The 60948-nt window shown below is 38.9% G+C and overlaps 1 protein-coding gene across 3 annotated transcripts; it reads right to left on the bottom strand.

Moving 5' to 3' along the window:
- Window positions 1–9224: 9224 nt before the first annotated feature.
- LOC308557302 (phospholipid scramblase 1-like) lies at window positions 9225–39784 on the bottom strand. 3 transcript variants are annotated; one of them, XM_081137656.1, is made up of 10 exons: window positions 39585–39784; window positions 35093–35158; window positions 33686–33711; window positions 30828–30905; window positions 23493–23821; window positions 21824–21866; window positions 19073–19293; window positions 17211–17372; window positions 12131–12292; window positions 9225–10297 (listed from the first exon to the last, which is right to left on the bottom strand). In XM_081137656.1, exons 3-10 carry the CDS (start codon window positions 33696–33698, stop codon window positions 10241–10243), a joined length of 1065 nt encoding a protein of 354 aa, XP_080993782.1. In that variant the 5' UTR covers window positions 33699–33711; window positions 35093–35158; window positions 39585–39784; the 3' UTR covers window positions 9225–10240. The 3 variants fall into 3 exon arrangements, with proteins under 3 accessions (XP_080993782.1, XP_080993783.1, XP_080993784.1); XM_081137657.1 differs by lacking the exon at window positions 39585–39784 and adding an exon at window positions 38863–39353; XM_081137658.1 differs by lacking the exon at window positions 35093–35158.
- Window positions 39785–60948: the final 21164 nt, after the last annotated feature.

Raw genomic sequence — 60948 nt, 5'->3', positions numbered from 1 at the left:
AACTTTTTGGAGTGTTTGTTCTAGATTTGTGAAATATGCCATTGGTATTTTAATGGGGATTGCATTGACTTTATAGATTACTTTGGGTAGTAACATTTCAATGATGTTAATTCTGCCAATCCATGAACACGGTATATTCTTCCACTTTGTTATATCTTCCTTTATATCTTTTTGCAATGTCCTGAAGTTTTCTGAGTACAGGTTTTTAACCTCCTTGGTTAAGTTTATTCCTAAGTATCTTAATTTTTTTGTGGCAATGGTAAATGTAATTGTTCTTTTAGTTTCTGAGAGGTCATTATTGGTACATAAAAATACCATTGATTTCTGACTATTAATTTGTATCCTGCTACATCGTCAAATTCACTTATTAAATCTACTAGTTTTTTGGTGGAGTCTTTAAGGTTTTCTATGTACAATATCATGTCATCTGCAAAGGATGACAGTTTTACTTCCTCCTTTCCAATTTGGATGCCTTTTATGTTTTCTTCTTGTCTGGTCAAAGTGGATAGGACTTCCAACGCTATGTTGAATAAGAGTGGTGAAAACAGACATTCCTCTCTTGTTCCCAATCTTAGGGAAAATGGTTTTAGATTTTGCCAACTGAGTATGATGTTGGCTGTAGGTTTGTCATATATGGCCTTTATTATGTTGAGGTATGATCCCTCTAGCTCCACTTTGCTGAGAGTTTTTATCAAAAATGGGTGTTGGATTTTGTCGAACACTTTTTTTGTGTCTATTGATATGACCATATGATTTTTGTCTTTCAGTGTGTTTATGTGATGTATCACATTTATTGATTTGTGAATATTGTACCAGCCTTGCAGCCCTGGAATAAATCACACTTGGTCATGATGTAGGATCTTTTTAATATATTGCTGAATCTGATTTGCTAATATTTTGTTGACAATTTTAGCATCTATGTTCATCAGGGATATTGGCCTATAATTCTCTTTCTTTGTAGTGTCTTTATCTGGTTTTGGAATTAGGCTAATGATGGCCTCATAAAAAGAGGTTGGAAGTGTTCCTTCCTCTTGGGTTTTTTTAAATCCTTACCTAAGGGTATTGTTTACATTGCTTTTCAGAGAGAGTGGGACAGAGAGAAAGAGAGAAACATTGATGTGAGACAGACACATTGATTGATTTCCTCCTGCACACGCCCAGACCAGGGCCAGGGATAGAGGCTGCAACTGAGGTATGTGCTCTTGACTGCAATCAAACCTGAGGGCCTACTTTCCAACCACTGATGCAAACTGGCTACGCCCTCTTGGATTTTTTGGAATAGTTTGAGGAGCATAGATGTTAAGTTTTTCTTTGAATGCTTGGTAAAACTCCCCTGTGAAGCTGTCCAGGCCAGGGCTTTTGTTTGCTGGGAGTTTTTCTATTACTGCTTTAATTTCATCATCTGTTATTGGTCCGTTCAGGTTCTTTGATTCTTCCAGATTCAGTTTGGGAAGATTTTATTTTTCTAGGAATTTGTCGATTTCGTCCACATCGACCAGCTTGTTGGCATATAGTTGTTCATAGTATTTCTGTGGTGTCAGTTGTTATTTTGCCGTTTTTGATTTTGTTTATTTGGGTCCTCTCTCTTTGTTCCTTGATGAGTCTGGCTAAAGATTCATCAGTCTTGTTTATTTTTTTTAAAGAAACAGCTTTTAGTTTCACTGATCTTTTGTATTGATTTTTAAGTCTCTATGTCATTTATTTCTGCTCTGATCTTTATTATTTCCTTCCTTCCACTTACTTGGGGTTTTTCCTGTTCTCTTTCTAAGTTTTTGAGCTGTAGGGTTAGATAGTTTATTAAAATTTTTCTTGTTTTTTGAGGTAGGCTTGTAGTGCTATGAAATTCCCTCTCAGGACTGCTTTTGTTGTGTTCTATAAATTTTAGGGTGTTGGGTGTTCATTTTCATTTGTTTACGGGAAGTTTTTGATTTCTTTCTTGATCTCATTGGTAACCCATTCATTGTTTAATAACATGCTATTTAGACTCCATGTTTGGATGTTTTTGAGGGTTTTTACTATTAATTTCTATTTTTTAAAAAAATATATCTTTATTGATTTCAGAGAGGAAAGGAGAGGGAGAGAGAGAAGTAGAAACATCAATGATGAGAGAGTTGTCATTGATTGGCTGCCTCCTGCACGCGCCCCGCTGGGGATTGAGCCCGCAACCCAGACATGTGCCCTAACCAAGAATCGAACCTTGACCTCCTGGATCCTAGGTCGATGCTCAACCGCTGAGCCACGCCCTGCCGGGCTATTTCAACTTCTTATTACAACAGTCCCTTTAACATTTCTTGTAGTGCTGGTTTGGTGGTGATAAACTTCTTTAGTGTTTTGTTTTTTTTTAGTCTGGGGAGCTCTTCATTTCACCATCTATTTTTGAATGATAGCCTTGTTGGACAGAGTAATCTTGGCTTCAGATCCTTGCTTTTCATTACCTTGAATACTTGATGCCATTCCCTTCTGGCCTGTAGAGCTTCTCATGAGAAGTCAGCTGACAGGCTTATGGGAGCTCCTTTGTAGGTAACAGCTTGCTTTTCTCTTGCTGCCTTTAATATTCTTTGTCTTGAATTACTGACTTTTTAATTATGATGTGTCTGGGCATGGGTCTTTCTGGGCTCTTCTTGCTTGGGACTCTCTGTGCCTCCTGGACTTGTGTGGCTTTTTCCTTCACCAGTTTAGGGAAGTTTTCTGCCATTATTTCTTCAAACAGATTCTCTAATCCTTGCTTACTTTTACATCTTCTGGAACTCCTATGATGCAAATACTGTTATGTATCATGTTGTCACACAGCTCCATTAAACTGTCCTGGTTTTTAATTTTATTTCTTTTTGGTTCTCCGATTGAGTGATTTTTTCTACCCTTCTTCCAATGCATTCATCTGATTTTCAGCTTCCCCTAATCTGCTGTTTATTCCTTTGAATGTATTCTTTATTTCTGCTATGTAATTCTTAATTTCCTTCATAGTTTGCATATCTTTTCTCATGCTGTTGAGCATCCTTACAATCAGTATTCTGAACTCTATATTTGATAAATTGCTTATCTCCATTTCATTTAGCTCTTATTCTGGAGAGTTCTCTTGTTCTTTCATTTGGGCTTTTTTTTTTTGGTCTGCCCCTTTTGGCTACCTGTTTGGGTTTGTTTCTATGTGTTAGGTAGATCTCCTATGACTCCTAGTGTTTTATGGAAGGTCTTTGGTGCAGTCAATGTCAGACGCTGTTTGTGACTGGCCTTAAGTACCCTGTTTGGAGTTACCAACAATCTACAGCTTTTGGCTTCCTCTGCTGGGGCTGGGTGCATCTGGAAAGGACCAAAATGCATAGCATGGTCTGCTTTTCCAAACCCCAGATCCAGAAATAGATCAGGCAAAAACTCAAAGCACCCAGTGATCTGCCCTTGCCTGCAGACTGATTGCTATTCTTAGTTTCTTAATGAGTCTCAGGCTAGACCACAGCAAGGTGTAAACTCCTTAGGGTGGGGTGAGAGGTTTTTCAACAGGGTGGGGCAATTATTTCTCTCCGGGGCAAAAGCTTCCTGAATGTTAAAAGTCTGCTTGAGAAAGATGTCCTCTGCAGTAAGGGGGAATGACTCAGCACAGGAATCCATATAGCTTCCCTCTAATCTCTGTTCCCCTAGCCAGCAGTCCTAGATTCTCCTCACACAGCTACAGTCCGCTCTGCCCTCCTTCTGCCAGAGCCCAAGGTGACTGACTGGCTGCACATGAAACTTTGTGTGTTGGCCCTTTAAGAGGGTGCCGGCGTTTCCAGTCACCTCTCCCTGGCAGAAACCCTGCTGGTCACAGCCAGATGTTATGTGGACACCTTTCTCAGTTCTGATGCTCTGGGCTGGAGAGCTCAGCTTGGGGTTTAGACCCCAGAGTCCTCAGTGGGAATCCCCCACAGCTAAGATATCCCTCTAGACCTTCAGCTGCTGCCGTGGGAGCCCAGCCAGCTCTCTTGTGCCTCCACACTTCCCACCAGTCTCTGTGTGGTCTCTGCTTTACATCCTGGGTTATGAGGGTGCTCCCCAGCTCGTCTTCAGCTGATTATTCAGGATGGTTTTTCTATATCTTAGTTGTAATTCCAGTTTGGTCCTGGAGAGTGTCAGTGTGGCTCCCACCTAATCCCCCTCCGTCTTGGAATCTCCTCAGTTTTCTTGTCCAGGCCAACTGCTATTTACCAATAGCTCCGAGTCCCACAGCCCCAAGGTGGAATTCTTATACTAGGCCTCACGGTAAGCAGTAGAAGGAAGTCCTGACATCTGGGTGCCTCAGATTCGTGTGAAGTAGTGCAGAGTTTTCTATTTTGAGAAAATAGGCTTAGTAGGGCACTTAAATTTTCCATTTAGATTACCAAACACAAATTCTTTAGTCTCCAACATTGGGCCATATACCTCAGGTGGCAAAATACTTCTCTTTTTAATCACCAGGTAAACCTGTGATCATCTTCTAATGCTGGCAGCACTAACAACCATAGCACTTCTGTGGTATACCACAGGCTTTGTTGCTGTTGTTATGTCAAGCTATAACAACCAAGTGGAAGTTTTCCCTTTTGTTTGGGTGGGGCTTTGCTTTACATCATCATATCAGGAACCAGGCTATGGGAAGGTAGTTGTCTTTAATGTATGGCTTCCATTTATGGAGAGACCTATTTTGAATTTGTTTGTGAAAATTCAGAATCCATTCTTTGGAGAAGAGTTGATTCCTTGAATAATCATAGAATTGGCTCAGTAAATTGGGATATAGAGATACCTCAAAATAGGGGCATTATCCCCTGATAGAGTTATTCCTTTCTTTGCAAAATAATATTTTGAGGACTCTTCCAAAAATTGTCTACATAAAAGTCTTTATGAAAGAGATAGACCATTTTATTTTAAAAAGAGTACTCAGGAACTGTGAAATGGAACACATAGATACATAGATTCAGGAGACATGCTTCAGCAATCCACCCCCTACTCTGGCCCCCTTCTTGGAGAATTAAAACATCACTACTCATGTTACTTTCCTCAGGACCAGAGTACCCTGGTAGTTCAGTTAGTCCAATTTAGGTGGCAAAATACTCCTCTTTTTAATGGTGAGGTAAACCTGTATTTGTTTCCTAATAGGGCATTCAGATACACCTCTTTCTTTCATTTCCACTTTCTCCATGCATCCATCCCCTCTCATATCCCAATTTTTTGTTTAAAATTCTATGTGAAAATCTAATTTTGTGTTTCCTATCTTAATTTAAAATTTTATTATCCTGTTTTCAACTCTTATCCCCCTCAAATATCCTTGTTATATTTTCCTACTCTTATTTTTTAGATTTATTTTATGTCTCTGAAGTTGTAATTATAGGCTGTTTTCTCTGTTTTTTTTCCCCTGCTACCAGTAATTACTCTGTTTTTACCAAGTTTAGTTTTTTTGTTTGTGTTTGTCTCGCTTGTCTGAGGCCTTCCTTAAGTGTCTGAAATGGGAGAAAATATTTGCAAATCATACATCTGATAAGGGGTTAGTACCTAAAATATATAAATCACTCATGCAATTCAGTGGGAAAAAAAACAATTGATTAAAAAATGGGCAGAGGATCTGTGTAAACATTTTTCCAAATAACACATACAAAAGGCCAATAGGTATATGAAAATGTACTCAACATCACTAAACATCAAGTAAATGCACGTCAAAGCCACAATGAGATATCACCTCACACCTATTAGAATGGTTATTTCAAAAAGATAAGAAATAACAAGTGTTGGCAAGGGGACCCTTGTGCACTGTTACTGGGAATGTTAATTGGTGCAGCCACTTTGAAAAACATTATGGAGATTGCTCAAAAAAATAGAACTAACCACATGATCTAGCAATTCTAGTTTTGGGTGTTTTTTTTTTCTTTTTAAATCAAAATTTATTATCATATATTTTAAAATTAGCTTATTTTAAATTTAACAAATGATACAATAATACATTGTTTAAAAATTGCAGTACACTAATCAACCTGAAGTTCCCCTTTAAAAGAAAACCCCAGTCTCAGTCTCCTTCCAAGGTAAGTGCACCTATTAGACAGACTTTTTTTTCTTTTTCTCTTTTTTGTTAATCCTTACACGAGGATAATTTCTCCATTGACTTTTAGAGAGAGTGGTAGGGAGGGAGGGGGAAGAGGGGGAGAGAGAGAAACATCGATGTGAAAGAGACACATGGATTAGCTGCCTCCTGCACATGCCTCCAACTGGGGCCAGGGATCAAACCTGCAACCCAGATACATGCCCTGGACCAGGAATTGAACCAGTTACCCTTTGGGCTTTAACCGCTGAGCCACACCAGCCAGGGCACTAGCCATATTTTTAGATAATGTGTATGTTTATACATCCACAGAACAGTTCTGGGTATTTACCCAAAGGAACAAAATCATTATCTTTAAAAGATATGGGCATGTCCGTGTTTATTTCAGTGTTATTTATGGTAGCTAAGACATGAAAGCAGCTTAAATATCCATGGACAGATGAATGGGTATAAATGTTATGTGTATACAGGGTGGGGCAAGCGTAGGTTTACAGCTGTAAGTATACTAAAGAGAGTTTATTCTTTTATTGTCATTTATTATTGTATTATTTTCCATATGAACCCATGTAAACCTACTTTTGCTTCATCGTGTGTGTGTGTATAATCATTCAGCCATGAAAAAGAAGGCAATCCTACCATTTGCAACAACACGAATGAACCTTGAGGGCATTATGTTAATAGATAAAGGCAAATATATGATCTCACTTATATGTAGTATCTAAACAAACAGAATTCATTGATAGAGAAAACAGATTGGTGATTGCCAGAGGTCATGGTTAGGGGATAGGACAAATAGGTGAAGGTGGAGCAATGTCACAAACTTCAAGTTATAACACAAGTCAGTCCCTGGGATGTAATGTACAGCATGGTGAGTACAGTTAATGATACTGTATTGTGTATATGGCAGTTCCCAGAGAATAAATCTGAAAAGTTCTCCTCACAAAGAAAAATATTGTAATTATGTGAGGGGATGGATGTTGATTAAATTATTGTGGCAATCTTCTTTGCAATATATACATATATTGAATCATATTGTATACTAAAGCTAATAAAATTTATTTGTTAAATATATCTCAGCAAAGCTTGGGTGTGCTGTCCTACAGGACACGTCAGGACTCCTGTGACGCTGTGCCTTACTGCAGCCCATCAGGTGGCCCTCAGCTGCACTTTGGCCCATGACTGAAGGTGATCACTTCCATCTTCATCACTAGGCTCTGCTGCAAAAGTTGCTCTTTGCCCCTTTAGATGGAAAAGGGTATTGTGAGGATGGAATTTGAAACATATGTTTGCACTCATCAGTCATTTAATTTTTGCACTTCTGTCAGTAAGGTGGTGTGGTGTCCTGATTAATTCAGTAGGTGATGATCGCGTCCTATAAATATTTCGCTGCTCAAACCTCCTGAATCTGCTGGTGGAGCCTTTCAGTTTGGTTCTTCATCCCTTTGACTCCCACCATTGTTCCATGAGCACCTCCTTGGCTTTTCCATTAGTTGTTCGAGACTCATCGTGTACTTGTGCCTGACTCGCTTCTGAGTATAACTATTTCTCAAACAGCCCAGTTCCAGTGGAGAATGGCGTTTAGAAGCCAACACCTAGGACTTGGTGGGCAGAACGATGACCTGAGATGTGCTTTCCCTTTTTTCTCTTCAGGGTAAAAAAGACAGGCAAGGGGAGCCCCTGCTGTGAGTGAGTCCAGGACACCACATCCCTGCCTGTCACAGCACTCGAGGGAAAGGGCCTCGGGAGTGGTTAGGCTCTGCTCAAGACAGGCGTGGGTAAAGGGAGCAAGGCGTTAAGTGCCTTTGTAGGATTTCCCTTTGTGTTTCACATGTTTGGGTCCTTTCAAATGCCTGTGACTAGAGTACTAAACTGATCAAACCCCACTGGTGAGGTGAGAAAAGATGAATAGGCTGGGGGACTATCATGGAAGTCAGCCACAGAAACCATCCTGCTAAGGCCTAACAGGGTCTGCCCTAGTGCAGGCACGGAGTACTTGTTTTGTGAAAATAATCATAAATAGGCATTTTAATGAATTTTTCTGACATATGCGAAATCCATTCACCTAAAGAGTACAGTCTGTCCTTTTGCAATTAAGTTTTCTTACTTAAAAAAATTCATTATCTCTTGGCTCCATTGATTTCTGCTTCTGGAATCCCTGCTGTGCGTAAGCTGAAGTTGATGTATTTGTTCCTCAGGAATTGACTTTCTCTCTGTACACTGTGTTTATGTGACTTCTGGAAGAATTTCAAAAATCTTTTACTTTATTGTGTTATCTTTATACATTATGCAAGTGTCTCCATTGTAATTTGAAATGTGGTCATATTTTTCAAGTTCATTAAAATGGTGTCACATTAGAGTGTGTTTTTTCTCCACAGCCTGTTCCAGAAACCACTCTTGAACATTCCCTCAGATCTCCTTGAGGTTATTAATTCAGACATTTGTGGCAATTCATGATAATTTTTAATTTAAGTTCTAAGATTTCATGTTTGAAGCTTTTTCTCTTTGTAAATGTTTAATGAGATTTGTCAAATATTTGAAATTAAATGGGTTCTGCAGAAACTATGTGGCTCAAGTCTTCTTGCACGGTGGAAGGAGGATGGGCCTGTTCATGGAGCTGCAGTTTTGTCTTGCTGAGCCAGAGACCCTGAATCCCACACAAAAAAGGAGGAGAGGGAGGGCAGAATGAAGCAAGATGTAGCTGTCACAGAGGTGGTTCCAGTGTCTCTGGCCTCGTTTTGAGCAGGCTGTGGACCCCGAGAGCTAACCTGGGAAGCCCTCCCCTTCTGCAGCTGGCATCTCTAATGCCACTGGGATCAGCTCTGCCAGGAGCTCACTTTACCTGGCATGCTGTCAGTACCAACTACAAACACAATGTGAGTGCCATGGTTACTGCTCATCACTGGAGTCTGGTATCTGGCGAATTATTTGACTAATGAATAAGGGTCTAGGCTTAGCTTGTCCTGTAGCTCCCCTGACATCCCAGTGTTCTCAACATTAGGAGCTAGTGGTGATGGTGGAAATTTGCTGAAGATGAAAGGGAGTCTCTTCCCTAAGCCCTTATATCCTAAGCACACTTTTCCCTTGCTTGAGTTGAATTATGGGTTGGACATCTCTTCCCACTCAAGCCAAATTTCCGTATAAAAGAGTATAAAAATTCCTTTAAGTTACTGACAGGTATAAATTCTAGTTTCCAGCACTGGAATGGATTTTATTAGATTATCAAATGCTTTTGCCCATCTGAAAAGGAAGAGGGGAGCTAAATGTGTATAAATCATGTATGTATAAATCATATACATTGATCAGTTTAAAAACAAAAATATGCAAAGAAATATATTGATATTTTTTTATTTCAGTTACTTGATTGTTGGTATAACCTACTAGCACATTATTGAAGTTCATTCTCTGATAGAATACATATGTTTTATTTAATACTTGAATGATCTCATAACATGTTCTGTGAATAACAGAATTCAGTACTAAGCATTCAATGTGTAAATAATTACTTCAAAAATTATAACAATACTACAGTTTTAGAGTGAGTGAATCTTTAAATGTGCCCTTCTTTGGGATGGAATCATGTTTTTTTTACTGAAATCCATTAGAAAATGGTAACTTATTGTCTTGTTAATATAAAAATCTTATAGTAGATTAGCTTATATAAAAGTTAAATGTGATATAATTGCTGAATAAATACAAATACATATTTTACTTTTCCTTGATAATGTGAATATTGAGTATTATTTGAACATAATTGTAAAGGAAACTGAAGTTACGTTCATTTGTAACTATTTTGAATATACAATATTTTGCAAAATAAGTTGCTACATATGTAATTGTAGCTAAATAAAATAATTTTGTATTAAATAATTTTAATTAATTTTGTTATAAAGTTGAAAATAAAGCAATTTATCAAAGGAAGTTTCATGTTTAAATGTAAAAGTCCCTATGTTCTTTCTCTGAAATACAAAATGAAGTACAAAATGTATAAAATGAAAGAAAATGTATAAAAACATTTATAAGTAAGTGATACAGAAAATAAACTATAATTTGAAAATTGAAATCATATATCCGGAGCATCAGGCATCACAGTATAAGTCATACATGTTATGTCATTTCACTAAAGAAAAGAAAACCCACTGAATTTTGCTTGTACATAGTCTCAGTCAATATACAGACTTCAGAGTTTCTGAGACCTTTATTAATCCACTACCACACTCCTGCTCTCTGATCTTGGCCTCCAGTTCTTTCAAAAAACATGAAGTCCTAAATAAAAACAAAATACAGAAATGAGTTTTCAGTAATAAAACTGAGGTCAAGTCTCAGGTGCATAAAAGCTAAGGGATATGACGAAACAGAATGACGTATCTGCTAGACAAGAAAACTGACTATTGTAAGTAGATCTGGGAAAAGTGGATAGCTTCAACTTTCCATTTTAGTAGCAATTAAACTCTATAATTCTAGTCACTTATTAATACCTGTATGAACTTAATTAGTCCTTTGGTAATTTCTCTGAATTTCACTTTTTCTCAGGTCCCTCGGGATGATGCTTTTTGAATCTTTCTTCCTAAACTTTTAATATTCCTTAATTAGTAATATAACTGTTCTTATGACTGAATACTATGGACAACTTTTAGATTTTTTTCAGGGGCATGAAAGCCACCGTAGAGTTAGAATACCACTTAGAATTGTTTGGCCCAGTTTATGATTTCTATTCCAAATTTCTGACTGCGTTGCCCAGCTGGCCTCACTCCATCAATGCCTAACTAGACCCTCTCCTCCACGACTTAATGTCAAATTCTATGGATTTTCTCTCTCACATCTATCATTTTCCTTTATCCCATTCTCACACAGTCCCCAGGATTTATCTTTCTAAAATTTGGATTTACAACTATTTTATTTATACTTAGTTTAAAAATAGCCAGTTAACCATTTTCAATATCTTCCCAATGTCTATTAGAAGTTAGTTGCCCAGTCCTTAAAAGTCCTTTAGTAGAAGCCCTATCTAGCCCATAGTCATTTACTAATAACTGTACCCCCAACCCAAATCCCGTGTCCCATCTATCCAAACATCGCAGTCTGTCTTATCTGCCGTATACCATTATATAATCATATCTTAAAAAAACCAGTAAGTCATTAATTATCAAACAGCCAGTCAATATTGAAATTTCCATGAATGCCTGTAAATGTATTTTTATACTGGTTTGTTTGATTCAGTCTACAGTCTACAAATTGCATTAAGTTGATATCTTTTAAGTCTTTCTCTCATTTAATTACCTTTTTATTTTCCTGACATTTATTTGTTGAAGGAACAGAAGGATCCTTTTGCTGTATATTCTCTCATGTTTTATTTTTTTCTGAGTGCATCCCCAAATAAATGTTTAAGATATTCATTTAGCAGAGATTTTGATTCACTGTCTGGGTGCAGTCCTGACACAGGGAATTTAAAAAGCTACCCCGGTGTTTCTACTGTGCAGCTAAGGTTGAGAACTGTTGCTCTCTCCCAGGGATCCTTGACTTTGGCTGCACACTGAATCACCTGGGGAGCTAAACAATCTTCTCATTGTGAGCTTCTGACTTAACTGAGCTGGGCTATGACTTGGTACTTGGTTTTTGAAATCTCCCTGAGTAATTTAATGGAAGACAAGTTTAGAATCACTGCTCCATCCCATGCGTTCTGATGGCAGTTCCATCTGGTGGCTGGATTGGAAGCACTTTTATTGCAGTTCACACTCCTTAGTAGAGCATTTAACTTAATGAATCAGGACAAAATCCCCGTTTCACTGGGTTCTACTCCATGTTAGCCCATATTTCAATGCACCTATTTAGATTTTTTAATAGGAGCCCCAAAGACCAAGGCTTCTCCATAACACACAAAGTTCTTCTATTGCCAAGTGAAACTGAGTAGAATTTCCAGAGAAACTAGTCACCTGTGAATCCAGACTATCAGGAGAAAAATGGAATTTCAGAGCTAAGATTAAATGGGACCCCTTTGAAAAAACCTATAAATTTAAGCAGGTCACTTAAAAAGGTACAATTTACTCAACCGTTTTGGGATAATACCAAAGAAATACCCAAGGTTAGCAAGAATAGACTTACAATGAGGAAACAGGCGCCAAGCATCACAGCTTTCATTTTCACATCAAGGTCTAAAGGGAACTGAATCCCAAAGTTATCAGCATCTGTAAATGCCTCTCTCACAAAACCAGTCCACTGCTTGGAAATCTTGCCAACCACATTTTCTTCATCAAGGGATTTAATCTAAATTGAAAAAAAGTGACAGTCTTAAAGAATTCTAGAAAACTAATAATAAAACTACTTTCAAATCTGGAATAAAAAGAAATGAATATGTTACTAAACTTACATGCAATACATAACCATGACCATTAGACCACTCATCAGAGGCACATAAATTCCTGTATCTATAGATACATGAAAAAAATTCTTTGCTACAGAAAGCTTATATGAAAGTAGTTTTACTGAAGTATTTAACATCTTATATTGTAGATTAAGACACAGTACTAAATCATTTGAACTGATCTAAAACAAAATTTAATCAGGAAAAGATACAAACATGAAATGTTTCTTTGATGCAATTTCTAGAAGCCATCAGGAAGGCAGCAAACTAAACCCCCATGTGACATATCTGCAGTAAGACGAGCACAGAGTTTCCAAAGGCTGAGTGACTAAATGTGATGGGAGGGACACTACCACTTGCTCTCAGCAGGCACACAGGAAGTGCTAAGGGCCTGGGAAAGGAGACTAGCAGTTCTGAGTGGAGAAAGTATCCAATAAGTAACCTGAGGGGATGCCACAGGTCCAGGGCTGGGATAAGACTGGACAACAGGAGAGAGGAGGAGGAACAGCAAAAGAAAAAAGCTCTGAAGTAAAATTTTTCTAATTTTACAATTCTTCCTGAGGAAACTCCAGGGCCACCGTAGAGTTGAAAAGATCGTAGCTGCACAATCGCAGCTCACCAAGTGGGCATGTGGGGGCTGAGGGTAGGCACACTCACCATGGTGTGTACATGTAGGGTTGAGTCAGCCCAGGAAGAGAAATGTCCTGTTCAAAATGTACAAAAGGTAGCCCATGTCCAGCAACACCCTTTGGAGCCCTAGCTCAGGTTGGGAGCTGCTAAATAAATGTGGGGAAACTAAGCACAGTTGACTCATTTTATTCTGGTGTGGGCGATAGCATGCGTTACTGCTCCCCAATATTCATCACCCCTCCCACTGTAGGCCCAGTATTCTTCCCTGAACATTGATACTTAGGCTTGGCCATGCGACTTGTTTGACCAATGGAACGTTAGTTAGTATATGTGATAGTGAGAGTGAGCGGAGACCTTGAACATGGCTAAGTGGTTTGGCCTCGCTCTTGCTCTCCAGTGATCAGCCACTAGAAATTCATGTCGTTCTTGCTACAGCTCTAGAATGAGCATCCCTGAAGCAGGCCTGAGGCCAACTTATAACCTAAATCAAAGCCACCTAGTGGAGCCTATGTGTACCCACTGACTCAGCTGACCTGCAGACCCATGAGCATGGGAATAAATGCCTGCTGTTTTAAGCCACTGAGCTTTAGGGGCTTTATACACACTATTCTGGGAAAAGAGACTAATAAATCTTTTGTATCCTCTTTTTTTTCTTAATTTTATTTTTGTTTAAAATATTACAGATGTCCCTTTTTCTCCCCAATGACCCATTCCACCCTGTCCCACCCCCCTCCCCAGTCCCTCTCTCCACCATTGTCATTGTCCTTGGGTTGTGCATATATGCATATAAATTCTTTGGTTATTCTCTCCCCCTCTACCCACCCACCCTCCCCCATCCCTCTGAGATTCCTCAGTCTGATCTATGCTTCCACGTCACTGAATCTATTCTGTTCATCAGTTTATTCAGTTCTTTAGATTCCACATATAAGTGAGATCATGTGATGTTTATTTTTCTCTGCCTGGCTTATTTCACTTAGCATAATATTCTCCAGGTCTATCCATACTGTCCCAAAGGGTAGTAGGTCCTTTTTTCCCCCACAGCTTCATAGTATTCCATGGTGTGAATGTCCCACAGCTTTTTCATCCACTCATTTACTGATGGGCACCTGGGCTGTTTCCAGATCTTAGCTATTATAAATTGTGCTGCTATGAACATCGGGGGACATATATTCTTTCTGATTAGTGTTTCAGGATTCTTAGGATATGTTCCTAGAAGTGGGATCACTGGGTCAAAAGGCAGCTCCATTTTTAATTTTTTGAGGAACCTCCATATTGTTGTATCCTTTTAATGTTTTACCTGCTAAAAGCTGTCATCCAAGCATTTTTATCTGGTAATAAAACTTTACATTTTATTTTTAATTTAGTTATTAATTTTTGAAATATTTTGCAATGAAATATACAAAAGATAATTTGTCAGTCATCATAGTCCTATCACTAAACTGACCATTTACCCTTTTTGATTCTTACAGTAAGAAATCTAAAAATTCACCAAAATTTATGTAAGAAGGAGAATGTACAATTTTTTTCTGGAAAGGTTCTTAAATGTGAAAAACGATCTGCAGCTGAAAGGTCAACAGGACTAATTTTTAGCTAAATTTAAGATAATATTTTAAAAACAGAAAATCTAGCCCAGCTGGTGTGGCTCAGTGGTTGAACATCAACCCGTGAACCAAGAAGTCCTTGGTTCGATTCCTGGTCAGGGCACATGCCCAGGTTGCAGACTCAGTCTCCATAGGGGGTACGCAGGAGGCAGCTGATCAATGACTCTCATCTGTGTGTCTATCTATCCCTCTCCCTTCCTCTCTCTCTAAAAAATCAATTTAAATTCAAAACTATGTTAAAAATACTTAAAAAATAAAAATAGAAACAGAAAATCTATAAAATGAAATTATTTTAACTTCTGAAAAAATATAGTATTATTACATTACTATTAAATTTTAATTATTTAAAAATTAATTGATAAAGGTATTTTAAAGATTCTTGGCCATTTATCTATCTGAATATTATCTCAGCACATTCTCTGTCTTCTCTTTCTCTGTACTCCTCTTTGGCATATGCAAGAGTAGTTTATTCTTGCTTCCCTATCACTTCAAATTTTTTTATCCCTTCGAAGTTCTACTTTCCTCCTTTATTTTCCTAACATGGATCATCCATTTCAGTAATTTTATCTTCATCTGCATCTAAATCCTTTCCAATGAAGTTTTATCAATGACTTTTCTTCATTCTACTATTTGTCTTGTTTTCAAATTTCCTGTCCTTTAGTATTAGTTTCATTCTTCCTATTATGGTTCTTGTTTTGCCTAATGTTTACTTAAGTACTTCTTATGTGATTGATTGCAGATTGTTCCATTATATGAAGTTTGTTCTTGGTGGATTAGTTCCTAGAACATTAAGTACTCAAGGCTTCAACTACCATCGGTATGCTGAAAACCCTTTAACATTTCCCTCTACATGCCTAAAATCCAGTACAACTCAAATATAAATTATCAGATTTTCACAAATCAACCGGTTCTCCTCCATGATTCTTAATGTGGTCAATGGCATTATTATTCATTCAGCTCCTTAATCCTCAAACATCAGAGTAATCTCCCAATTTTCTTTCATCCTCAATTGACATCAAATCCATCAATCAGTTCCACTTAGTACACTTATTAAATGTTTCTTGAATGATTTGTTCCTATAGAATGACCTCTGCTCTTGCTGTTTTTTTTTTTTACATATATCAAGTTGCCATGCCCACTGACACCCAAATGGAATTCATGTTCCATAATGGTTCCTCATATTGGTAATTTCTGCATTCAAACTTCCCATTAGCTAGCTTTCAGAAAATGTTTCAAGGGACTATTTTCTCAATTCCCTCAGAGATTTTAGCACCATTCTAGATGTTCAGGAGTAAAGCTAATTTATTATCTATAATAGATGCTCTAAGGCATCATTGACGAAGGTTGCTAGATGAGTTTTAAATTCCTTAGCATTAATATAGGAGTTTCACAAGCCAGTCTGACTTGCTTCACCAGCATTTTCACTTATTTTTAAACAACTAGAATATATATTAGCCAAACTTCTGTTAATACTTCCTGAAAGAACAACTGCCTTTTTACTCCTCTGGATCTTTGATAGGAATGATAACCCTAGATAGAGAAATATCATTAGACATAAATCTATAAAGTCTTTACACATACATAGTATAAATCCCACCCACAATCTATATCCCTTTTAAAGAGTCTTGATAAAGTCTCTATTACATCACATATGTTTTCTTAGAATTGCTTGTCTCCCTCATTACACTGTAAAGTTAGTGAGGGGAAGGATTCATCTTTATATAACCAGGGTTTAACACAGGAATTCAGTATCATATTACTAGGCAGATAATATAACAAAATGAAGCTGCACAGTGGAAAACCTAAGGAAGGCAGGGGAGACTGGCGGAGTTCCCATATGTAAGTCACATATGTCCTTTTGCCCCTTTTATGGAAATATAGGCCCAATTTACCACATTTTCTACTTTTCCAGTAGAATGAGAAAATCAAGATTAAATTATAAATATCTCCTGATTTTTAATATTTGCAACTAAATAACGTGAATTATTAGGCTAGGCCACCTGTTGGAAACTGGCTGTAATCAAACTGCTCTATGTAGAAAGTACACAGATATATTGTGGTTTCTAACAATCAAATTTAGTACAAAGATAAAGATAAAGGAGAGACCATGAAGCATAACTGGGTAGCAGGTCCTACACTATCTTCCTGAAAACTCTCTCTGCACATTTGGGCTTTCTGTAGGAACTCAAAGATGTCAGACCTTCTGAAAGGGCCAAGAACACTGGCAGCCTGTGTTTCAGACTGAGGAAGGATCCACAGGCTTTGGCAGTCACATGTAGATGACAAGGTTAACCTTCTACTCTAAATGAATAATACATAGAAACCACCATGTTTAAATGGTAGTTGTTTTGCTTGTATTTATTTGAGTGCAAGGCTCTGCTTTCCTTTTTTCCCTTTAGCATAATCAACACTGAAGCTCAGGAGATTAATAAATTCCTTTCTGACCAAAGTTAAATATATATGAGCACACTGTCTCCCTCTTGAGATATTAGGACACACATATTTATTTAATATATTTGTAACATCCTCCCAATTTATATTATTCTTTTATTAGGAAAGCAAAACCTATAAACATTATCACACCTCTTACCTCAAAATCAACATCTGCACAACAGCTGCACACAAGACACGGACCAATGATTTTGAGTGTGTCTTCCCTCCTCTCGTTCTGGATTGTAAGTTTGGGCAAGCACGGGTGCCAATTCTGAATAACATAACCCACTGGTACGCCAGGAGGAGCATGGATTTCTATCTATAAAGCAACAAAACATATACACATTGTAATAATAATCATAATGTCTAATAACAACCCTCATTTACTGACTACATTCTAAGCGTCAGACACTGTTCTAAGCACCACTTGATTTACAACACATCTTAACAGGCTGGTACTATTCCTATTTATAGAGGAAGTAACTGAAGAACAGAGAGCTAACTAACTGTATCAGATTGCCCAGCTACAAAGTGGACGAGGTGAGTCACAAACTCTGCCACTGCCTCCATAGACTCCACTCTTAAGCACTGCTCTGCTGACCTTGTACATTTTTAAATTTCCATACTTATGAAACATGTCTAAATTACTAAGGAACTCTGTTCCCACACTCCTTTAAAAATAGTGGGTTATGCCCGGCCAGGTGTGGCTCAGCGGTTGAGCGTTGACCTAGGATCCAGGCGATCGGGGTTCGATTCCCGGTCAGGGCACATGCCCGGGTTGCGGGCTGCAGCCGATCAATGACTCTCTCATCATTGATATTTGTGTCTGCTGTCTCTCCCTCTCCTTTCCTCTCTCTGAAATCAATGAAGATATATTAAAAAATAAAAATAAAAATAGTGGGTTAGATATATGAACAGAACCCTGATGATCACTGGTGCAATTTTCAGATATGTGTGCTGATGGTTCTACAACGGAAAGGAACTGGGGCCTGGAATCTTGGCTCTGCTATTAGCTGGGTGACCTTGAGAGTTCCTCAGTGCGCTCATTTGTAAGTGATGTCGTCCTAGACTGTTTTCTAAGATCCATAGTATAATGTTTGTTAATGTGCTCTTTACATTTGGAGCATATTCCATCAAACTCTCCACTTTCCCTCAGATATTCCTATGGACAGATACTGTTATACCTTACCTAAATGACTTAACACACAAAATAATTCAGCAGGAATAACTTGTTATCTTTTGAAAATTAATGCAGTCTTAGGCTTCAAATATCTATGTGGCTGTGCCTCAGTCTGTTCCCCGGTCCCACAGCTACTTGTTGGAATCACTGACCAGGCAGGGCTGGTCTCAGGCAGTGGAAGACAGCAAAGGCCAACTATCCTGTAGGCCCTCTGTGCCCTGCTGTCTCCCCCGAGATCCACACTCTGAATCAGTGAGCTGGCAAGTAATATGAAACAGACACTTGGTCTTTAGAGAGCTGAAGGTACCCACACCTAGCATATTCCTATTATAGGAGACTCATATATATTAACTTTTAAAAATGGGGAACTTAAAAACACAGGAGTGGAGATTTCTCAGAGGCAGTCTCCCCTGGGTTTCTTCCTTAATAGGGTGGCCCAAATTGTTGGGTGAACATGTCTGTTCTCTTCCACGTTCTCTGTACACTTGCTCCTGGAATTGTATTCTAGGGTATTCTCTGGGGTGCCCTCCTCCAGCTTCAGGCAGGCCTCTCCTGGTCATTTCAAGTAAGGGACTTGACCAAGGTGCCTTATCTTCTCAGCTCTCCCCAAATTCAGACTCTGAGCGATGCTCATTCCCACGAGAGACTTTCTCAGGGCGAGGGGGCTCACTACTCACTATTTTACCCCTGCCATCCTTCTTGTCCACAATCCTTTCAAGCATAAAATAATATCTCATGAGAAATCTTTAGAAAATCTCATTTGATTATATAGATTCAACGAAAGGGTGAAAATTTTTGTTGAACTACTTTACATATTCCCCAGGCAGTTGCTCACTGACCTCCTGCAGGCAGCAGGGGCAGCAACAGCTGGAACATCTCAGTGGTCTCTGCAGAGTTATGACCTCTCGGCCCATCAGATCAAGAATCCTCATGGTAAAAGGCCTATCCGCTCCACAGCAATTTCGGGTACAGCAATCATTATCTTCCACAGCAAAGTAAATTCTCTGTCCAAGGCTGTTCTTAATCTCGTATTTGTTATTTGTTTCAAAACCTGTTAAGACTAAAAACATAAAATGGAGTCAGTATGACCATTATGATAAAAGAATACTGAATCTATCCTAAGATACTATAATATCTCGTTGTATCATTTTTAGATAATATTTTATGTCACACAGGGAGAAAGAAAACGGCAGGTTTCAGAGATGACTCTAACAAAGAAAAAACAGCAACGGAGGACAAGCAGGAGAGGGTAGAGAGGGCTACAAAGTTAAGAGTCTTCCGTGAGACTGGGAAAAGAAAACCCACATCCTCCTAGTTCCACAGACTCCTGTTGGGAAGGGAGGCTCAGCGGCTGGGGGATGGGCAGTGCTCAGATGGCCACCGTCCTGCTAGGTGTATGCAGAGCATGTCCACTTGGTTGGTTCAGTTTTCAGATATTCAGTTAGGGAGGGAGGAGAGGATGACTGCTATGCCCATGCTCTGGGAAACAGGATATAAAATAAACTGGCTTGTGACTATGTTTTGTACCATGTTCATGGCTTGCTTTTTGCATGAGTGAGGGAAGGTAATGAAGGCGTTTACTCTCAGTGCACACCTGTGAACAGGGAGAGAAAGTGCAAGGGGGGTCAGAACTCCACACTGGGTCCCGGGCCCTGTTCAATGCAGCAGTAGTTGCCAGAAGTGGGAGGTGGTATTAGACAAGGGGGAAAAGTGCTTGGCAACCGGGCTGCAACTCATAGAATATCTAGACCACTGGCACCCTAAGTGAACTCTATACCTTGGAGGGGCTGATCTCCTCACTGGGGAAAGAGACATGCTAAATACTGACACCCGCCTGGCATCTTAGCAAAGTCTCCCCAGGGGAACCCACATTGGAAACTGCTCCTTCTTAGTGCCAGGAAGGAGCAGTTCCTGGTCTCACTTGTCCAGAGCCCCCATTAACCTGGGTCATAGGATGTTGCAAGCCACCCAAATAACAAGTGATTAAAAGAAATATATGGAGACAAAACAACTCTCCAATATCTGTGTGGACGGACTTTAATTCAGAGAGAGACGTCCTGCACAAAGTCTAGCACCAGGACCTCCTTCAGTGTCTCTCCTCTGACTCACATAGGCCTATTGTCTTAAGTGTTTCACTAGGTAGCTTAATTTCTTAGTAAACTAAAAAATCTTTAGTTTACTTATCTATAGAAGGAAATCAATGGGCTTACACAGTCTCTGAATTTCCATTTACTTAAAAAGTGAAAACAAAAAAAACAAACAAATTCCATGGCTATGTCTTTGTCTATTACGTTTTAAATTGAGAAATGTGGCTGCCATAGTCTCAGATACTAAAAATAAATAGTAATATTCATCTCTTTATATAGTCATGGTGTTAAATTACATATTTTCAATTTGAAACAAAAAACAAATTAAAGACATCCCTTTTAAAAACTGTAGAATGAATGATTACTAAATTTAGAACTTTATATTTTACAATGAATACATATATACTCAAAAATGTAGAAAAGTTATAAATATAAAAACTATGAAGGGGGGGTGTTATAATCTCAAAAATAAATTCCCTAGAATAAAACACAAAAAAAACTCATAATACAATTTATCCAACAACAAAGAGCTCCTTTCCAGGAGTTTAAACTTAGTTTAAACAAACTAACAATAATGAGAACATTATAAATATTTAACAAAGCACACTGTAAGTAATCTAAATACAATAGATAAAAATTGCACATTCTAACGAAATCTATCACTGACTAGTGTAATTCATATTTTAATTCCTACTAGTGAAAAGAAACTTTGTATAGAGGTGAAGGATTTAATATATTTTTAAAACTAGCAGAGTTTTTGTTAAGCTCTTTACCTAGAAAAAAGATACTTTGGTTTATGAATGCTCCTGGCAGGAGTTTTGAAACATCTGGTGACGTCCTAAGTTCATCTCAGACGTGCGGAGCACGTGAGAGACACCTGTGGGGGCCAGGCCCATCACGTGAGCGCGAGGCCTGTTTTAGGAAGCCGGACCCCTAGGTCTGATGGTCAGCATCCTCCAGCACCCAAAGTGATAATCGTCGGCTCATGGCAAAAAAGTTTAGAGGCGCATCTGGACTCCCAAGAGAAGCTGCTGGCAGGATTGAAATTTTCCCCAAATACCCACCCAAATTCAAAAACTTTATTCACTTTGGAAATGCACTAAGGTAAGTGCCCTGCTGCACGTGGCTCTGTGCCAGTCTCAAGGTTACCACATGTTAAAGAGGAAAGCCGAATGAGAAGGTCAGGGAAAGGGGTAAATCACTGAAATGATTCCTAAAGAGAAGGGGGAGCAGAAATAAGTTTTGGTTGGTTTCCTTCTAAATTAGGGTCTACATCATCAGGACAGATGCCCGGAGTAATAGTCTTTTACCACTTGACTCCTATTGAAGAAATGAGCTGCTGACAACGACCATCATTTCATTATTAGGATGAAAGACACTTGTAAATAGCCAGGCTTAATCATTCCACATTGTGAAAGTGTTATATTTGTGGCTGTTGATATGACTTTATTTGCACAAATGTCTTCTCTTTCTAGAAATATAATCAACACAATCAATACATACCTTCTAGAAGTTCAACTTGCTGATGAACCAGCATCTGATCTATCTATTATAGTAAAAAAAAAAGTTAAGCTGTAAATTACGTATCATTTTTTTTAAGCCAATCAAATTAATATTAGCATTTTTATATTATAAAGAATATATATAATTAACAATACCTACTAATATTAGCAATATTTACTGATAGTTCATATTACTTCTAGGTATAACTAAAGTTAATATTTTTTTACATTTTTATTTTAAGAAAAATTTTAAAAGAATCATTTATTGATTTTTAGAGAGAAAGGGAGAAAAGAGAAACATCTATATGAGAGATTAACATCAATCAGCTGCCTCCTGCATGCCCCCTATTGGGGATAGAGCCCATAACCGGGCGTGTGCCCTATCCAGCAATCTCTAGGTGCATGGGACAACACCCAACCGTCTGAGCCACACCGGCCAGGGCGAAAGTTAATATATTTTTAATTAAAAATATCTATTGAATGAGTCCACTATTAATGTGGGCAAATTCAGGAAAGTGAGTCATATTATATACAAAATATTATCCCCGTTTTCGGTAACACTTATTGAAACTCAATAGTAAATTGAGTTTGAACTTTCTTTCCAGTTCCTAGGAAATTATTCAGCGTTGGAATTAGAGCCCAGTTTACAGGACAAAGTTTCCAGAAGTACAAAGCCATTTCCACTTCCTTGGCATTTTGATGCTGAGCAAATTATGAAACTTCTCTGGACCTCCGTCTCCTCTTACGTAAAATAGGTGATAATTATAGCACCTATATATCATAGAAGTATTTTTTAAAAAATATATTTTTATTTATTTCAGAGAGAAGGGAGAGGGAGAGGCAGAAACATCAATGATGAGAGTCATTGATCTGCTGCTTCCTGCATGCCTCCTACTTGGGATCAAGCCCAAAACCTGGCATGTGCCCTGACTGGGAATCAAACCGTGATCTCCTGGGTCATAGGTAGATGCTCAACTGATGAGCCATGCTGGCTGGGTTATCATAGAGTTTTTTGTTTGTTTTTTTTTTAAATTTTATTTTTGTTTAAAATATTACAGATGTCCCTTTTTCTCCCCAATTACCCGTTCTACCCCGTTCCTTCCCCCTCCCCAGTCCCTCTCCCCACCAGTCATCAGAGTTTTTGAAGGGATGAAATGAGTTAATACTTCTATTATACTTAGGAATAAAGCCTGGAAAATGCTGCTTAATAAATGTTTGCTCCTGGATATAATCAAAGATTAATATTCAAGATCACAGAAAACACAATTTCTTTTTTTAAATATATCTTTATTGATTCCAGAGAGAGGAAAGGAGAGGGAGAGAGAGATATGAGACAGTCATTGATCGGCAGCCTCCTGCACACCCCCAACTGGGGATTGAGCCCGCAATCCGGGCATGTGCCCTGACCAGGAATCGAACCCCGGTCGCCTGGATCCTAGGTCGACGCTCAATCGCTGAGCCACACCCGGCCAGGCAGAAAACACAATTTCTTAAGCAGTTTATAGTTTGCTTTAAAAGTAAACCTGACCTAGAAGAATTAGAGTGATTTGTTAGGAAAAAAATGTTGTTTTACCATTACAAACTTTTGTGAATTAGTAATTTGTTAATCTCATTACGTAAACTGGAAACACAGTTTTCTTTTAACAACTATTTTATGTATTTGAAATTACCTGACTTAAATATTCCAACCCTGGTGGGCAGCCTGATGGAGGAGGTGGTGCTGGCATCCATGGTACCCCTGCAGGTCCACCTGGCTGATTATGCACTGGCTGGTGTTGGACAGGGAAGCCGACTGGACCAGCACCTGAATAGCCAGGTGGTGGGACTGAGTAGGCACCCTGGGGGCCAGGATAGCCTGCCTGAATTCCAGGATAGGCACCCTGGGGGCCAGGATAGCCTGCCTGAGTTCCAGGATAGGCACCCTGGGGGCCAGGATAGCCTGTCAGCATCCCAGGATAGGCAGGCTGTGAGTCAGGGTAGCCAGTATGTCCTGAAGATCCTGAAATATGAACAAGTGAAATAATTTGTAACTGCCCTGAAAAATGAAAACATCAAGTCTTTGGGATTACCCCAGTATCTACAAACTAAAATTTCAGTTCAGGAATCCTGTATCTATGAAGCTTAAAGTTCATGTTTTATCATTCAGCAAGCTTTAAATCAAATATCTATGCTTTTGTATACACTTCTGTTTTGAGAGTTTTGGGCAGAATAGTTGGCCCAGGCCTTACTCTTGACATTCAAAGCTCTGATGAAAATATGCTTAATACCTAAGAAAGTGAAAGAAAATCAACAACAGTTATAGTCTCTTGCATAAATATTCAGGAATGCCTTCATGGAAAAGAGAGATGGCAATGAGTGGAAGACTCAACATAAAGGCTTTGAGCCAGGATTTCCAGGACCAAAACACTCTGTAAAAAATGGAAACTTTGGAATTCCAATAAATTGTATCTCCTATGTGTATAGAACTAGAGATAGTTTTGTTTCTTCAAGGCTTATATGGAAAGTTCTGGAAATGTTTTTGGCTGTTACAACTAGAGGGGAGGTGACACTGACAGCTGGTGTATAGAGACCTAAAATGCCCAAAATAGCACCCTGAAGAAAAGAATTATCCATCTCAAAATATTATAGTGACACTATTGAGAAACCCTGGTATAGATGTAAAGGCATGTCATCCCTTTCAGTACTGTCCAGGTAATTTTCAGGGTTAACAATTTCCCTGAAGTTTTAACCCACTGTATATTCCATTCCTAAGACCCTACGTTCCTAAGACTCTACATGAAAAAAAATCCACTGTGATATTTAGGTTATACATTTATTTGTTTTTGTTTCTGTAATCCTCACCTGAGGACATGTCCATTGATTTTAGAGAGAGAAGGGGAGAGAGAGAGAGAGAAACATTGATTGGTTGCCTCCCATATGCACACCAACGGGAGATCGAATCTGTAATCTAAGTAAGTGCCCTGATCTGGAATCAAGCCTGCAAGCTTTCAGTGTATGGGATGAAGCTCCAACCAACTGAGCCACACTGGCCAGGGTTAGGTTACAAATTTAAATTTCACAATTTAGCACTCTCAGCTATCTGGAAATGCAATTTGAAAACCAAAGTAGGTAAAATGTTATCATGGGCATAAATGTCTTAAGTACTTAATATGCACAATGTATACTGTGTATATTCTAAATTCCACATGAATTTTACAAGTGTGTGCTCTATATTCCACGTGAATCTTACCAGTGTGTACTGTATATTCCACCTGAATCTCACAAGTGTGTGTACTGTGTATTCCACGTGAATTTCACAAGTGTGTGTACTGTGTATTCCACGTGAATTTCACAAGTGTGTGTACTGTATATTCCATGTGAATTTCACAAGTATACTCATTATATTTGCTGTATTTTGACTACAGTGAAGCTTTATAAGCTTATATATAGTGTACAGAGTAATAATTCCAGAGCAATGAAATATAATTTCAAAGGACTGTGTTCCACAATATTTTAACTGTAAAGGCTATGCCAAATTTGACACTTATAATAGACAATTTGTAAATACTTTTAATGGAACACTAATAAAAAATATATGCACCATTAAAAAGTAAGACTTAAAAGAGAGACTAAACCTCATACTAATGTGTTTTAAATACTACAGCTTTTATAATTCATTCCTTCTACAATGAACAAATTTACAGGTGGTCTATAATCTAGCGGTTCTAGAATAACAGAATACAACTCTCCACAAGGCAACCTGCTCTCACGGGGCTTACAGGCAGCTTCTGGGAGACGGAAAATAATTTTTTTAAAAAAGATTTCAGATTGAACTGATTAGAGAAAATGCATAGGGAAAGGGAAGGTATCAACTAGTTACTTTAAAAAAAAAAAATGATTTCAGAGAGAAGAAGAGAGAGGTAAAGAGAGATACAAACATCAATGATGGGAAAGAAATCATCTTTCAGCTGCCTCCTGCAACCCTTGACCACCTGGTCCCTGGGTTGACGTTCAACCACTGAACCACACAGGCCTGGCTCAACTAGTTACTTTTAAATAGATAAAGTTTAAGTTGAGAACTAAAAGATGAGAAGGGAAAAGCTTTGTGTGACGATCCAGTGAGAAATGTTGTAGGAGGAAGGAAACTAAATTGAAAAATGCCCACTTAGGGGTGCACTTGGCATGTCTGAGAGAGGACCATCCTCAGGGAGAGAAAGACTAGAAATGGCTGTCAGTAAAGAAAGGAGCGGTTCATCTAGGGAAGCCCTTAATAAGGAGTTTGGATTTTACTCCAAGTGTGACTCACAGGCAGTAGAGGATTTCAAGCAGAAGAGGGAGTTAGTTCCCTGATCTGATTCATATCTGAAGACATTTTAGGAGTGCTGAACACTGGGATTGAAAATGAGAAGTGCAGATAAAAATCCCTGCCTTCATTGCCTAGTGGGAGAGAGAACTTGATTCTCACCCTTACTGTAAGGAGATACACCACCACTGTGATTAACTGATGGGTAGAATCGTAGATAAGTCATTTGAAGGAGGGACCGGCGCTATGACTATATTTGCCATAGGAAGGTGTTTGGATAGGAGAGAGAAAGGGATGGAGTTGGGACAGCTTCCTTGAGGGCCCAGGGATGAAAGGAGGTGAGTAGGCTGGTGGCACAGTAAGAGCACTTCAGAGAAGCTCTGGCAAAGTAACAAACTCGGGGCCTCTCAGATCAGAGGAAAAGGCCTGCCCACCCGAACAGTAGAGCCAGGTTTAAGAGGCACTTAAAGGGAAGGCCCGGAGCCCCCAGGACCTGGTGGCCAAATTAAACATTCTGGCCTCCAGCTTAAAAGTAATGGGAGGCCAACAGAGACTGAACAATGTCTGCAATATGAAGAGATGTGTATTTTTTAGAGAGCCACTGAAGAAGTGCAGCTGTATTAATTGGTAACATTATTGGTATTAATTCAATCATCTCAAGACACTGGAGAAACAGGATAGGTCATTATTTCCAAAATCAATGGGTTAGCATACAGAATTACCTGAAATTTGGATATTTTCTTTTATATAAAGCCAAACTGATTTAACATATTATTAATATAGTCAGCAAATACTTGTCATTTATTACTTGAAAGGCATTGTGCTAGGTGTTTTACATATACTTTCATTTAATCTCTAAATCTACCTGAATAGGAAAATGTAACCCCTATTTTATAGATAAGAACTGAGGCTTGGAGGTACAGCAACCTGTTTAAAACCACCAACTATCAAGTACAGAAGCCAAAACTGGAAGCCTGATCAAGCCTCTCTATACCTGTTTTCCCACTTGCATAATATGGACGATTAAGAGTATTTACCTCATAAGATATGAGAATTAAATGAGCTAATCCATGTTATGCAGAGTTAGCTGTCAATGTTGTTAGCATCATTGTTATATTAAGACCTGTGCTATATGTGGCCTTGAACTTCAGAAATAAAATTGAGCTATTTTTTCTTACAACTCTCAAATCTGATAACCAAATTTAATTACATATCACCTACTTTTAATGAGCTGTGGGTACATTAAATCATTCTCCAAGTAACTTGGATGAATATTATAGACTTGCTAATAATTCTCCAAAACACCAAACATAAGAATTTAGAGTAGACTCTGGCCAAGATGGAGGATAGATAAACAGGGTACTTGCCTCCTCCCACAACCACATCAAAATTACAACTAAACTACAAAACAAACATCATTCAGAACCACCTAAAATCTAGCTGAATGGAAGACCTACAAGTATGAAATTAAAGAAGCCACATCAAAACTAGCAGGAGGAGTAGAATGGGGAAAGGCTGGTCCTATACCCACACGTAGCAGATAAAAATAGGGAGGGATATCTTGGCTGTGCAAGTCTCCCCTGCGGAGCAAGAGGTGCCAGCCCCACATCAGGTGCCCCAGCCCAGGGTTCCAATGCCACAAAGAAAAGTCCCCATAACTTCTGACTGTAAAAATCAGTGGGGATTGTGGCTGAGTGAGATGGAGGCTGTTGGAGTCCCAGGCAATTCCTTTTAAAGGGCCCACACGTAGACTCACTCGGACTCATTCCCTCTGAGCTCCAGCATGTGGGCAGCAGCTTGAAAGGCACCGGAAACATACAAGGAGGAAATGCATTGTTTGGCATCAGGGAAAAAGCTGGAGGGGAAGCTTTCTCCCAGACAGAAATGCTGGCAGAGGCCATTGCTCCTTTGATAAGCCCTCCCGCCACAGAGCCACCAGACAGGCACCATATCCATCAACCTGCTCACACTGTTTGCCCCACCCTAGTGAATCCTTGAGGTCCCACCCCACCCAACTTTTGGGCCCACCCAAGCTGTTTCCAGTGGCTTTTCCATACAAATAGCCTGTCTTGATTGATACTTCAGATTTTCCTAAAATCTCTCAAGCAGCATCTGGTCTCAGCTAGCCCTGTACCTCTCACTAAGCAGCTCCAGGCCAAGCACTAGCAGCAGCCAGCCTTGGTTCACAGCTTGGCTTTGCCTGGACATCTCCAAACCCAACACAAGTAGCAGTCATCTGCAGATCGCTTTGTAGCATATGCCAGGCAGTGGCTGACCTTGGCCTGTATCTCCTAAGAGGAGGACGGAGAGCAAGTGAACCCAGTGGACAGCTTCAGACATTGTCAAGGCTCAACTACAACACCAGGGTGTACAGTCCCACATGGGGGGTGCAGCTTGAGTGCCCAGTTTGGGTGATCGGGGGGGCTGTGCCACTGGACGCTACAGGACACCTAGTACTGCATTAGGCCATGCTACCAAGCCTGGGAAACATAGCAGCTCTACCTAATACATAGAAATAAACACAGAGAGGTGGTCAAAATGAGGAGACAAAGAAACATGTCCCAAATGAAAGAACAGAAGTCCAGAAAAAAAACTTAACAGAATGGAGATAAACAATCTACTAGATGTAGAGTTCAAAACACTGGTTATAAGGATGTTCAAGGAACTTAGTGAGGAACTCAACAACATAAAAAAGAATACATCAGAAATGAAGGATACACTAACTGAAATAAAAAATTTTCAGGGAATCCACAGTAGAGTTATGAAGACAAGAATCAAATCAGCAATTTGGAATATAAGGAAGCAAAAAACACTCAATCACAATAGCAAAAAAAGGATCCAAAAAAAATGAGGATAGTGTAAGGAACCTCTGGGACAACTTCAAGTGTACCAACATTCACATCATAGGGGTACTGGAAAGAGAAGAGAGCAAGAAATTGAAAACATATTTGCAATAATAATGACAAGAAAACTTACCTAACTTGGTGAAGGAAACAGACGTACAAGTCAAGGAAGTGCACAGTCCCAAAAAGATGAACCCAAAGAAGCCCACACCAAGACACATCATAATTAAAGTGCAAAAGGTTAAAGACAGAGGAAATCTTAAAGTCAGTAAGAGAAAAGCAGTTAGTTATCTACAAGAGAGCTCCCATAAGACTGTCAGATGGTTTTTCAACAGAAACTTTGCAGGACAGAGGGAGTGGCAAGAAATATATTAAAGGTGATGAAAAGCAAGGACCTACAACCAAGGCTACTCTATCCAGCAAAGCTATCATTTAGAATTGAAGGACAGATAAAGAGCTTCCCAGACAATAAAAATCTAAAGGAGTTTGTCACCACCAAACCAGTATTACATGAAATGTTAGAAGAGTCTTCTTTAAGAAGATAAAAAAATATGAACATTAAAATAAGAATAAATACATATCTATTAACAATTGAATCTACCAACAAAATGAACAGTCAGAACGGAAACAGACTCAAAGATACAGATAATTTTTTGTTGGTTGCCAGATGGGAGTGGGGTTGGAGGGGTGGGTGAAAAAGGAGAAGGGATTAAGAAGTGCTATTTGGTTGTTACAGAATAGTTATGGGAATGTAAAGTATAACATAGAGAATATAGTCACTAATACTCTAATAACTAAGCCTGGTGTTGGATGGGCGTGGGATTTATTGGAGTGATCACTTATTATGTAATGTCTAGTCACTGGTGTACACACTGATGTATGTCAACTGTAACTGAAAATAGAAAATGATTTTTAAAAATGTAGTGCAGTGGTTCTCAGTCCTGGCTGCACATTACACTAACCCATGGAATTAAAAATCCCTGGGTACCACTCCCAGAGCTTCTGCTTCAATTTTTCTGGGTAGTGTTCTGGCACTAGTGTTTTTAAGAGCTCTCATGTAATATTAAGTGCAGGCACCCTTGGGACTATCACCTTAGAGCCTTGGATTTTTTCTAGTTCCCATTCTTTTAATTGCCAACATCTGGTGACATCCAGGCCCCACTGGGAGGTTTCTCGCTGGACAATAAAACAGATTTCAGTGCCCAAGCAGACTGTTCAGAGTAGAATACAAAATGCACACACCCATCTGTTCAAACCTGATTCCTTTCGGTCCCAGCTCCCCAGGATGGTCTCTCAAGATGTGGGAAGCCTGCTTACTCAAATGCAAGGCATGGTCCAGAATGTATACAAAAGGAGTTTTCACATGTTACCAAATGAAGATGAGAATTATGCCCAGGTAGCCATGTTTCTATCGCTTACAGCTTCCTTTTAAGCAGTCATGTCTTTTCTGTGACTCTCTGAACACAACCTCAGCTATACATGACTCACAAACACTCAGGATTAAATCTTCTAACTATGATTTCATGATTACAATTCTCTGAAGAGATGGAGAATTGATGCAATCTATTACTTAATATGTGTATTTTGGGGTTTAATTTATATGCAGCTTTATATTTCACTTGCTAAATGTAAACTCACTATTTTTATTAACTCTATACCTTTACTATACTGTATAAACAAAAATCACTTTAATAATATTGATGATAACATATAGTCAACCAAAACAAATCAAGAACTAGGCTGCCAATTTCACTACTGCATCTTCAACAAAGTGCAATACTATAGTAAATACAGAGACAGATGACAGACACACATCCACCCTTTGGGGAATTATCAGTGATGAATTTATTTTGGTTTTATTCTTTAAACAAATGTTTTACCTTGGAATGCTGCTGGAGGATATTGAGGATATGCAGCTGGGAAGTTTGTCCCTTGGTGAGGAGCATTCGTTTGCGCAACTGTAATTCAAGGAGAGGTAAACATTTATCTCCTTTAATAAAATATACACTAGAAAGAAAAATACAATGTCTGTGGATAGATAACTTCATTTGCATGATCCTGTGCTGTACTGAAACGGAGTGACTTCTTCATCTAACACAAGCTGTGCCTATTATCAGAATTATTTTGCCATAGAACCCTGACTCAAACAAACGCCCTTAAAAAAAATTATTGATTTTTAGAGAGTGAGAAAGGGAGAGGGAGAGAGAGCGAAACATCGATCAGCTGCCTCCTGCATACTCCCTGCCCCCCCCCCACCAGGGTTGAGTCTGCAACCCAGGCATGTGCCCTGACCGGGAATTGAACCAGCAACCCTTTGGTGCATAGGATGACACCCAACCAACTGACGAACAGTGGCCAGGGCAAACAAATTCCCTTTTGGATAAAATGAGACAGCTGAGTTACTGGGGTTGAATTTCTAGTTTTTAACTATGGAGTGTTCACTTCCATACTTTGATTTTGTTGGTATTATAAAAAAGATGGTTTTAAAACCACATATGGAGTGTGAAAAGATAAGTAAAACTAGGTGGATATGAGGATGAAAATGGAAGGGTTATGGATGATTTTAAAGATATCTATAATCATTGCTATAGGAACTTTTAAAATATTTAAAATAATGCATCTATATCTGTATTTAAATATCCTTTTCATGGTTTCTCTGGAACTATATTAATAAGGTTGGCCAAAGTAAATTCTGATATTTGACCTACAGAAATCATAACTGACTTAATTATAATAACCTAAGAGATTAAATGTTGTTATCTGCTAATCAATGCAGATAACATTAAATAACCCTAATTCTGTACAAATAGTTCAACATCCTAGTTCTTCATATTTATTTCTCCAGTTATTCATTTAGTGGCCACCCCAGCCAGACAATAAATATCTACTGAGCACCTCCGGTCTCACCCCTGAGTTAGGCTCTGGGGCTACACTAGCTCTGCCCTCATGGAGCTTATGTGTAGTGGGCTCTTCCCTTATATTATGTGCTCCTCGCTTTCTTATGACTTCTAACTGTGAATTCCAAAGTTTCTTTTTGAATCAAGGGGACATGGCACCAATTCAGAAGAAAATGTTGGCCTAACTTTCAATCTGACACCTCTCCTGTATGCTTCTCTTTCATGAGCCTGTTAAGATCAATGTGATTTCAGCAGGAAGGCTGGAGCCTCTCCTCCATTCATTTAGCTTCATAATAACTTCAGCAGAATGGAGTCCATGGAGACTGTTAATTCAGGCAACAGAGCTACTTCCATCAGGGCTTTACCCTGGAAAGACACATGGAATTATCATAGATTTCTGAAATACTGCAAGCCATTCTCCCCCAACCATCCCCTTCTATTTCTCAGCGTCACATGAGTGGCCTAGCATTTAGTTCTCTAGCTCTTACGGCTCTGCCCACAGCCCCTACTCTTGATCTGAGTTGGAGACAACAGGATCAGACTCAACGGATCTCGAGGAAACACACTGCAAGTCTGACTTAAAGACCTACCCTTATATGATATGTCACATTTCGGCACCTCTGAACAAGTACCGTTGTTTGAACGATAGTAAAGATACACATAGGTCCATGACCTGACAGAATAAAGAAATTAGGACCTCATCATCTCTGGGATTTTGGTACCAGAGCAACGATCCTGGTAACAGGATCAGTGGAAATTCATACAAAGACAAATACATGGATGGGCAAGTGGTCAAGTAGAGCAAGGAGCATATGAATCACAAGTGAATTTGTGAAATGCAACCTAAAATAACATAAAATCATAGGAGTATCACACTGTTGTACAGGTATTTTATTTTTACTTATATATATACATAGGTACATTTCACTTCTACTTATGCATACATATACATACAAATCACATATATTGAAACTGCAGAGTTAAAAGGTGACTATGACTGTGACCGAAAGAATCTTTCTAAAGTGATTTGAAGCATCCTAAAATTTACAGCAAACAAAACAGCTTAATATCATATAAACTTACATTTTAAAAGCTTTGAGTTTTGTAAGTAAGATTAAATTGACATAGCAAACATTAAGAGAATATCATGAAACCTCCTGAAGAGCCGAGGTTTCTGGTCCTAAGAAATGATACTACGTGCGTAGCAAGGCTGACCTTGTGGTGAGATAAACACCTTTGGTTATCTAAACAAAAATAAAGAGAATGCAAATCCTTTCATAACACAGGATTTTGTTTTTCATATTTCCCCCGATATGTATTGCTTTAGGTTTTCAATAAGACAATGTCTTATTACATGCTTGGTCAATATTCTTGAAAGAAAAAAAGCCAGAATATAATGCTTGGCATTTATTTAAAACTATTCACGTGTGTGTATGAAATATATATCAGGGATTTATGTGAGGATTTTATGAGGATGAACTGACATTAAATTTATTATCTTTAATTAATATTATTTGAATAACCTTTATGTATATAAAATACACATAGCAAAGTGAACACTGATATGAATGAAATATAGTATAAATTATACAACATATTTTCCAGTAAGCCTAAAATGTTTTAGTTTTATCTAAGGCTTTTTTATTTTAAAGGACAAATTAATGGTAGTGGATATCTATTTATACTATATATCAAAACACTGAAATAGGCTTTGGATTCCAGAGAAGAAACAACACAAAGAAAATGATATTCTTTCAGAAACTGAATAAAACATAGGATAGTTAATGTATTAACAACAGATTTAACATTATAGGGGAAAAGTAAACACATAATTTACTTACTTTGTTTGTCCATGATTGAAAAAGTTCTGAAAAAGAAGACCTGATATTAATACATCAGTTACAATTTTATAGGTCAAGTATGACAGTTAAAACAAGATACTCTGAAACTATACATGCACATAAGATATTCCTCTATTCGTCTAGTTAACCAGAATCTGTTCACTTAAAGCCTTGGTCTTGCTCCATCCCCACTGCTATGTTTCTGAGGAGGACTTCGGAAGTTTTGGGTAAGCTCAGGTGGTGGCCAGCTCAGGGCTGGGCTCCATTTGTGGTCCCGCATGAGTGGGAGAAAGCTTAGCTATCGGGTTACATGACAGCAAATACCTCTGGAAAGTCCAGGTCCTGGGGGTGTGTTCTGCCCAGCTGGAATGGCAAATCTGAAGAGGCCTGACCCTTTGTTCTATACTTTAAAACATGCTTTTAAACAAAGAACCCACTCTCAGGGGTTGTCATAGTTGCAGTAGCATGACAATCCACCTGAAATATTGTGTTTGGTTATTTCTATTGAAAATAATAATAATAGCCCGGCCGGGCGTGGCTCAGCCGCTGAGTGTCAACCTAGGATCCAGGCGATCGGGGTTCGATTCCTGGTCAGGGCACATGCCCAGATTGTGGGCTCGATCAATGACTCTCTCATCATTGATGTTTCTATCTCTCTCTCTCCCTCTCCTTTCCTCTCTCTGAAATCAATAAAGATATATTTAAAAATAATAATAATAATAATAATAATAAACATTGTGCTCAGTACTTCTGCCTTCCAGTGCCTCGATCCCATCCTACACTTTCCCACTCCTACCCAGTCACTACATTCTCTCTCCACTTTATATCCCAACACCCTATATGCCTGTTAAGAACAATTAACACATGAGGCAAAAGCTCTGTTACCTGTTTTACCTCAGACCCACACACTAACATAAATCAGCCCTGCCCTTCCCAGCCCTCTCCGGCCTTGGCTACCACTTTATTAAGGCTTCCTCGTGTTGTCTTAAATGGTAAATAAAAAATCAACTGATCCCTCTCTATTCTTTACTAAAATCTGGTGTTCCCAGGAAGAAATCATGTCCCTCCTCTCATTTTAATTTTTGTTTTGTTTTGTTAAACCTCACCCAAGAATATTTTTTCCATTGGTATTTTCCGAAAGAGTGGAAGGGGGGTGGAGGGGGGATGACACACTGATTGGTTGCTTCCTGCATGAGCCCTGACCAGGGCCTGGGATCGAACCTGCAACCCAGGTACATGCCCTTGACTGGCAAAAGAACCCTTGACCCTTCGGTGGGCAGGTCAACACTCTAACCACTGAGCTAAATGGGCCAGGGCTCCTTTTAATTTTATTTCTTTATTATCTACTTTAAGCATAAAAAAGTCATAATCTAGTAAAACTCTTATTAATATTCCAGTGATAGTCACCTCTCAATTACGTGCGCTCAGGAAATTCAGCAATGGTTGAATAATTTGGAACGGGTTTACCTGGGCCTAAAATAAAGCAAAACACTTGTCTGAGTTACTCATTTGACTTCCTAGACTACTTAGAATGATAGTAACCCAACTTCCATTAGCTAGTCAGAAACCAACTGCTGTGGACCTCATCAGGCTAGAAGGGCAAAAATATTAACATTTATGTTTTTCTTCAGTTAGTCTATAAGATGATCAATAAATAAACATATATAACAAAGCTGGCTAAAAGTCTTCATAAGCCACATTCGTGTTTTAGGTTCTGTCATAAAAGGAACAGTAAAAGGAGACTGAAGTCCTACATGCCAAATGCCATGGCTACTTTTGTAAATCTCACATTTCCACGATCAAATATTATACATTAAAAGTAATATCCATTACCTTAAAATATGCTATGAGTACCTTCACAGATACATAAAATTAAAAGACTAAAGTTGTGTAGTCCAATTAAAGAGTATCCTTCTAATCAGCACGCTGGACTGGACATGTCTAAAGGTTTTACTTACCTTCTGTTGCTCACAGGACAGCCCTCTTTAACACGATTGTTCCAAAGTACCCTATGCTTTTAACTAATTTTACAGCAGTTTAAGGGGCCATTGTTTGCATCACTGTCCACTTGCCTACAATGTCAGAAAGGTACTTAATTCAAGGACAAATCCTGAATAATACCTGGAGGAGGAACACAGACAAGTCCCCCCTGTGTGTATGTGTGTGTGGGGGGGGCCTTTAAAATTATTAAAATTAAAAAAATTACTTAAAAAATATCTATTTTTTTTAAAAAAAATATATCTTTATTGATTTCAGAGAGAGGAAGGGAGAGGAAGAGAGAGATAGAAACATCAATAATGACAGAGTCATTGCTCGGCCGCCACCTGCACGCCCCCGACTGGGGATCGAGCCCGCAACCCAGGCCTGTGCCCTGACCGGGAATCGAACCCCGATCACCTGGATCCTAGGTCGACGCTCAACCGCTGAGCCATGCCTGGCCGGGCAAAAATAAAATATTTTAAATTTATAAATATTTTTTCTTATATTTAGTTGTTTGAGCCTGGGGAGTCCAGGCCAATCAGAAAAAACGCATGTGCCAGTGAGAGGAAATAAATGACGCTGTGAACCACATCAGGAGCAGCTGGCAGCTCCTACGCAGCCAAAAGCCATGGCCTCCAGGTCCTCGCCAGATGAGGAGCAGCCTGAGCAGCCTGGATTTACCCTCCTTTCATGGGGTCAGAGATCATTCCCTCTTTGCATAAAAATCCAAGGAAGAGAAATGAAACCAACTCCAAACAGAGCTCATTCGGTCATACTTGCTCTTTTCCTTCCTACTTGGCTACACTATTTTAAATCTTAAACTACAGGTTGTGTGAGGATGAGCATTTGTTGGGAAAAATACTGTGGAACACAATCTGAACCCTCATTTTCCTGCAGGATTTAGAATTTTCACTATTACATAATATCTCAAGTATTAAAATGGTATGTCATGAGCTCTGGTGCACAATGTTAAGTGACGGCTGTACCTGTGTATGTGCCAGGTGGAATAAAGCACGTGTGGATTACAGATATGCACCATGTCACATCTGTCCACTCTGCTGTTTTAGGGGTCTTTTGATTTTCTCAAACTTAATGGTCACAAGACATAACATCACTCAGCTTTGGAAATGACAGAGCTGAGTCTTGGGTGAATTAATTAAGTAATTAACATGATAACTTTTATTAAATACTGCCTCCCACTGCTTCTATAAGAAACAATTCCCAAAAAGACTTCCAAGAAAGTCATATTTATCCTGTACTAAAAGAAAAACAGTCTCTAATAAAATCATATTATATACTGTACCATTGGGACCTTAATTACTTCAGGACAAATACAGAACTTCAAATTATAAACATCTACCACAGGGAGGAGAAGTGCAGGTGATATACAGTTATTGCTCCACGATTCATATTGTGAAACCCTTTGACCATCTCATGGGGACCTAAAATTTCTCTTTCATTGCTTTCAAAAAGTATGAATGTAAAATCTGGAACCCGAGGAGGAAGCATCTCTCATTTTGGAAAATCCTAAAACTACTCTGCATACAAATTAGGCAAAACTAGACTTGAATTATTTCTCCAAACTTACTTCTTAATCGCCTAAGAACAAACCAGTTAACATTTTTTCTCAGATTCCCAAGATGGGGGAATATATGTTCTAAATTATTTTAGCAAAATGTTACTGCTCTACAATTATCCACAGAATTCAATGTCCCTAAATTTCTCTGAATAAGTGAGAATGAGATATTAGGCGTGGAGGCGAGAGAAACTGGGCACAGGAGGTGGAGAGGCCAGCACTTGCTGAGGTTGGTCACAGAACACTTCATGTTCAGCTTCTGATTGTGGGTAAATTTTATGCATCTGAAAAGCTTTAGTTAATACTAAGGACAAAACTACTTCATCTGTTGAACTATAGTTTTGGTAAAAGATAAATAGTCCCAAACCAGATGAATTTACAGACTTTGATTCCACCGGTCTTCCAAATCCAGGTACAAGGTATGGGATGGAAGTGAGGTGGCTGAGGCCGATTTACAAAAGCAAAGTATCTGGTAACGAGGACTCTTCCTATAAAAGTCTACTCCTGTATTACATGGCTCAAGGAAATAAAACATTCTCTGAACCACTTTGGGATAGCATTTTACAGTAAACTTTGAAGACAAAAGTAGATATAACATCCACTGGGACCAACTGAGAGAGTGGTGGTCAAGTGTTCTACAAGACTAACCAGTAAACCAAAAAGACAAAAGAAACAAAAACAACTTTGGCAGCTATCCTGGCATGGGTGCTTGGTTCCTCCCGTGAAGTCTTTGCTGACAAGCAGAGCTGAGCTGTTTCCTTTCCTCATAAGTGAAGCCCAGAAAGTGAATGTTTACTAAGTAAAATGATTCATGCCTCATGTGCTTTACCCTCAAGTCCTTGATTCACTGCAAAAAAATATCTCCCAAGCTGTCCAAAAGACTATCTTTATGGTATCTCTCTTAATAATTTCAAATTTACTCATGGCCATTGTATTTTTACTATGCCAGGCTGGAATTTTTCTGTAAGTGCTTACTTAATAAATTCAAAATTTTAAAAATGAAAAGCACAGTTGTTAGTACTGATTAGCTACAGTACTTTGACTTTTTAAATTTAGCATTATTGAAAAGTGCTATACAGTGTGCACACACACATATAATACACATGCACATTTATACACGTATAAATATTCACTTAGTACAAAGCTTGTGCCTTTATTCAAAGTATACTGATGGAAGGCATAGTGAGACAGGAGGCGGTGCTCACAGCTCCGTCCCTCCAGCTGCTCTAAACTCCCCACGGCCGGCACAGCGACCAGGACAAGGACAGGGCCCTGGCCGGGCGGCCGAGCGCACGGGCCTGTGCGCCGCCACTCGCTCCTTTCGGTCCGAGCGAGCAGCCCCGCGCACCTGCGGGGGCTTAGTCTCCAGGACCTGGCTCTTTCCATGCCCCTTTCCACCCAGGGCAGGGCCACTCAGTTTACTCACAGCCCTGCGTTAGCTCAGCTTTCACACTCGTCCCACGGCCGTACTCGCCAGGGTGGTAGTAAGAGGAACTTCTGCTGCGACAAAGGTCAAGGGGGAAAAGGGGGACCCGACTCCCCTGACGCTCGACATAAGCAAGTGACACTTGCACAGCACTGATGTCCTGGATCTTGCTAAACTAGGAAAAACAACAGTTACCTGCCTTTTCCTGGAACTGGGGAGCCACCGCGCCAGGCTTCCAGGAGCAAGCGGGTAAAGGAACCCAGGGGACCGGGCACCAGCCCGGGAAGCTGGGAACCGGACAGACGCAAAACAGCGGGAGCGGACTTTGCCGAGTGCCTTCCGCGGTGCCAGGTCCCTCTCTCACGAAGTTGCCCCAGTCGCGTCACCCTCTAACCGCTGGAGACCTGTAGCTGCCCAGCTTCCGACACGAGGGAGGGGAAGGGAGGCCGTGAGGAGGCCGCCGGCGCCCCGGCAGGCACAGCGGCGGCGGGTCTCCATCTGGGCCGTCCCGGCGCTGGGGTCGCGGGGCGCCCGGCACGGTCCCCCCCCGTAGTATTTACTGTTCCCTCGCCCCTCGCCCCAGGGCGGGCAGGTCCCGGGCCCAGCCTCTCACCATGACTCGAGGCGCCCCGGCCGTGAAGGCCCCAGGAGAGGCCGGTTCAGGCGGGGAGACCCCGTTCCTGGCCTGGGGGGCACCCGTCCAGCCGGGGCTCCACCTCCGCGCGGTTTCCTGCGGCCGCTGGGACCCCCGCCCCGCCCGGTACCCCGCGACCTCAGCGCAGGCGCAGCCCTCGCGCCCCCGTGTCACAAGCCGCCCCGAGGCCGGCGCCCACCTGTGGCTCCGGGCGGCCGGGGCGGAGAGGACGCCGGCCCGAGGCTCCGCTCCCTCGGCCGGGCCCCGCCGGGGCACCACCTACCTGGAGTCGCAGGGACGGAGCCTCCGAGCGGCCCTGGCGCCGCCGCAGCCCCGCTGTCGGTTTCGTTTTCCGGGATCCTACGTCCCGAGGAGGGCTCGGAGCGCCCCCGCGGGCGGGCGGGCGGGCGCGGCGGGGAGGCTGCGGGGACCAGCGCCCCGCCCCGCCGCTGCTTGGGGACCGACGCCCGCGCCGCGGGCTCTGCGGCCGGCAGCCCCGCGCGCGGGAACTGGGGCGGCGCCGGGGGTGGGGCTGGAGGCCGGCGACCCGAACCTGCCCGACCCCCGCTCGACCTCCCGCCGCGGGCACCTGCGCGCGAGCGCGGGCGGGGCGCGGCCCCCAGGGCGCCGGGCGCGGCTCCCTGCGCGGGCCTCTCGCTGTCGCGCTCTGGCCCCCCGCCTGTCCTCCAGCCCCGCCGGAGGTCGGCGGGGAAGAGCGGGGCATCGCGAACGCTTCGCGCGGCGGAGACCCGCGGGCGGGGGCGCGGCGGCGGGAGCGCGCCCCGTGCGCCGCCGGCCCGGCCGCGGCCCGCCCAGGGCGCGCTCGGGGAGCTGAGCGAGGAGCGCATTGGTTCCTTTCGTCTTTTAAATTTTCCTCCGCGAAAGTAACGGGACGGTGCGCGCCACCGGGGGGGGCGCGGAGACTGGAGGACGCGCCTGCGGCGCCCCCTGCCCCGGGGCCCTGCTAGCGGACGGGAACATTCACCCAGAGGGCGCAGGAGAGACTGGAGAGGGGAGCTGGAGGGGGCGGGGAGCGGGGGGAGACGGAAATGGGGAAAATACGAGTGAAAAAGGAAGGGGACCGAGCCGCCTTGGCGGGAACCCCTTCTCGTCTGTGACCGCGCGTGGCACGCTGCCTCGGTGAATCTGTGACGTGAGGGCGCTGCTACCTGCCTCGTGGAAGTCTGAAAGTTTGTTGTTGGAAGTATTCCGGACGTGCCCGCTCCACGCCCGCGTCCTCGGGTTATGCATCTAAATTCTTTGGTTAATCTCCCCTCCCCTCTGAGACTCAGTGATGCGGGCCAGAGTCAGGTCAATAAGGATCACATGCACAAAAGTACATAGCAGGGGTTTTGGTGTTTTGTTGGGGCTTTTTTACGCAAACTGTTCTCTCACGTGTTTCCTCCTTGTGATACGTCTTGGAAATCCCCTCGCCTTTAATGCAGAGCTGAATCATGGATCTAATCACAGCGCACTTTGCTTCCAATTTCCCGATGACAGATGGTGTCCTGGTCATAATCCTTGCACATGCCTTTCTGTACACACCACAGAAGCTTATCGTTCTGTTCTTTTCCAATAGACTCTGAGAAGGCTTGTTTTACATCTCTCCACTTCCTAAATATCATTTCTAAGTGTTTGCTATTCTGATTGGCAGGTATTAACTTATTCTTGTTTTTGTTAGTTCTGTTAGTAATATTGAGTAATTTTTTCTTGTTATCAGTGAACATTCTACCATTTTCTTTTGTGATATGTTCTGATATTTAATACAGAGTTTTCTGTTGGGTTGGGGCATTTATTCCTCCTTTCTGATTTGTTGTGCTCTATATACTGCAGACTGAATCCCGGACCTGTTAATCAGGTACAATCCTTCAGGGTCTCTGAATTATATCTAATTTTAAGTTTCTTTAACAATACAAAGTCTTCATTTTTAATAATCTTTTACAGTGTTTTTCATGGTTGACTTCTGGGCTTTGCATCTGTTTTAGAAAGCTTCCTGTATGTACCCCAGAACATCCAATATGAGTTCTTCCTTGACACCTATTTATTATTTTTTGTTTTTACATCAGGACATAACCTTTTATTTTTTTATTATAGTTGACATGCAATATTAGCTTCAGTTGTATTGATTAGACATTGTATATCTTACAAGTGATCACCCCAATAAGTCTAGTGACCATCTGACACTATACATAGTTTTTACAATGATATTGCCTATATTCCCTATGCTGTACTTTACATCGCTGTGTCTGCTTTTATAACCAGAAATTTATACTTCTTAATTCCTTCACCTTTTCATCCATACCCCCCAGTGCCCCTCCCATCTAGCAAACATCAATTTGTTCTCTGTATCTATGAGTTTGTTTTTTGTTTGTTTATTTTGTTTTTTTAGATTCCACATATAAGTGAAATCATAAGGTATTTGTCTTTTAGTGCCTGGCTTATTTCATTTAGCATGGGCTTCTAGGTCCATCTATGTTGTCGAAAATGACAAGATTTCATTCTTTTTTATGTCTGAGTAATATTCCATTGTATGTGCACCACCTCTTCTTTATCCGTGCATCTGCCGATGGACACTTAGGTTTCTTCTATATCTTGGCTATTCGAAGTAATGCTGTAATGAACATAGGGGTGCATATATCTTTTTAAATTAGTGTTTTGGATTTCTTTGAATAAATACTCAGCAGTGGAATTGCTGGGTCATACAGCAGTTCCATAATTTTTTGAGGACCCTGCATACTGTTTTCATCAGTGGCTGCACCAACTTACAATCTCACCAACAGTGCATGAGGGTTCCCTTTTGTCCACAGCTTTGTCAACACCTGTAATTATTGATTTGTTGATGGAGCCATTCTGAAAGGTGTGAGGTGATATCTCATTGTGGTTTTAATTTGCATTTCTCTGGTGATTAATGATCTGAAAATTTTATCATATATCTGTTGGCCATCTGTAGCTCCACTTTGGATAAATGTCTATTCAGGTCCTCTGCCCATTTTTAATGGGATTTGTGTGTGTGTGTGTGTGTGTGTGTGTTGTGTATGTGTTAAGTTGTATGAGTTTCTTACATATTTTGGAAACCCCTTAACAGAGATCTCATTGGCAAATATCTTCTCCCACTGAGTAGGTTGTCTTTTCGTTTTGTTGATGGTTTCCTTTGCTGTGAAAAAAACTTTTGTTTGATGTAGTCTCATTTGTTCATTTTTCTTTTGTTTTCCTCGCCTGAGGAGACATATACAAAGAAATATTACTAAGAGCAATGCCAAATAATTTACTGCCTATGTTTTCTTTTAGGAGTTTTATGGTTTTGGGTCTTACATTTAAATCTTTAATCCATTTTCAGTTTATTCTTGCATATGGTGTGTGAAAATGATCTAGTTTCATTCTTTTGCATGTATCTGTCCAGTTTTCTCAATACCATTTATTGAAGAGAATGTCTTTACCTCATTGTATATTCTTGCTTTCTTTGTCATAGATTAATTGATCACATAGTCATGGGTTTATTTCTGGGCTCTTTATTCTGTTCCATTATGCCAGTACCATGCTGTTTTGATTACCATAGCCTTGTAATATAGTTTGATATTAGGGACCATGATACCTCCTTGTTTTTCTTTCTCAAGACTGGTGTGGCTATTTGGAGTCTTTGTGGTTCCATATAAATTTTAGAATTATTTGTTCTAGTTCTGTGAAGAATTCCATTGATATTTCAATAGGGATTGCATTGAATAAGTGGATTGATTTGGGTAATATGGACATTTTAATGATGTTAATTCTTCCTCTCCATGAACATGGTATATCCTTCCATTTATAAGTATCTTCTTAGTTTCTTTCTTCAATGTTTTACAGTTTTTTGAGTACAGGTCTTTTGCCTTCTTGTTTAAATTTATGCTTGGGTATTTTATTCTTCTTGATGTAGTCGTAAATGTGATTGTTTTCTTGAATTCTCTTTCTGAAGGTTTGTTATTGGTGTATAAAAATGCAACCAACTTTTGAATATTAATTTTTGTTCTAGTAGTTTTGGTGGCATCTTTAGAGTTATCTCTATATGGATAAAAAATAAAAAAATATCAATAAAGTGTCATCTGCAAATAATGACAGCTTAACTTTTTTCTTTCCAATTTGGATGCCTTTATTTTCTCCTTGTCTGATTGCTGTAGCTAGGACTTCCCGTATTATGTTGAATAAAAGTGATAAAAGTGGACATCTGTGTTTTATTACTATTCTTAAAGAAAAAGCTTTCAGCTTTTCATCATTGAGTACGATTTCAGCAGTGGATTTGTCATATATGTCCTTTATTTTATTGAGGTATGCTCCTTTATCCCCACTTTGGTGAGGGTTTTTATCATAAAAGGAGGTAGAATTTTGTGAAGGGCTTTGTCTGCATCTATTAATGATCATATGATTTTTATTCTTCACTTTATTTATGTTATGTATCACAATAATTGATTTGCAAATATTTAACCAATCTTGCATCCCAGGAATAAATCCCACTTGATCATGGTGTATGATCTTTTTAATGTATTGCTAAATTCAGTTCGCTAACATTTCGTTGAGGATTTTTTTCATCCACATTCATCAGGGATATTGGCCTATTATTATTTTTTTTGTAGTATCTTTGTTTTTGGTGTCAGGGTAATGCTGGCAGCATAAAATGAGTTTGGGAGCCTTTCCTCTTCAAATTTTTTGGAATAGTTTGAAGAAAGACTGGTATCAATTCTTCTTTCAATGTTTGGTAAAATTTTACTTCTGAAGCTATCTGTTTCAGGGCTTTTATTTGTTGGGTGTTTTTTGATTACCTATTTGATTTTGTTAGCAGTTAATCGGTTTGTTCACATTTTCTATTTCTTTCTGATTCAGTTTTGGAAGATTGTATGTTTCTGTGAATTTATCCATTTCTTCCAGATTGCCCAATTTGTTGGCATATAATTGTTCATAGTATTTCCTTATAATTCTTTGTATTCATGTGGTATCAATTGTCACTTCTCCTCTTTCATTTCTGATTTTATTTATTGGATCCTCTGTCTTTCTTCTTGATAAGTTTGGCTAAAAGATTATCAATTTTGTTTTTCTTTGCAAAAACCAGCTCTTGGTTTCATTCATCTTTTCAATTTTTTTAGACTTAAAAAAATTATTTATACTTGACCATTATTATTTCCTTTTTTCTACTCACTTTGGGCTTTGTTTATTGTTCTTTTACTGGTTCCTTTAGATGTAAGGTTAGGTTGTTTATTTGAGATGTTTGTTGTTTCTTGTGGTAGCACTGTATCAATATAAATTTCCTTCTTGGGGCTGTTTTTGCCGTGTCCCATAGATTTTGAATCATTGTGTTTTTATTTGTCTCAAGATATCTTTTGATTTCTTCCTTGATCTTATTATTAATCCATTTGTTGTTTAGCAGCATGCTATTTAGCCTCCATGTGTTTATGTGTTTTTCAATTTTCTTCTTGTAATTGATTTTTAGTTTCATACCAATTTGATAGAAAATGCTTGGTATGATTTCAATCTTTTAAAATGTATTGAGGCTTGTTTTTTGGCCTAACATATGGTCTATCCTAGAAAATATTCCATGTGCACTTGAAAATAATGTATATTCTGCTGCTTTTTGGTTTAATGTCCTAAAAAATATCAAGTCTATTTGTTATAGTGTGTCATTTAAGGCCAATGTTTCCTTGTTTGCTTTCTGTCAGGCTGACCTACCCATTGATGTCAATTGGCTGTTAAAGTCCCCTACTATCACTGTATTAAATTGTCAACCTCTTCCTTTATGTCTGTCTATTTGCTTTATATATTTAGGTGCTTTTATATTGGGTGCATAGATGTTTATGAGAATTATAATCCCTTCTTTGTCTTTTGTTACAACCCTTTCTTTAAAGTCTGTTTTGTCTGATGTATCAGTGCACCAGCTTTTTTGTTTGTTTCACTTTTTGTGTTTATGTGTATGTGTGTGTATCCCTTCATTTATTGTTGTAATTGCACATGATATTCTTACTTTTGCTTTTTGATTTTTAATGATGAAGTAATCATAGTGTCACAAGCTGTAGGAAGTAATAGAAGTAGCTATGGTGACCAAATCCTGCATTTAGTCATAAGATCATGTCCATTTGTTTACACCTAATTGCAAGAAAAGAGTGCTCTCACATATTTTATGGTTAAAGACGCAATACAATGCTTAATTTATTTTGCCCTACACTCCCCCAGTTTAAGAAGGAAAGGAAGGTCACTAAACGGAAGATATATCCCAAATTTTGTGCCACAATCTGAAACCATGTAGGTAGATGTTATCAGAGTAGGAAAAAAGTTGGATCTTACTCTACATCAAACTAAAAAGCTTCTGAACAGTAACAGAAACCATCAACAAAATGAAAATGGAACCCAAAGTGTGGGAGAACATATTCACTAATTAAGACCTCATCTGATTAGGGGTTAATTTCCAAAGTAGATAAAGAACAAATACAACTTAACACCAGGAAGACAAATAATACAGGTTATAAAAGGACAAAAAACCTGAACAGACTCTTCTCCAAAGAGGACACACAGATGCCAAGAGCCACATGAGAAAATGCTCAGTGTCACTAACCATCAGGGAGATGCAAATTAAAACCACAATGAGGTATCACCTCACACCTGCCAGAGTGGCTCCATCAACAAATCAACAAACAACAAGTGCTGGCGAGGGTGTGGAGAAAAGGGCACCCTCGTGCACTGCTGGTGGGAATGCAGACTGGTGCAACCACTATGGAAAACAGTGTGGAGTTTCCTCAAAAATTAAAAATCAATCTGCCATTTGACCCAGTGATCCCACTTCTAGGAATATATCCTAAGAATCCTGAAACACTAATCAGCAAGAATATATGCACTCCTCTGTTCATAGCTGTGCAATTTACAATAGCTAAGGTCTGGAAACAGCCCAAGTGCCCATCAGTAGGTGAGTGAATAAAAAAGCTGTGGGACATTTACACCATGGAATACTATGCAGCTGTAAAAAAGAAGGATCTTTTATCCTTTGGCACAGCATGGAGGGAACTAGAAAGTATTATGGTAAGTGAAATAAGCCAGTCAGAGAAAGACAAGTCCCACATGACCTCACTTATATGTGGAATATAATAAACAAAATAAACTGATGAACAAAATGACATAGAAGCATGGAAAAGACTGAGGAATCTCAGAGGGAAGGTGTGGGGGGGGTGTGGGGAGAGATTAATCAAAGAACTTATATGTTTATAAGCATAACCCATGGACACAGACACTGGTCTGTGGAAGACCTGGGGGTGGGATGGATGCCGGGTGAAGGGGATCAATGGGGGTAAAAAGGGGACATCTATTATATTTTCAACAATAAAGATAAAGAAACTTTTAAAAAAAAGAATGACATCTTGCCATCTGCACCAACACAGATGGACCTGGAGCGTATTGTGCTGAGAGAACTAAATTAGACAGAGGAAGACAAATGCTATATGATTTCACTTATATGTGAAATGTAAAAAGCGAAATAAACATGCAGAACAGAAACAGATTCACAGATACAGAGATTATTTTAACAGTTGCCAGATGGGAGGGAGGTTGGGGGATGGGTGAAAAAGTGAAGGGATTAAAAAGTACAAATTGGGCTCTGGCGAGTGTGACTCGGTTGGATTGTAGTCTGGAACACTGAATGGTCCTCGGTTGGATTCCCAGTCAGGCCATATACCCTGCTCTGGGTTTGATCCCCAGTCAGGGTGTGTAAGGGAGGCAACCAATCAATGTTTCTCTCTCCCTTTCTCTAAAATCAACAACAAAAAAAACCCCATTAAAATGTAAAGTATGGCATAGGGAATATAGTCAATAATATTCTAATAACTATGTATGGTGTCAGATGTGTACTAGATTTACTGGGGTGATCACTTAGTAAGTTATATAATGTCTAATCACTGGGTTGTAAGGTTGTACACCTGAAAGTAATATAATATTGTATGCCAACCATAATAGAAAAAAAAAAATTATTTAAAGTAAAAAAAAAATTTCAAATTTGTTTTCCAATAAACCTCAGATTTCCTAGGAAGTAATTCTAAGAAGTTCCTTGATGTAAATGTTAACTAAAAAATATATATGGAGGTGTCTTCTCTGTAATCCTCAAGCTGCAAATTTTTGTGAAAAAAGTAAATTGTAAATATATTCAATCTTAGAATCTTAGGTATCAACTAGATATCATACTATCTGATGCATATATTCTCTGTCAGGGTTTAAACTTTAATGACTTCAGGAAAAACTTGGAATATTAATAGCAGATACAAATAGAAATAATATGCCACTTCATATTTTTCTACTAGTGTCTTACTCTTTTAAATTTCTAGACATAGCAGGTTCTTGGGTCTGGCTTTGTGAATGTTCAGAGCCCTTACAAAGGTTATGAGATTACAAATGATAGAAAGAAACAAGTCTGTATATTTTTATAAATAAAACAGCAGTTGCATATTTATTGTATGCCAGTCCTTGATTTGAGTGCTATATTATATATGTACTCATTTAATTATCTTTGTTTTAGTTAAATTTTATTATGGTTTTATTTTATTTTTATTTATTTTTTAAATATACCTTTATTGATTTCAGAGAGAGGAAAGGAGAGGGAGAGAGAGAGAGAGAGACATCAGTGATGAGAGAGTCATTGATTGGCTGCCTCCTGCACGCCCCCAACTGGGGATCGAGCCCACTACCCGGGCATGTGCCCTGACTGGAATTGAACCCCGATCGCCTGGATCCTAGGTCGACACTCAACCTCTGAGCCACACCCGGCTGGGCTATTATGATTTTATTGATGATGGCTGTTTACCCAGAGTTAAGGAATGTGACCATAGCTGGTAGAATTGAAGCCAAGCACATCTCTCTCTCCAGGGCCTGTATTCTTAAGCATTATGATATATCACTTCTTGGCTCAGATGCCATTCAATATATATATCCATTTAGAGAGTAAGCAGCTTACTTTTCTTCTTATTTTCCTGAGGAAAGTAGCTATCATTATAACATAAAATTCTTGATTCAATTGAGTTTCAGCATGTGTTCATTTGAAAGGCTCAGTATACAACAAAACATAAAAAGAAGTCCTCTTTCATGGTTCCAGATGGGCAAAATCATTTCTACAGGAGATAAATGTAGCCCACCGTGTTGGCACAGCTGCTTTGCCTATTCCTTAGATACATGGGGCATGTCACACGGAAGACGAAGTTAAGATGAGGGCAGACCAGTCAGTGGATGCCCTAATTTCTGCTATGGCCCAGAGCAACCAGAAGGCAACATCACTGCTTCTCCACCCTCATTCTCAAAAAGAAAATCCTAAGTTGATGACCTCATGCATACATGGGTGCACCCACACACACACACAAAGGCAAATATATATATAGATGTATGTATATTTATTACATTCACTGAATAAATTGGTCAGTGGGCCACGACAAGGTTTCAGATGCTGTAACATTAACTAATTGGTCGTATATACCTAAATATCACACATGGGCATTATTAACTCAGTGTTGGCTCAAGTGTAAATTCTGCAAATATACTGTATTTTAGTGCCACCATTCTCCCCGAGTTCCCTTATCTTTTGTCTTATCTCTTAAGTACAGATAATAATATAAAAATATTAAAAAGTCAAATTAGTTAATATATAGTGCTTGGTATATTGCCTAATACATAGTAACAACTAGATACAATGCTAACTCAGTATGTGTTTGCTATTATTATCTACCAGTGGTAGGAAATGTACATTGTTTTATTGCTCACTCTTTCTTTCTCTCTAACTCTCCTTTTTCATTAAGGCTCTGTTTTGGAACAAGGTTTGTCACATTAAATGAGCAATGTGTATTAGTGAAAGGAAGTACAGCTGACTAGACAAACAAGGAGGTGACTTTATCACCTTGGAAAGATGAACACCATATGTATTAACTTGCCACATTATTTTGTTTTTGTTTTTGTTTCTGTTTTTACATAAAATTAAGAGTATACAACCTGCAATCTTGACTTATGATTGGAAATATTGTATTTACAATTAGAAAATGCTCATTCATTTTTACTAGCTAGAAACCTAAAAGATTTGGAAAACGTGTAAAGTAGGCTTGCTCTTTGATGGTAATCTGTTTCTGTTTAGTTACTGCTTTGCAGTCTCAGTTTTCTTTGTTGATTTATTGGATTTATTAAATCTAGCCAAACCCTTCCTCCCTCCCTCCCCCCTCCCTTCTTTCCTTCCTTCTCTTCTTCCTTCTTTTCTTCTTTCCTTTATTTATGTTGTTATTGTGCTATAGAAATCAATTGCTATGAAGTGTACTAAATTTAATCAAGCCAGTCTAACCGCTTAGAAATTTTCCAAATTTTCTTTCTCTATTCAATAAAGTCCTGAAGAACTAACTTGAGATAATTTAATATATACATAACTCCTAATAAGTGAAGCTCTGCTAAATCATATAAGAATTTAGTCACAAGTATTTACAATCAGATGATTTCAAAAATGTACATAATAACTATTAAATGAAATAAATGTATGTGTGTGGTATGTTCTATTTATATTCATAAAGAAAAATTTGACATATATATTCTGGAAAGGATTGACTTTAAGATTGACTTTCATTCAGCAAATATTTATTTAATTTCTTCTGTGATATTAAGAACTGTGCTGTGTACTTACATAATAGGAGTTCAGAAGGTGAAGAAAGTGAACAAGGCATAGAGATCCTGTTTGAAAAAATAAGAAAGGCCCAGAGTACATAGAAGGAAGGAAATGATAAAGATCAGAGTGGAAATTAATGACATAGAGACTGAAAAAACAACAACAATATAAAAGATGAATGAAAGCAAGAGCTGGTTCTTTGAAAAGATAAATAAGATTGATGAACCTCTAGCCAGACTCATCAAGAAACAAAGAGAGAGGACCCAAATAAACAAAATCAGAAACCTAAGAGGTGAAATTATAACTGACCCAACAGAAATACAAAGGATTGTAAGAGAATACTATGAACTACTATATGCCACCAAGCTGGACAACCTGGATGAAATGCATAAAGTCCTAGAAAAATACAACCTTCCAAAACTCATTCAGGAAGAGTCAGAAAGCCTGAATAGGCTGATAACTGCTGATGAAGTTGAAGCAGTAATCAAAGGGCTCCCAGCACACAAAAGCTCTGGCCTGGATGGCTTCACAGGGGACTTTTACCAAACATTCAAAGAAGAATTAACACCTATCCTTCTCAAACTATTTCAAAAAATCCAAGAGAAAGGAACACTCCCAAACTCTTTTTACGAGACCAGCATTAGCCTAATTCCAAAACCAGATAACGACACTACAAAGAAAGAGAATTACAGGCCAAAATCCCTGATTAACATAGATGCTAAAATCCACAACAAAATATTAGCAAGTCAGATCCAGCAATATACTAAAAAGATCCTACAACGTGACCAAGTGGGATTTATTCCAGGGATGCAAGGCTGGCACAATATTCGCAACAATAAATGTGATACATCATATAAACAAATGAAAGACAAAAATCACATGGTACTATCAATAGATGGAGAAAAAGCATTTGACAAAATCCAATACCCATTTTTAAGAAAAACTCTCAGCAAAGTGGGAATAGAGAGATCATACCTGAACATAATCAAAGCCATATATGGCAAACCGACAGCCAACATCATACTCAAAGTGCAAAAACTAAAAGCATTTCCCTAAGAAACAGAACAAGATAGGAATGTCCCCTTTCACCACTCTTAGTCATAATACTCAGAGTCCTAGCCACAGTAATCAGACAAGAAGAAAACTAAAAGGCATCCAAATTGGGAAGGAGGAAGTAAAACTGTCAGTATTCACAGACGACACAATATTGTACAGAGAAAACCCAAAAGAACCTACCCAAAACTATTAGATTCAATAAATGAATTTGTCAATGCAGAAGATACAAAATTAACACCTAGAAATCAATGGCATTTTTATACACCAATAATGAATTCTCAGAAAGAGATACTTAAAAAAATACCATTTACCATGGCAACAAAAAAATTAAGATACTTAGGGATAAACTTAACCAAGGAGGTTAAAGACCCTGTAGTCGAAAAACTACAGGACATTGAAAAAAGAGTTAGAGGAAGATATAAACAAGTGGAAAAGTATACTGTGTTCATGGATTGGTATAAATAACATCATTAAAATATCCATACTACCCAAAGCAATGTATATATTCAATGCAATGCCTATTAAATTACCAACAGCATATTTCTCCGATATAGAACAAATACTCCAAAAGTGTATAGGGAAACAAAAAAGGCTCCAAGTAGCCCCAGCAGTCTTGAGAAAGAACAAAGTTGGAGGGATCACAATACCATATATCAAGTTGTACTACAAAGCCAGTGTAATCAGAACAGCCTGGTACTGCACTAGCACAGGCATATAGATCAATCGAATAGATCTGAGACCCCAGAAATTGACCCATGCCATTTCACTGAATTAATATTTGACAAAGGAGGCAAAAACATACAGTGGAGTAAGATAGTCTCTTCAATAAATGGTGTTGGGGAAATTGGACAGGTACATACAAAAAAATGAAACTAGACCAGTAATTTACACCATACACAAGAATAAACTCAAAATGGATAAAAGACTTAAATGTAAGTCATGAAACCATAAAAATTCTAGAAGAAACCATAGGAAGCAAAGTTTCAGACATCTCTGGTAGCAATAGGTTTGCTGGTTCATCTCCTAGGGCAATAGAAACAAAGGAGAAAATGAACAACTGGGACGACATCAAAATCTAAAGCTTCTGCACAGCGAAAGAAACCATCAACAAAAGGAAAAGGGAGCCCACTGTATGGGAGAACATATTTGGTAATGATACATTTGATAAAGAGTTAATATCCAAAATATATAAGGAATGCATACAACTTAACAAAAGGAAGATAAACACTTTAATTAAAAAATGTACAAAGGATCTACATAGACACTTCTCCAAAGTGGACATACAGATGGCCAAGAGTTGTATGAAAAAATGCTCAAAGTCACTAATCAAAGAACTTAAATGCATAATCCATGGACACAGACAATAGTGTGGTGAAGGCCTGGGGCAGGGGATTGGGCAGGTGTGGGATAGAAAAGGTCAATGGCGAAAAAATCTGTAATACTTTCAATAGTAAAGATTAAAAAAAAATAAAAAATAAACTTCATACACCTTCACATCAAAAAAGCAAATAATTCAATTAAAAATTGTCAGACAACCTGAATAGACACTTTTGCAAAGAGGACATACAGTTGGCCAATAAACATGAAAGGATGCTCAATATCACTAATCATCAGAGATATCCAAATTAAAATCAGACGGAGATATCAAGTCACAACATTCAGAATGGCATCATCAATAAATCAACAAAACAACAAGTATTGGTGAGCATGTGGAGAAAAGGGAACCCTTGTTGTGCACTCTTGGTGGAACAGAAATTGGTGCAGCCACTATGGAAAAGATTATGAACGTTCCTCAAAAAATTAAAAATACAACTGCTTTATGACTCAACAGTTCCACTTCTGTGTATTTATTGGAAGAAATCCCAAACACTAATTACAAAGATATATGTACCACTATGTTCATTGCAGCATTGTTTACAATAGCCATAACATGGAAGCAACCTAAATGTCCACCAATGGACGACTGGATAATATTACTTGGCCATAAAAAGAAGGAAATCTTACCATTTGTGACAACATGGATGGACCCATTGATATTGTATTTTTCCTTTTCATCAAACTATGTACAGTACTACTCTGTTTTAATTATTTAAATTTATAGTATATTTTGATATGTAGAATAGTCTTCACTCACTGCTCTTTCATAATGTTATATGTTTTTTTCATATATATTCCCACATATAAAATTTAGAATGAGCTTATCAAGTGGACAATACGTTAACATGGCTCTCCATTTTCCCATGTGTTCTTTTATGGCCCCAGCATAATTTTATATATATTTTTGAATCTAACTCTTGCTCATTTATTTTTGTATTTATTCTTAGTATTTGTGGTTAGTTTTAAATGGGATTTTTTTCTCATTGACTTTTCAATTTTTTTTTAATTGCTGGTTTATAGGTAAATAATTGATACTTGTTGGTAATTTATTGAATACATTATTGTTTTACAGTTTATTGTTTAGTATTTTCCCAAAATAAAACAACATACTCTCTTCGAATATTCATGTTTGTTAATTTTTACATTCCTTATTAGTTTGTTAGAACTTTAAAAACATTGTTGGATAGCATCAATAATTGAAGGTGTATCCATATTTTATTCTTTAAGAGTCCTGCATATTTCCAGTGTTTTACAATTATGTATACTTCCTTATAGATTTAATATTCTAAAATTATTTCCTGAAAAACATTACCTAGAGGAGAAGATCTAAGTTATAATTATCTAAAATTGCAACATATTACTTGATTATTATTTACATTAATAATAAAAGTTTAAATTCTCTCTGAATAGAACTCCTATTTTTTTCTCATGTTATAAAGTTTGGCTGCAGTAGGTGCTATTGTGTACTAAGGAAATTGGGTGGTGAACAAATAGGACTTTTCTTTCTTCGGTAATATTCTTGGCATTTAGCCCACTAGATAAAATGTTTCGTAGTCTAAAAAAATCATTTCTCCATCTATGTAACCACTTTTATTAAAAATATTCTAACCCAAACATAAAGCATACTGAGTTACCAGATTTCACCAATGCTATTTTTGAAAGAATTTTCAGTTTTCTCTCTACAAAAAGTAATTTATCCTTACTTTTAGCAAATATCACATGACAGATAAGACTCACAGTTTCTGATGGAATAGAGAAAAATAAAATTTTAATTTTATCCAAAAATTGATTTATCTTTTGGTTTAAATAGCTTCTGTGGAAAATTGGAAATTAGTAATGGAAGACCGTAATGAAATCACTTCCCTCATATTAGTTGCTATATGAAGGGAAAGAGGGTTAGCTCTCACAGACATCTCTGATTAACTCTGGATTGAATTAAACTTCAAGTCCTCAGATTCTGTCATAGTGTGGCTGTGTCTGCATTCTTGGAGCTGTGGCTTCTCCTTACGTTTTGCTTTCACTGTTTTTTTCACATTTTACTTTCAGCCTAATTATTCCCAAAGGCACCAACCCTACCAGTTGAGTTTATAAGTGAACAGTATAGAAAAGAATATTGTAAGAGTTTGCATTTCATAAAACAATGATGCCTTAATGTCCTCACTGACAAATCTGTTATATCCTTTCATGTTTTTCATTAATTCCTAATTTTTTCCTCCCTACCTTTCCCCTCTACAATTCCACACATGTGCTGCATTTTGAAGAAATCCTCAGTGTTTGGACAGTCTCTTACTGCTTGCCAAACTGGCCTTCCCCAAGACCCTGAAAACTACCTAATATCCTTTAATACATTTATGCTTCAACTATCCAGAGGGGGGTTTTGTAAGATTTTTTTTTGCATTCAAGAATTCTGCTATATTAATTGCTATATAGTAGATGTTTAATTACGTGAAAATTTACAAGTGTTATGTGTAGAAATTATTAGGTTAATGGGAGAGACTTGTCTGACATCTTTCTACAAGCAAGTAATTGATTAGTTTGAGACAGTAGAATTTAGGAAAACTTAAGCTGGAATTAACAACTTTAGTGTAACAGAGGCCATGAAAAAGACTAACTCCCTTATGAAGAATTATTTGTGCTTACTTTCTTACTGCTCTATAAAATCCTGGTGTCTCTATGTCCTTCCTTTTAAAGTAAGTATTTTAATATGAAATTTAACGTATTCTCTGCATAGTTCTTACTAAGCCAAATATATACACAGAAAAAACAAACAAACACAAAGTAAGACAGCACATAGCCAGTCCTATACATGTCTTTTGTTAATTTCCTAAGTGGAAGAAAAACATTGTTGGGTTTCTCCAGTTGGCATTCACCTGTGGATGATCAGAACACTCCAGGCAGATCAGGGACATTAATTCTTTCAGTGACTCATTACCTAACTGGTGACTCTACTTAGCTTCTACAGAAGAGGTGTATTTTAGACAAAATTGTAAAGTGGGCACTTTATCAATGCCTGGCTTTTTCCCTGTGGCTTTTTCCTATTCACATGCCCTCACAGTTCTTTATGTCTAAGGAATCCTAATTTTAGAGTTCTGTATATATGGTGATAAATCTCACCATGCACACATACTGTCCGACATGAAGACATTACTGTCTGTGAATTCATAAGCAAGTCCAGCTCAGTGTCATAGGAGGGGCACATAGAATGCTACTGACCATTTTAGAAACATGGTGCACAGTGCTCATAGTGACTCACATGGTACTTGGTCACATATGCTTACTGTTGAGTTCAGGTCATCAGTGTTCTCTACTTAGAGACTGGGAGGTTATGCAGTCTGACTTCTCCCCAAGACTGAAATACTCTCTCTATTTCTCACTGAGAGACAATTAAGTTGAAATTTAAACTGTTTCACTATTTTGAGAGGTTGGAAACTTCTAATTATCATGAAACTTTTTCTTATACAGGGAAAAATCTCTCTGTGTGTCATCGGTCCTTGTTCAACTCTTTGGAGGAGTAATAATAACAGTATTAACCAACATTGTTTTAGTGCTTACTATGTGTCAGGAAGTATTCTGAGTGTTTAACATGCAATGACTTACTTAATTCCCACAGCAACCCTCTGAGAAATATGCATGTATTATACCAGTCTTACAAGTGAGAAATCTAAGCGATCACAGAGCAATTCAGAACCAGCTTATCCCCACTTCCAATTTCAGCATCCACTGTGGGGAGCTGCTGTGGCCCCAGGCACGGAGGAGCTGCCTGGGTGAGCTGCAGATCTGCTCTCCTGCTCCCTGACCCAGACCTTGAGGCACCAAGGCAGTACTAACTTAGCTTGCGGCCATAAATTCTAGAAAGGCTTATCAGGAAGTTGGCCCTGGCCTGTAGGGTGAAGGGACAGTTAAGCCACACCCCAAGCCTAGGACTCAATCCTCCCCAAAAGTTCCCATTAGAAACTGAGATAAAGATAGTTACCAAGGTCTGAGCTCATGCAGGTGGCAGGGTGTTTACTCTGAAAGAACATTCATGCAGCCTTGAAGGAATGCGGGGCGGGGTGCTATTCAGCAAAATCAACAGTGTCTGTATAAATTGAGCTGGGAAAATCAACTCGGGGCTGCGGCAGTTACGAGCTGCAGCCCTCCCGATCCCATCTTTTTTGTGTCTGTCTTTTCTCTATCCTCACCCCTTCCTCAGGACCGTTCGACTTTGCCTGCAGGCTCCAGCAATCCACATTTCCCTTCTTCAGGCTATATATATACACCTTTAGACGTTCTTCATAGAACATGGTTTCTATAATCTTCAGCTTTTTTTGAGATATAATTGACATATAACATTGCATTGGTTTTAGCTATACAACATAGGGATCTGATATATGCATATATTGCAGAATGATTACCACAAGTTTAGTTAACATTTATGATTACACATATTTACAATTTATTTTCTCATGATGAGAACTTTTAACGTTTACTCTCTTAGCAACTTTCAAGCGTACCATACGCTTTTGCTGACTATAGCACATTACATCCCGAGGGGTTATGTATCTCATGACTAGAAGTTGGCACCTTTTAACCACTTTCCCGTGTTTTGTACTCCCGTTCAGGCCCTATCTTTGGCAACCACCAATCTGTTCTCTGAACTTGTGAGTTTAGTTGTTTGTTTGTTTATTTTCAGATTCTACATGTAAGTGAATTCATACAGTATTTGTCTTTCTACTCCAGCTTATTTTACTTAGCATAATGCCCTCAAGGTCCACAAGCAAGAGCTTCAGACATGTGCATGAGCTCATTTGGGACATACCAGCAACCTGGAGTGAGAGGTAAAGCAAGTGTGAGAATGGTGTCCACTGACCTCCTGGTCCCTGGAAAATATAGCAGTTGGCCCCTTGATGTGTGTTTAAATAGTAGCCTGCCCCTAAAGGTCGAAGCTATTAAGATAAACAAATAGGCCTCTTTCATGGAAAAAGTTGGTGTGTGACTGCCACTTCTGTTCCAGGTCCTGGGGGTATAGTCACAGTGAGTCCACAACTAAGCTGTAAAGAACTGGCTCCGAGTTTACTATGGCCTCATGGGTCTTATAGACTCAAGCCTCATTGGCTTTCAAAGCTAGCTGTTTTGGGGCCTATTTCTCAGATGGAAGTCTTAAAAGTTGGGGCACCAGAAGTGGTGTTCAAACCCTTTAGTCCTCAGAGAGATGCTGGGAGTTGTGAGTTCCCTCTCCATTATGTGTAGCTGTGCTGGGGTGGGATTTGTTGCGAAATTGTTTCAGCCTCTGATACCAGGTTTGATGTGAATATTTTGCTCCTTTGCCTGATGTATAGGAGTTACTTAGCTAGTTTCTGAATCTATTTCAAAGGAAATGTTTCACATATAGCTGTTGATTTGGTTTGTCTGTGGGAGGAGGTAAGTTCAGGTGCATCCAACATGTCTATCTTGAACTGTAACCTTCAATATTCATCAATTTTAAGTTAGTCTTTTGCAGATGTCCACCAATTTGCCAGTGTTATTCAAGTTTGGAATCTATTACTATAGTGTTTATAACTCCTAAGATAGAGGGTTACTGAAACATACAGTGCCATAGCAACTACCCTGTCATAGACATTATACTTCTGTCAATTGATCCTAGCATAGCTCTGGCTTTTTAATAGTTACTTGAGCATGTAGTTAAATAAAACTTATTTTTATTCTTCATGAAGTGTTGGCACACCCCCTATTATGACATTTTGAAGATCATTTTTCATCTAAGTTGTTACATGTATCTGTTTAAAATTTTCTTTTATCTCACCACAGGAAAATAAATATTTATTTTTATGCAAGGCACAGTGTTCTTGGCATTATTGGGGACAAATATAAAAATGATACAGAGACAGAGCCTACTAAGAAGCTCACTGTCCAGTAAAGATGAATCATAAACAGAAGATAGTCATAATGTACAATAGAATGTGCTAACTTCCATAATAGCATTACCATTACAAATTGACATGAAGAGAATGGAGAAGGTAATACAGACTGAATGAAAATTAAAATAGAATTTTGAGGCAGAAATAATTGGGCTTCCCAGACAGGAGCAACAGAACTGAAAAAGGTGTCCACGTAACATCTGCCTGTGAAAAGCAGACGGATTACTGTCTGCCAGGGAGAGACAGCTAGAAAGTCAGGCACCCTCTTAAAGAGCAAAAGCACAAAGTTTTTTGTGCAGCAACTCACCTTGGGCTCCAGCAGAGGAAGGGCAGAGTGGACTAGAGCTGTGTGAGGAGAATCTAGGTTTATGGGCTCTGGAGATAGAGCTCAGAGGGCACCTCTCTAGAGTCCTGTGCTGAGTCATTCCCGGGTACTGCAGAGGCAAATATTTAACTTCCAAGCAGCTTCTGCCTGAGGGGAAAGTAATTGCCCCACCCTGCTCATAAACCTCTTCCCCCACTCTGTGGAGTTTCTATAGCCTGAGGCTCATTGAAAGGCTGATAACCAGGCACCCCACCCTGTGGAGTTTCTACAGCCTGAGGCTCATTAAAAGAATCAGAGTAATCAGCCTGTAGGCATAGGCAGACTTCAGAATGCTTTGAGTCTTTTCGGGATCTGCTTCTGGACCTGGGCTTTGGGAAAGCAGACTTTGATGTGCATCATGGTCCTGGCCAAATGCACCCAGACAGAACAGAAGGGACCTCAAGCTGTGGGTTGTTGATAGCTTCAAACAGGATACTCAGGGCCAGTCACAAACTGCATCTGACATTGGCCTGTACCAGAGACCCTCCAAAAAGACTGAGTCCTAGCAGATCTACCTAATACTTAGAAACAAATTCAAATAGGCAGCCAAAATGGGGAGACAAAAAAGAAAGCCCCAAATGAAAGAACAAGATAAGTCTTCAGAAAAAGAGCTAAATTAAACAGAGATGAGCGATCTGTCAGATACAGAGTTCAGAATACTGATTGTAAGGATGCTCAATAGCATGAAAACAGATATGGAAACTATGAAGGAAATTAAGAATGACATAGCAGAAATAAAGAATACATTGGAAGGAACAAACAGCAGATTAGAGGAAGCTGAAGATCGGAACAGTGAATTAGAAGATAGGGTAGGAAAAAAATCACTCTATCAGAGATCTAAAAAGAGAAAACAATTAAAAAACAGGACAGTCTAAGGGAGCTGTGGAACAATGTGAAATGTAACGATATTCACATTATAGGAATGCCAGAATAGGTCAAAAGTAAGCAGGGGTTGGAGAACCTGTTTGAAGAAATAATGGCAGAAAACTTCCCTAACCTGGTCAAGGAAAAAGTCACACAAGTTCAGGAGGCAGAGAGTCCTAAGCAAGAAGAATCCAAGGTGGCATCATAATTAAAATGCCAAAAATTCAAGACAGAGAGAATCTTAAAGGCAGCAAGAGAAAAGTAATCTGCTACCTACAAAGGACCCCCATAAGGCTGTCAGCTGACTTCTCATCAGAAACTCTACAGGCCAGAAGGGAATGACATGAAGTATTCCAGGTAATGCAAAACAAAGATCTGAAACCAAGACTACTCTATCCAGCAAGGCTATCACTCAAGATAGATGGTGAAATAAAGAGCTTCCCAGACAAAAAGAGGCTAAAGGAGTTTATCACCACCAAACCAACATTGCAGGAAATGTTAAAAGGACTGCTGTAATTAATTAGAAGTAGAAATAGAAGCATTGCAAGAAATGTTAAAGGGATTGAAGTAATAATAAGAAATAAAGAGAGAAACAGGCATAAAGAATTAAAATGGTAATAAATAAGGACCTATCAATAATAACCTTAAGGACTTTAAGGGAGAGATCAACAGCAATACAGTCATAATCGTGAACTTTAGCACCTCACTCACTTTACAAAATGTCACCACAGAAACAGTGACTAAATGGCACACTAGATCAGATAGATTTAATTGATATTTACAAAACACCCCAAAGCCGCAGAATATACATTCCTCTCAAGTGTACATGAGTCATTCTCAAAGATAGATCACATATTAGGACACAAAACAAATCTCTACAAGCTCAAGAAGATTGAAATCATATCAAGCATCTCAGATCACAAGGGCATGAAATTAGAAATCAACTACATTAAAAACACTCAAAAACTTTCAAACACATGGAGGATAAATAACATGTTATTAAATAATGAATGGGTTACCAATAAAATCAAGAAAGAAATAAAACACTCCCTGGAAACAAATGAAAATGAACACACAACAACCCCAAATCTATGGGACACAGCAAAATCAGTCTTAAGAGGGAAGTTTACAGCACTGCAGGTCTACCTCAAAAAGCAGGTTTGTTTGGCTTTTATTTTGTCCATAAATTTATGAAGGACAGTAATCAAAATATGCTGCAAATGTGATGGTTCTCAGCCCTTGCCAGTGTCTCACTTGCTATTTGAATAACTGAAATATATCATGCAAAGGGATTTACATTTGGGCATTTTTTGGAGCTACAACCAGGCATAGATCATTGAGCAACACACCATGTAAATGCTTTTTGTGTTCATAAATGCACATAGCATACCCTATTTTATTGGAATAAAGGGGTAGAACTATAATGTGCATATCAAGAATAAAAATAGTTTTTACTTCCCAC

This window comes from Miniopterus schreibersii (assembly GCF_964146895.1).
Source record: "Miniopterus schreibersii genome assembly, chromosome: 5".
Taxonomy (NCBI): domain Eukaryota; kingdom Metazoa; phylum Chordata; class Mammalia; order Chiroptera; family Miniopteridae; genus Miniopterus; species Miniopterus schreibersii.
Note: the sequence above shows the minus strand (reverse complement) of the source record. Positions and strands in the feature narration are given on the sequence as shown.

Coding starts and splice junctions, on each gene's coding strand:
- LOC308557302 (XM_081137656.1), bottom strand. Junction 12,293..17,210: donor GTGCAGATGTTGATTTTGAG/GTAAGAGGTGTG, acceptor TTTTCAATTTAG/ATTAAATCCCTTGATGAAGA. Junction 10,298..12,130: donor TTGGCGCCTGTTTCCTCATT/GTAAGTCTATTC, acceptor GTTTTTATTTAG/GACTTCATGTTTTTTGAAAG.